The 72089-nt window shown below is 33.2% G+C and overlaps 2 protein-coding genes and 1 pseudogene across 2 annotated transcripts; all 3 read left to right on the top strand.

Moving 5' to 3' along the window:
* The first annotated feature begins 34441 nt into the window (after positions 1-34441).
* On the top strand, positions 34442-36303 carry LOC107950445 (linamarin synthase 2). The gene is made up of 2 exons (XM_041089654.1): positions 34442-35121; positions 35257-36303. Exons 1-2 carry the CDS (start codon positions 34623-34625, stop codon positions 36183-36185), a joined length of 1428 nt encoding a protein of 475 aa, XP_040945588.1. The 5' UTR covers positions 34442-34622; the 3' UTR covers positions 36186-36303.
* Positions 36304-39191: 2888 nt separating this feature from the next.
* On the top strand, positions 39192-41013 carry LOC121215314 (linamarin synthase 2-like). The gene is made up of 2 exons (XM_041089653.1): positions 39192-39484; positions 39636-41013. The coding sequence occupies exons 1-2, from the start codon at positions 39310-39312 to the stop codon at positions 40487-40489; spliced, it is 1029 nt and encodes a 342-aa protein (XP_040945587.1). The 5' UTR covers positions 39192-39309; the 3' UTR covers positions 40490-41013.
* A 23462-nt stretch (positions 41014-64475) lies between these two features.
* Positions 64476-65071, top strand: LOC107950007 (linamarin synthase 2-like; annotated as a pseudogene).
* Positions 65072-72089: the final 7018 nt, after the last annotated feature.

Genomic DNA, 72089 nt, shown 5'->3' with positions numbered 1-72089 from the left:
TTTTTAATAAATTTTACCTTATATAGGCTTCCAAAACGATGTTGTTTTGAGTTTGACCTGACGATCCGACCCGACCCCTCCCAGGATTCGCGTGTTTTTGAAGGGAGGGACTATTTGCTATTTTGGCCCTTCTGCTTTTTAGTATGTTTTTAAATTAGTCCTGCATATTTTTTTATTTTATTTCATTTTTACCCCGTTATTTTTATTTCCCAGCGATTCAGTCCTTTGACCCACTGTCAAACTTAAGGGAATGACACGGATGGAAAAATAACCTTATGAGTCCCTGCCTATTTCTACATTGTTTCAATTTGATCCTTTATTTTTTTATTATTTTTTTACGATTTATGCCTTAAATTTTTTTATATATTCAATCCAGTCCTTATACTACCGACCCTTTGGGAGTGACATGTGCTATGTCTGGGATTATTTGCCTTTTGAGTCCTTATATTTTTTGTTTTATTTTACTTTAATCTTTATTTTTGATTTTTTTCATAATTCATCCTTTAAATTTTACCACAGACTTGATTGGGCCCCTATTTTAATTTAAAGCATTTATTTTTATTGTATTCTTGTATTTTTAATTTAATTTAATTTTTTTGTATTAATTTTTGCTACTTGCATTTTTACCCTCTAAATTAAATAATTTTTTCTTTATCCTTAATTTATTATTACTATCATTTTGTTATTATTATTATTAAACATGACATTAATTACATCATTATTATTATTATCATCATCAATTTATTATTAAAGCTGCTTCATCACCATTTGATAATGGTATCTACCATTATTTTGTTCTTATATTATTATTTTACGATAGTCATTTTAAATTTTATCTATGTTTTATTTATTTTTTATGTAGTTATTTTATTTTATTATTGTTATTACCATGTTAACCATTATGCTTAGATATATTTATTCATTCTCGCATTATGTTCAATCGCATATCAGATCAAGTGATGCATTCGTTTTTACATAACTCATGAGAAAAAATTAAAACCAAGGCGATATTCTTTATTTTGGGGATTCGATAAATTGTGCCCCTACCTTACGGGGTACGATTTTTTCTTGAACTAAAATAATTGAATATACCTTCCTTTTAAAAAAATAATAAAAAAGATTGTAAGATTTGAGCTATAATTAAACGGAGAGTGACCTTATTTTCGAGAATTCGAGATTTTGTGCCCAACTTATGGGACATGATTTTTCGTCTTGATCGACCCAAAATGAGAATGCATCCTCATTAAAAATTCAATTTAGATCGGATTTCTTTCAGTACCATCAAATAATATGATGCAAAGAGGGATCGTATTTTAAATTCCCTTCGAATTTTCAATTTTCGACATCAAAACATCAAGTAATTAACTAGGTATCAATTTTGAACGTTATGAGGGTGCTAATCTTTCCTCACTTGTAATCGACTCCCGAACCTATTTACTTAGATTTTGCAGGCCAAAAATCATTGTTTTGGTAAACCTAACCTTTTATAATTAAATTTTGAGGTGATCCAATCACACCTAAATAAAAAAGATTGGTGGTGATTCTATTTTCGTTTTTTTAATAAAAAGTCGACTTCCAAAAGGTTTCGACAATATTTACTTCTTGGAATTTAGTAAGGTGGAATGAAAAATTAGAAAGATGGAAAATTAAAAGGGCAAAAATAGAAAGATGGACAATATAAATTTTCTTTCCATATGTATACTTGGTAGAAAAGATAGAAAAATTGCAAAAATCTATCCATGGCTTGGTAGAGTTGAAAAATGAAAGGAAAAAAAAATAACCTTTGAAAGATGTATAATTTTTGACAAACATATACCCTTATACTTTTTTCTCCTCTTATCTTTTAGATTTGGAATAATTGATTTTTATTCATTAGGGCAAAAATAATTATTTTTTCTATTTTCTTTCCACTCACTTTTCTTCATTATCAAGCAACTCATCAAGCACATCCTTAGTCCCTCTACTTTTTAGATTTTAAAATTCAAGTTCAATCGTTAACATTATTAAATTTTTGAAAAAAAAATCAGTAACAATGTAACTAAAAAATAACGTTATAATGAACTTAAATTTTAAAAGAATAATTTTAATAGTGTTAATCATTGGACCTGAAGTTTAAAATATAAAAAATAGAGAGATTAAATTACTAGATATAATTGGAAGAATGAATATGTGGAAAGAATAAATACGTTTAAGTGAAAAACAACATGATGTTTAGATGCCCATTGAATTTTGGACGCATGGAATGAAGGGTCAAATACAAGAAAGAGTAAAAAAAACGAACCTACACCAATCACACTAGTCATAGGATTCTCGGCTCAACCATCGATAAAACCTACAGGATTCATGGCAAAAAGAGCCTCTACATGCTAATGTTTGTGTAAATAATAGAATACGAAAGCAACAGCTTCCCTCTCTTTACCCAAAATAAGCTTCACTAAATAGTACTTACCGCCATGAGGCCACATCGAATGTGACATCGGAAGAACAACCTCACCAAACATATTAATAATGTACGACATTTCATTTGGCGTCACTCCATTTAGATTACTTTTTTTAAGCAAAACCTTCAAAAATTTATGGTCCAAATTTCAGAAAATGTAGCCTCACGGCTCTCTAGATTAGCAGTGTTTAAACTTCAGTTAAAATTAAATTAATTAATTGAATTAATCTAATTTGGTTATTAACCGATTTAGTTTAATCGAAAGTCGCTTAAAAGTTTTTTAGAATTTTGGTTAACAATTAATTCGGTTCAAAATCGGATAATTAACCGAGTTAATCAAACTTAATAAATAATATTATATATTATATGTATTAGACTATTACTAATTTGGTTAATTCAGTCAAATGAACATTATCAATTTTTTATATGTTTTATACTTATTTTAACAAAAAAAACATATAAATTTCGGTTAATTCGGTTAACCGACTGAATTAAGTAAAATATTTCTATTTGGTTAATTTTTTTGAAAAAAATTTGGTTCAGTTAACATTTAAAGGATTCAAAAGTTTGATTAATTTGATTACTATTAATTTTGTTTGGTTAACCGTTTGAACACCCCTACCTTAAATGACGATACTATCTCTCGATAGAAGACCCAGCCAAAGAGGGAGTAATAAGTCAAGTGGGTGCAAGTGTCACGGGGTTAGAACTTTAGTCTCGCGTTTCGTGCGACCTTAGGCGATCCTTTATGTCGAAACCATTTTTTTGTAAAAGGGGGTCAGCTTTAATTTTGAAAACGAAAACGAACATGGGAGTCGCCACCGATCATATTTATGAGGTGTGATCGGGTCACCTCGTAACAGTTATTTTTGAATAAACGACTTGATTTATTAAAACAACGAATTTGGTCCACGAAATTCAAAAAGATGGGTTCGGGAGTCGGTTACGTATGAGGAAGGATTAGCACCCTTGTAACGCCCAAAAATTGGTACCTAGTTGATTAATTAATATCTTAGTGTCGAAAATTAAAAACTTTAAAGAGATTTAAAATACAATCCTTTGTTAAAATATTAAAAAATTTCAAGAAAGGAGCATATTTCACGTTAATCGAGAAAGAGAATTACGTCCCGTAAGTTAGGACACAATGTCTTAAACCCCGATACGAGAATAAATGCAGAAAAATTTACTTATTTGGAAAATATTCGATTATCTCGGTTTTAGAAAAGGAATCATATCCCGTAAGTTAGAATACGATCTTTTATTAATTCCTGAGATTGTTAAAAAACTTATGTTTAAAAAGGATTCATATATTTGGATTTATCGAGAAAATCAAAAATCCGTAAGTTAGGGAACGACTTTTCGAATCTCAAAATACGACATATCGTTTATTTAAAAAATTTATGTATTGAGTAATGATTAATGTAACACGAATTGGTAGAAATAAAGTATGGTGTTAATATGCATAACAGAATAATAAATACGATAATGTAAATAAAAATAATACGAGCAAAAACAAAAATAATATAAAAAATAATAAAAAAGACAAACCAATTAAATATATATAATAATAAGTAAATAAACAAATAACAATTAAAACATTTTAAAAAATAATAATGGACACATAAATGAATAAATAAAGAATCATTAAGTAAAACAGTTTAATAATGATAATAATAAAAAATAAATAAAAATATAGAAATGAAATGAAAATAAAAAAATATAAAAAAATACGATAAAAAAATGAAACAATTTTAAATACTAAAGCACCAAGAAATAATAACTATGTATTTAAAAGGATAAATAAAAATAGTAAAAATATAAAAATATAAAAAAATATATAAGGAAAATAATAATATTACCTTAATTAATTTAATAATAAAATAGCAAAAATAACAAAAAAGGATTAAATTGAACTTTAAAATAGAAATTTGGGGCAAATCAGAAACAAATAAAAAGGTAAATGACCAAGTTGAACGCGCGAATAACAAGGAGGGACCAAATGGGAAATAATCCCCACCCTTCAAAACACACAGCTTCAAGGTGGACCGAATTGAGAGCCGAAATAAATTATAGGGCAAAATTAAAAAATAAAAGAAATTTAATTGTAAACAAATAAAAAAGCGGAAGAGCCAAAAGCGCAAATAACCCATCAAGCAAAAATATGCGAATCCTCCTAGGCGGGTCGGGTCAACGAGCTGATCAGAGGCCAAACGACGCCATTTTTGGCATTTAAGGCCAGCCTCAAAACGACGTCATTTTGAGGGCCCATATTAGTATTTTTTTGAAACAAAAAATCATTCATCCCTTGTTCTAAAAAAAACTTAAAACTCTCTCTTAACTCTCTCAGCTCTCACTTTCCGGCTTAGCTCCGATCGTTGGTCCGGCTAGTCGCCGTCGCGCTGGCCACCGATCACCAGCGACGGCGTCGCCATCTGCGGTGGCCGAAAAACATAAAAACCCCTTTTTTGCTCTTTTTTCGAGTAGAACCCCAATTTGGGGTTGAAATGCCCTAAAAAACCCCTAAAATTCCCCTAAAATTCCAAAAAAAAACAAAGAGAACCTTTCGATTCTGTCTTCTCCGATAGCAAGAAAGATAAAAACTTTTTTTATGTTTTTGAATATATATATGTATGCTATATTCAAAATAAACATGCGAAAAAAATGGACATATACCTCTGTAAAAAAAGAAGACTAGTTTTCAATATTTCTTTCACTTTTTTTGCTTAAATTTTGTTTTTGTATTAAAAAAAACCGAGAGCTACAATATTTTTCATGGCTTATATAGCCCATTTACAACTTGTTTTTTTAATCTATTTGTCACTTCTGTTGCAGGCAAGTGGCTGTGGCGACAGAGTTGGTGCAGCACTGACGGAGGTGGTAGAGTTGGTGGTGACAGGCTAGGGTGCGGTGCGGCTAGGGTTAGGGTTTCTGTTTAGGTTTTAGGTTTTGTAATTGAATTGGGTTTGTTTTGGGTTTATTTGAATTGTGTTTGTTTTGGGTTTGGTTTGTAAAAAACTAGACTGTTTTATTGGGCTTGTATTTTGGACTCCTTTTTTATTTGTCTTGGGCCCGGGCAAATTGGGCCTACTACACTTTCGATGCAAACACTCCCAAGTTAGCCTAACCACTAAACAATTAGGGATTCACAAAAAAAATCCTCCAATGCACTAATTTATATAGCGGAAACAACACAAATCAAAAGAAGCACAAAAGAATAGAAAGCCACAAAAAACAATGCACGAGAGGTGTTTGAGTAAATGCTCTCAAAGAATTATATTACTCTTAAGAATTTAAGATATAATGGATGATTTACAAGTGAGGGGAGGCTCTCTATTTATAGTTGAGCTCCTTCAAAACCAACGGTCTAAATTAAGTTACATCGACGAACGAGATTAGTCTATCCCTTAAATCTAGGGATTTACAAGATTACATAATCAAATCAAATCTAATCTTACAAGATGTGATTCCCCTTAATTTTTAAGATTAGTTCCCATATTTACCAAGGTAGCCTATCTTTCCAAATCTGTATTATTGGGCCACCCAGACTTCAATCTGACAGGATTCTCCAATAACAATTTGAATCGGGCCAATTCTTGTGGGCTAAACAATCCCTATTGTCAATGATAGACCTCCATGAGATGCATTGTGTACGATGATCACGGGCTTTGAACTACGACCCGTGACACAATGATGGTCCATGATAAGAGAATGAAATCATTCCTTATCAAAATATATTTACGAGGATAGAAGACGATGTCCCCAGGAAATTGATATACAATGAACATTTTGTAATTTTAGGGTTGGAACTCCCCAATGCTAAAAGAACCACTAAAAAAGAGTAAACATAATCCGAAAGCTAGTTGTGGAAGGGTTTTTTTCCTATGTTTTGTATAATAAAAAAAATATGCCAGCAACCACCAATATGCCGCTGACAATTGCCTAGGAGTGACATGATAAGCTTATAAGACCCTCACAAACCATTAGTTCAGAGGCAGATGAAAACAATCCTAACATAGATGCAGGGGAGAATGAAGCCTTGTCCATGGGTCGTCACTTTGTTGATTTGTTGAACACTTGACGGCATTGAAAACTTATATCTATAGTGCACACATTGCAGACATTGTAAATGTAGCTTAGTCATCATCTCTTTCATTATCATGGTACATAAAAACTTTTTACCTTCCACTAAGATGTTTGTCGAAACCATTTTTTTGAAAATAAAAAAAATTTTAGGTTGTCTACTTTTTTTAAAATATTAAAATTGGGAGTCGTCACCAATCTTTATTAGGGTGTGATTGGATCACCTAAAAAACGGCTTTGGTCTACGAGTTTTAGAAAAACAGATCCGGGAGTCAGTTACGTATGAGGAAGGATTAGCACCCTCGTAACGCACAAAATTGGTACCTAGTTAATTAATTAGTGTCTTAAGGTCGAGAATTTGGAAAAAACGTAATCCTTAGCAAAACTTAAAAGGCTACGTATTAAGACCCTTATTATTTCAGAGAAAGAAGATACCACACCAATGCGTTAGGGCACAGCATTCTAATTTTCCCCAAAATGAATTGGGACAAAATACTTGCACAATAAAATTTTAAAAGAACATCCACTTATCCAAGATTTAAGAAATCACACCCAATACGTCAGGGCACGATTCCTCTAGAATCCCAAACTCGGAATATTTCCTTTACTTTAAAAGAACATCCACTTATCCAAGATTTAAGAAATCACACCCAATACGTTAGGGCACAATTCCTTTAAAATCCCAAACTCGGAATATTTCCTTTATTGTTTTTAGAAAAAAAATTCATTTTGAGAAATCAATGCGTCACATCCAATACGTTAGGACACAACGTGTTGAATTCCCAATAATGAATTCTTATTTTTTGATTAAAGAGAAATGCTCGATTGTTAGACTTAACGAAGAAAATCGGAACCCAATACGTTAGGGCTCAATTTCCTTGAAAATCCTAAATTCAAGCATTCTTTCAATTTTGAAAAGTTTGAAATCGAGTAAAGAATGATGTAATGCTATATTAAATATACAATGCAATAATAAATATAACAAAGGCCTAGAAATAATATAAATAAATGAATAAATAAAATCAATATACATAATAAAAATAATCACATACAAAATATCAAATAAATCATAAAAAACAATTCTTTTTAACATATAAACGAAAACATGAATTAATAATCGAATGAAGAAAATAAACAAAATATAACGAATAAAAGGCACATAATATATACATTGAAATTAAAAGCCATACACATAATTTACATATGTAACTTTGGATTAAGATTTATAAAAGCAGAATATATAATGCATTTGTGAAAATAAAATATAAATTATAAAGTAAGTGTTAAAAAATACATATATTTGAGCATTTAAAAAATAAATATATTCATATATATATACAAGTATATAAAAAACTGGCTAAAATATTAATATGTATACATACATATATATACAAAGATAAATATAACATATATAGATTATAAAAAAATAATTATATATAAATAAAATAAAATAAAAATAATTACCTCATATTAAAAAATAAATATGCGAAAAATATTAGTTTTTAAAAAAAAAAATACGCACATAGAAACAAGTATACATATATATATAGCTAAAATAATAATAATTACATATGAAAATAATAATAATAATTACATTAACAAAATTAACTAATTTTAAGAAAATATAAAAAGGATTAAATTGAACTGCAAGTAAATAAATTTGGGGTCAATCTGCAAATAAATAAAATTTGGAGGACTAAATTGAACGAGCGAATTACATAGAGGGGCTGGAAGGGAAATTTTCCCTTCTCCTCTAAAACGGTGTCGTTCAAAAGGATTAAATTGGAATTTAAAATAAATAAAAGGGTAAATTAAAAAAATAAAGCAAACTTAATTACAAAAACATTAAAAGGCGGAGGGACTAAATAAAAAAATCGCACTGGTATCACTTTTCCCTTTTTTTAAAATCGTGAATAAGTAAAAAAATAATCGAAAGAAAAAAAATAGTAAGCCACCTTTAAAAAACTGCCAATCGTTCTTTTTTATTCCTCCTCCTCTTTTCTCCTCTTTTTTTTTTCAATGAAGGGAGAGGCCTCTATTTATAGTTGAGCCTCCCCAAATCCAACAGTACAGATCAATTACATCAACGGCTGAGATTAAAGGGTATCTACAAATTAAATATCTAAGATTACAAAATCATATATTCTAAGATTGCATATCATATCTAAGATTATACATCATATCTAAGATTGCATATCATATCTAAGATTGCATATATCATATCTAAGATTGCATATCCTCAAAAATTATGTTTCCATATGTGAGCCCGGGCTAAAATTGGGTATTACAGCTGCCCCTCTTTACTCGTTGTCGTGTAACAGGAACGGAGCAAAGACTTTAAAAATGCCCAATTTTGCTCGGTCTTGCTGGAACATGAAACATCTTCAGAAGTATAGGAATTAGTGCCATCTTCAGTCTGCCTCACTACAACTTCAGGAGGATAAGACTTGCTTATTTAGTCTGCTTCACTGCAACTTCAGTGAGATAAGACTAGATGCGATCTGCTCTTTGCAACTTCAGAGAGATAAGATCTAAGGTTTTAATCCGCTCCACTGCAACTTTAGGGAGATAGGATTATCGGTTTTAATCTGCTCCACTGCAACTTCAGGGAGATAAGACTTGCCATCTTCAGTCTGCCCCACTGCAACTTCAGGAGGATAAGACTTGCTTACTTAGTCTGCTCCACTGCAACTTTAGAGAGATAAGATTTGATGCGATCTGCTCTCTGTAACTTCAGAGAGATAAGATCTAAGGTTTTAATCCGCTCCACTGCAACTTCAGGGAGATAGGATTATCGGCTTTAATCTGCTCCACTGCAACTTCAGGGAGATAAGACTTGCCATCTTCAGTCTGCCCCACTGCAACTTTAGGAGGATAAGACTTGCTTACTTAGTCTGCTCCACTGCAACTTCAGGGAGATAAGACTAGATGCGATCTGCTCTCTACAACTTCAGAGAGATAAGATCTAAGGTTTTAATCCACTCCACTGCAACTTCAGGGAGATAGGATCTACAATCTTCAACCTTCTCTGCTGCTGTTGAGGGAGACAAGGCTTAGTGGCTTAAATCTGCTTCCCACTATCTTAGAAAGATAAGATCCGCCGTCTTCGATCTGCTCCACTACTGCTTAGGGAGATAAGATCTACAATCTTCAACCTTCTCCGCTGCTGCTGAGTGAGACAAGGCTTGGTGGCTTAAATCTGCTTCCCACTATCTTGGAAAGATAAGATCTGTCATCTTCGATCTGCTCCACTACTGCTTAGGGAGACAAGATCTACAATCTTCAACCTTCTCCGCTGCTGCTCAGGGAGACAAGGCTTGGTGGCTTAAATCTGCTTCCCACTATCTTGGAAAGATAAGATTCGCCGTCTTCGATCTGCTCCACTGTCAATACAGGAAGGCAAGATCTGCTCTTTCACTGATCTGTTCTCTGTGGAACATGACCTGTATAATGAACCTAACTATGCCTAATGATTAGGATGGCATGATCAAAATGCATCAAATGCTCCTAACTAGACATGTGTGAATTTTGCATGAATGTAATATTTATTTTTCCGAGAATGATCCCTCTTAGGTTGTCATTACTCGAAGTTTATTAAGGCTTTGTGACTGACGTGCTACAACACCTTCTTGCTTCACTGGCTTTTCTGAAGAAACATTTAGCTAGGCTGTCCCCCACTGTGAACCTCCAAGTTTAATCCATTGGGATGCAAAATTTATACCCTCTTTCTTCTACAGTGACCCAAGGGTAAAAATATCTGGCCTTTTCTCAATCCTCTGCTATCACAATTCGAAGATACAGAATGCGAAACTCTTTGGTTTCCTACACCATTCCTAGGGTGTCATATCAAATGATCACGCACAAATGAAGGATTCTCTTCTCCAAGGAAACCCCTTCTTATTGTTTGGTGATTTAAACTTTGTCACCCATCTGAAATCCTGTCATTTTGTTTGATCAATGTTTTTGACAACAAAATCCAAAGAGATAGTCTTCATTTAGACTCTTCCTTTTCAGATTTCCAACCTTTAAACTTGGTGCGTTCTAAACAATAGTCCTGTTTCAGGCTCTTGTATTATTTAGAAACTTCTAGAGTAATATGCAAAACTTCCTTTGTGAAAGTTTTATTAGTCCATTAATCATTATTCTAATGCAACATGCTTGCAAAAAGGGTATAACAATGGATGAGAATACAATTGGTTCTGAGCATAGTTCGAAAGGAATAGATTATCAAAAATAGTAAACAAGGATAACAAAGAAATTGATTGGGAATGTGTATCTTGGAAAAGAATGAAGTATTCCAAGAATAAAAAATTCAGTATGAATATTGGGTGCCCCAGATATCGCAGCTTGAACTTCTCTGTACAAACTTTTTAAAGATCCTTCTGAGTTTGACATGTGTTTAGGAGATCCACAGTACTCTGCCAATGCCCCAAGATGTTGCCTACCTTTTCCTGATAATTCAGGTATAACAAGATCACCACATGCCCCAATCTGGTTAAACTTTGAGTTGCTCTAATCACCTCGTGCCCCATTCTGATCAATATTTAAGCTGCCTTTTTCGGGTTTTCAACTCAAATCCCCTTTGGTCTCAAAGTGCCCTTTGCGGGTTTTCACTTTGGCCTCTCCATTTTCTTTTCTTTTTTCTTTCACTTTTATTTTTTATTTTTTTGTTTTTGTTTTTGTTTTTTTGTTTTTTTTAAATCTGAACTCATAGGATTAGACGAGTCCTCGTTATTCCTTTCGATCAGAACCAATGTAAGATCTTCTTTGTGATCAGATTTCTTTCATAGAGCCTTTTGGGGCAAAATTTAACTATGACGAAAACTTTGGATTTTCCTCTTCAATTAGGATGAAATCCAACAACGGAGAAATGGCAACTTGACTTCGACAGGCTAAACCATGATGAGCCAAAGGAGAAGGCATTGCCCCGACAAAGAATTCTAAATGCATCGTTCATGATGTTAATCTTGAACATACTGTAAATTCTTGATATCGTATTGTTGTTGCGATTACAATGTCAGTGCTTACTCAAGCATATCCTGATATGACCATATGAAGACATCTTTGAACTCTTTGAAGTAACTCAACAAGGTCATGCTTCATTTCTTCAGTTATGCACGCTATCTTAAAGTCACAATCTCTATTGTCCCCTCATGAAGTAAGATTTCATTCCTGTTCTACCATCCTCAGCAAGTCGGAAAATAGGCTACAATCTGTGTCATCTTTAAAGTCATGAGATCCCTCTAAACACAAATCCCACTCAAAAGGCAACAAGTGTGTTTTGAACATTACTCAAAAGGAAACAAGTGTGTTTTGAACATCTTTAAAGTAAGATTGCCTCTAGGCTGAAGGCAACAAGTGTGTTTTGAACATTACTCTGAGTAATCTCTAAATACTACAGGGGTTTCTTCTGCAGTCTAATTATTTAAAACACTCCCAAGTCTATAAGGGCGAAAATCTTACAAGGTCTTTTCTTCAGTTGTTTCATCGTGAACGCTTCTCGACACCCCTTCATATACTACATTCAATCATGACTGGGTACTAGATGAGCCATCTATTTTGACAATACCCATGTTGATGAATTTTTCAACTAGTTTTTTGAAGGTAATGCAATTTTCTATAGAATGCCCCGTAATTCCTGCATGATAATCACATGTGCACTTGCATCATACCATTTGGGATACGGGGGCTGTGGAGGCTTCACATGTAAAGGAGAAACAACATGTGCATCGAATAAGCTTTGATACAACTCATTGTATGACATTGGAATTTGCGTGAAGTGGAGTTTTTCAGTACATGGTTTCACACCTAATTCTTGTCTTGATGAACCCTGTTGATTAGCAATCGATTTGCCGTACGTATTCACGTTCACCTCATTTTCCTTTTCTTTTGAGGCTTGCCTTCTGTTATTTCCTCCAGCATCAATCTTTCCGCTCCTTACGGCGCTTTCAATCATTTCACCATTCATAACTATGTCAGAAAAGCTTTTAGTAGCATTTCCTAACATATGTGTAATAAATGGTGCCTTCAATGTGTTGACAAAAAGCATCGTCATCTCTCTTTCTAGAAGAGACGGCTGAACTTGTACGGCAATCTCCCTCCATCTCTGCGCGTATTGCCTAAAGCTTTCACCTGGTTTCTTTTCCATATTCTGCAGAGTGATCCGATCAGGTACCATGTCAGTCACATGGCTGTACTACCTTATAAATGCCTGTGCCATATCTATCCATGAATTAATCTGGGTACGGCTCAATCGATTGTACCACTTGGATGCTACCCCTACGAGGCTATCCTGGAAGTAATAAATCAAGAGTTGGTCATTATTGACATAACCGGTCATTCGTCTGCAGAACATGGTAATATGAGCTTCGGGGCTACTGGTTCCATTATATTTCTCAAACTTTGGTATTTTGAATTTGTAAGGAAGCACTAAATCCGGAACCATACTCAAGTCTTTAGCGTCCATCCCATAATAGCCTTCTGCACATTCCATCGCTCGAAGTTTCTCTTCCAGCCATTTGTACTTTTTCTCTAGCTATTTTGGTAATTCACCATTCATTTTCTCTTTTCTAGCCGTCTCATCGAAATCAGGGATAGCAGGATTAACAAAGTTGGCTCCGGGGTTAGAGCCTGATCCTGCCTGGAGATTCATTAGCGTCGCAACGTCACCCGGAGGATTAATGGTAACAGAGGACCTACGCGGGTATATCTCAACTTGTTGGGGGGTAAAATCCAGAGGATAAATAGGTCTCTCATTGTCTCCTTCTTCAATATTGAGCACGGAGCCTTTTCCTTTACCAGCTCTTTTGTTGAACCATTGAGTTAACTGAGCCATCATACTCCCCTGAGATTCCATCATTTTGTCTATCATTTTTTGTTGTTCATTCATTTGCTTTTGAAGCTGCTCCTGCATTTCTTTTTGGGATTGTTCTAGTCTTTCCATCCTTTGATCCATATCCTTAGTTTTCGATCGAGTATCGTAGCGGTGTTTAGTAGGTTGGTTGGTTTCCAGATTAACTGAGGAATGATGTAAATTAATTAGAATCTTTTAATGTTTTTAAATGCATATGAAGTAATGCAATGCATGAATGCAAAAAGACGTCAATTTTGATTCAATTCCATATAAGAAAACCTTACTAGAAAGCAAATTTCTTTACATAAAGCGAATTACAAATAAGACTTTGCCCTAGTACCCAGAACTTTGATCTTCCTAAGTAACAAAACTAATTCTGGCCCCCGATCCGATTCTAATTCATACTTTATACTCAGCATGTCAGCTTGTACTGCTAAAATCTGTACGTAATCAGCTACTTCTCGAATCTAGACCACAGCTTCCTTCATAAGATGATCTCTGCTCCTAACTTGACTCTGAAAGTGGTGGAGCTGTTCATTATTACTACTTTCATTTGCTTTCAAGTGCTTGATCTGGATCTCACAATTTTGCAGCACCGTTTCTAGCTCTTCCAAGGAATGCACTTGCTATCCCCCTTTTGCTTAACTCGTGCAGTGACCCACTGCTCACTCATCCCTGTTATACTATCAGCTTCTTTGAAAAGGTTGGCACATTTACCGCTCTCGAGTAAACTCTATCCACTTGAAACTTTGAATATCGGAGTAAAGCCACATATTTTTCTATCGTAGGTACCAAATCGACATTCCCAAACGTGAAGCAACTGTAAGCAGGATTCCAAAACTAGACGAGGGCTCGAAACAAATGTTTGTCTACCTTCACATCAAGCAAATAAGGCAAGTCCCCATAATTGTCGTAAAATAACTACCTAGCCTCATTATTCCATTGATTCCAAATTTCTTTCAACTCTTGCAAATTGTTTTGAGTTACACTGATGCGAGTAAAATCCCATAATTCCGATACATACCCATCGGCCAGGCTATCACCCTTTTCTTGCTGCGTTGTTTCAGACCAAGTTCGGACAGCCGCATTGTCCTCCACTTTATCAAGAAACCATTTTTCCATGTCAAGCTTTCTATCTAGCAACCGATTCTGAACTGACGCCTTTTATGATGAAATGAAATGCCATGTCATGTCATGCAAACAAAATAAAACACAAAAGGTTAGTGTCATATAATAATATAAAATATAATCAAGAAACAGTAAAACACCTATTCCGATGTCTACTAGGGTTCAGTATTGTTCTACCTAGGGTGGATTCTTAAGGTTCATTATATGAAGTTTGGCTTCTAGGGTAAAGGTACCCGAACCAGCAGATTCCTCCATCCTCACCCATTATAGGCTCATATGGATCGAGTTCGGTTCAGGGGAATACATTTCCCTATGGCTGCACGGAGATGAAAATCTCACGAAGACATAGGTACGAATGTATCCCGGAAGCAATCCACTACCCTACACGGAGGTGAAAACCTTACGAAGGCATAGCTTCTCACTCCCACTTAAAAGGGTAAAAATGTTCAACTCATGAAATGCATAATGCAAACAATATTTAAGGAATAAGATAATGAATGCGAAAGGATGTTATGATTTTTTTTAAAAAAATATTTTTCTCGACCGTAAGACAAAAATTAATCAACTTTGTGGCTCGACTCTCTTCTTTTTTTAAAAAAATTTCCCCAGAGGAGTCGTCAAGCTGTCGAAACCAATTTTTTGAAAACAAAAAAAAATTTAGGTTGTCTACTTTTTTTAAAAAATTAAAATTGGGAGTCGCCACCAATCTTTATTAGGGTGTGATGGGATCACCTAAAAAATGGCTTTGGTCTACGAGTTTTAGAAAAACGGATCCAGGAGTCAGTTACGTATGAGGAAGGATTAGCACCCTCATAACGCTCAAAATTGGTACCTAGTTAATTAATTAGTGTCTTAAGGTCGAGAATTTGGGAAAAACGTAATCCTTAGCAAAACTTAAAAGGCTACGTATTAAGACCCTTATTATTTCAGAGAAAGAAGATACCACACCAATGCGTTAGGGCACAGCATTCTAATTTTCCCCAAAATGAATTGGGCCAAAATACTTGCACAATAAAATTTTAAAAGAACATCCACTTATCCAAGATTTAAGAAATCACACCCAATACGTTAGGGCACGATTCCTCTAGAATCCCAAACTCGGAATATTTCCTTTACTTTAAAAGAACATCCACTTATCCAAGATTTAAGAAATCACACCCAATACGTTAGGGCACAATTCCTTTAAAATCCCAAACTTGGAATATTTCCTTTATTGTTTTTAGAAAAAAAATTCATTTCGAGATATCAATGCGTCACATCCAATACGTTAGGACACAACGTGTTGAATTCCAAATAATGAATTCTTATTTTTTGATTAAAGAGAAATGCTCGATTGTTAGACTTAACGAAGAAAATCGGAACCCAATACGTTAGGGCTCAATTTCCTTGAAAATCCTAAATTCAAGCATTCTCTCAATTTTGAAAAGTTTGAAATCGAGTAAAGAATGATGTAATGCTATATTAAATATACAATGCAATAATAAATATAACAAAAGCCTAGAAATAATATAAATAAATGAATAAATAAAATCAATATACATAATAAAAATAATCACATACAAAATATCAAATAAATCATAAAAAACAATTCTTTTTAACATATAAACGAAAACATGAATTAATAATCGAATGAAGAAAATAAACAAAATATAACGAATAAAAGGCACATAATATATACATTGAAATTAAAAGCCATACACATAATTTACATATGTAACTTTGGATTAAGATTTATAAAAGCAGAATATATAATGCATTTGTGAAAATAAAATATAAATTATAAAGTAAGTGTTAAAAAATACATATATTTGAGCATTTAAAAAAAATAAATATATTCATATATATATACAAGTATATAAAAAACTGGCTAAAAATATTAATATGTATACATACATATATATACAAAGATAAATATAACATATATAGATTATAAAAAAATAATTATATATAAATAAAATAAAATAAAAATAATTACCTCATATTAAAAAAATAAATATGCGAAAAATATTAGTTTTTTAAAAAAAAATACGCACATAGAAACAAGTATACATATATATATAGCTAAAATAATAATAATTACATATGAAAATAATAATAATAATTACATTAACAAAATTAACTAATTTTAAGAAAAATATAAAAAGGATTAAATTGAACTGCAAGTAAATAAATTTGGGGTCAATCTGCAAATAAATAAAATTTGGAGGACTAAATTGAACGAGCGAATTACATAGAGGGGCTGGAAGGGAAATTTTCCCTTCTCCTCTAAAACGGTGTCGTTCAAAAGGATTAAATTGGAATTTAAAATAAATAAAAGGGTAAATTAAAAAAATAAAGAAAACTTAATTACAAAAATATTAAAAGGCGGAGGGGCTAAATAAAAAAATAAATAAAATTCGTAGTGGTATCACCTTCTCCCTTTTTTTAAAATCGTGAATAAGTAAAAAAAATAATCGAAAGAAAAAAAATAGTAAGCCACCTTTAAAAAACTGCCAATCGTTCTTTTTTATTCCTCCTTCTCTTTTCTCATTTTTTTTTCAATGAAGGGAGAGGCCTCTATTTATAGTTGAGCCTCCCCAAATCCAACGGTACAGATCAATTACATCAACGGCTGAGATTAAAGGGTATCTACAAATTAAATCTCTAAGATTACAAAATCATATATTCTAAGATTGCATATCATATCTAAGATTATATATCATATCTAAGATTGCATATATCATATCTAAGATTGCATATCCTCAAAAATTATATTTCCATATGTGAGCCCGGGCTAAAATTGGGTATTACAATGTTATCTATTAGAGAATTGTTAGTAATTTTTGTGGTTATTTTACCAGCTTAAAACCATTAAATATTTATAAGAATAACTCGGGTTCAAAAATATTTATGAGAATGATCGGAAAGGAACAATATCTTGGAGTTATAGTACTCTTATGATCGGCAGTCATATCCCCAATCCCCAAATAACAACCCGATGATAGAAATTGTGATTAAAATAATATTTTTTGGGTGTAGGTAGTGCAATAGTTGACATCCATGTTTTTTTAACCCGTATTTTAAAACATATGAAGCTATCCTTCTCGATGATGCAGCAAAGCAAGACGCTCATCGCTGTGACAAAGTACTGCAGGCTGCTTGGACAAGAAAGAAAAGGCAGCAAATTGGAAAGAGTAATATTGAAAAGAAAGCATGCAAATGCAAAAGAGTAATATATAGATGTTAAAGTGTAATAAACGACAATAGTAGACAATATTAGAGTAAAATTCTTTTTTACTTTGGGGTGCCGGCACCAGAAATAAAAAAAAAATATATTTTTATTGTAAAAGGGTTGTCGACTACTTATTAAAAAAATTTTAAAACCTAATTTTTTTAAAATCTAGTATTACACATATTGTATAAAATACGGATGAAACAAATACTTGTGAGTGTCGACCATTGAACTGTCGACACCCAAAAAATATTTTTTTAATCACAGTTCCAATCATCATATTGTTATTTGGGGATTGGGGTCATGGGTGTCGACCATGAGGGTGCTATAACCCTAGGACATTGTTTCTTTCAAGTTATTCCCGTAAATATTTTTGAACTTAAGTCATTTTTATTAATGTTTAATTATTTTGGGATAATTTGGTAAAATAACCCATTTTTGTGGAAGTGTGTAAGAAACATAGAAGGCAAAAAAGGAACAACAAAATCCCACCACAAAGAATATATTACCAAACTAACCCAAAACAATTAAATATTTATAGAAATAACTCAAAGTTCAAAAATATTTACAAGACTGACTTGAAAGTAACAATGTCCGGGGGTTATGGCACCCTCATGGCCGACACCAATGTCATCAATCCTTAAAAAATTTTTTTAAGGTGCCGGCCGGCACCTATATGTATTTTTTCACTCGTATTTTGTACAATACATATAATATCCCCATTTTTAATTTTTTTTTGGTGCTGGCACTATGGTGGCCACTACCCGTTTTCAGTAGAAAAACTGTGATAAGCTTGCAACAAAGATTTCATTAGATAAAGCAAAGATTGATCGAATGAAAAGGACTAAAATACCAAAAGATGCAATTTTTAGAAAAAAAAAGTTACAGAAATAGGCCAAAATTTTGAAAATTTACAGGAATAGGCTGATTTTGGTAAAACGCTTGTGTTTTTAGGGAAAACCCAGAAAAACGCTTCCAAAAGCGTCTTCAGCATATTGACAAAAAAACGGTTCCAGTTGAAAACAGTTTTGCCACATCAGCACTAAAAGTGGTAGCACCAAATTTTTTATTTATTTTGGTGTCACCTATTAATGTGAAAATAAAACTTACAAAACATGCCTTTATATAGACCCAAAGTCTCATTTCCCTTGTTTGTTTAAGCAATGTAAGATATGAGACATGTGTATATATAGACTCATGAATAAATTTGTAACTTTTTCCTAAATTGTGATATATATAGATAATGTGTATATATAGAATCATGAATAGGGGTCTTCCACCACTTTGCCTAAATAATTATTTTATTTAGATAAAAACTCAAATTATTTAATTTAAATCTTTTTTTCACCAATTTTTGAGTATCACAGTTCCAAATTACCTAAAATAATAATATGTATGGATAAAAACAAAGATAGTAGGAGGGCCATACTCTTCCAAATTAATTCTTTAGGATTTGGAGCAGCATGACCCTCCTACCATCTTTTGTTTTCATCCATACATATTATTATTATTTGTTAAAATAGATTGAAGTCCCTGTATTCTTGATAAGTTTAAAATTTAGGCCTTTTATTTTTATTCAAATAATTTAGTTTCTCTATTTTTTTTAATTTAAAAATACAAGTCTAATTGTTAACATTGTTAAAATCATTTTGTTAAAGTTATTGGTGTGACTATGTGACACATTATACCCAACCTAGTTGTTGGATCTGAATATAAAATGTCACATTTCGTTGTTGAAACAACTTACTTTTCTATTTTACTCTTTTTTTTAAAAAAAAGGAAACATAGTGGTAAAATTATTTTACAAAAATTTCGGTAACATTTCTACCTATTTTACATAAAACCCATTGCAAAATTTAGATTTCACAAAATATCCATATTCAAATAATCTCCCAAATCAATTCACAATACTTCGATTTCTCAAAACATATCCATAAACTAGATTTCTACGCTTTATTGTTTCATCAAAACATTAGTTATAAAGTACTAGCAAAGAAAATATAATAAAAATATTTAAATTCAGTTTACGACATAATATTATATATATATGTGCAAGCCTAGATACATGCCATTTACATCAATTATAAAGTAAACTTTTCACCAACATTATTTGAGCTAAACTTCGATTCTTCGGATGTTGCTGGAACGACCTAATGAATCTAACTACCTGTGCACGAAAAAATAGACAAACTGTACGCTGAGCAATTTTTATGCTCAATGATGCTAATATCATATAAATTATTACATAAGTATTGGACATAAATTAATTGATAGAAATAAATTAAAACATAATTATAAATATCATTAATAACATCATAATAAAAGAAAATTCTAATATTAATAAACTTTAATATTATGATATTGACAAATCGAATAAAGAAAATAAGTTTTTTTAATCTAATTCAAAATCGTGTAATTAATTTAATTCGCACAATATGGAAATTCAAATAAATTCAACTTTTGTTTTTACTTTTCTTTCAAATTAGACCCTGTACTAAAGTTTAGTGACAAGTGATAATAGTAACATGTTTTAATCCCGTTCTTAATGCATTTTTGGATGATTATTCTGTGTAAACTTCTTCTGTGCGATTGGAATGGGTCAGAAGATTTCTTGCTGACCATTAAAAATCATGGTTGTGTTGATGATATTTTGATAACTTTTTGTGTTTGTAATATTTGTATGGTATAATAACATGATAGAATGTCATTACAATGTTGTAACTTTTTAATATTGTAAAATTTTATAACATATGGATTATGACATATAAACTAATGAAATTATGTAACTTTTTGTTAATATATGAATATTATGTTTGGATGTGAAATATGATTCTCAAGTTATTTATTACTTCTAATATTTTGTTTTTTATTGTAGAATAATTAAATTATTTGTTTCACTAATGATATTTTAGCACATTAAATATGTATTGTAGTTTAAAAATAATAAAGTAGATTATATATTATTTTTATTGTATTATATATTATGATTTTTTAATTCATATAATAATTATATTAAGAATTTTATTAAATTATATATTATTTTATTAAATTATATTTAATAATAATTATGTTAAAATATGGTTAAATTATTTATTATTTTTATTAAATTATTTTTAATAATAATCTTATTAAAATTTAATACCAATAACAATAATCATCTACCTAACAAAAATTCTGCTAAGAGTATTCTAGTCATTTTAGTTTTTTTTCTTATGCTATTAGAACATCATTCCATTCAACCAAATACAAGAATACTATTACAGTTCTATTCCATTTCATTTAACCAAATAATTAAATTACTGATTACAGCTTTATTCCATTACAATTCTATTCAATTACAGTTCTATTCCATTACAGTGAACCAAACGTACCCTAAATGAGCATTGTCGGCTGATAAAGAAGATAAACCACCACCAGCATTCACAACCAATCTTTCTTGGAAATTTTCGAGGTTATCTTTCAGCAAAAAAGCATCATCAACCTGTAATGATTCATCCATGGCAATTCAACGAAAAGCACCCACAGAAACAGAGAATCCTCACATAAAACGAGAGATCAAAGGGTTCGTTGAATTTCCACGAGCAGTTCGGACGGTTGGATCAAAAAGTAGACATTGGGGTTCAAAGCTTGAATGTCAAAAGGCTCAGCTAAGGGTTCTACTTAAACAGAAGAGTCCCATTCGATCAAATAATCTTATCATGAGTTTAAGATATATTATGAGTTTTCTGCAAGTAATTTCACTTCTGGGTTTTTCTTTTTTCGATTAAATTTGGTTAGTTTCTTGTTTTCTTTCTTTCAAAACAGGGTCACATAGTACCCATTACCCTCAAAGCTCTTGGTCTTGTAAGATTATAAAAATGGGGGTAAATTAAATATATGATTTGGCTTTTGTAATTTACTGTAATGGTGTCAGAATGTATATGAAATTTTTGTGTTTTTAATATTATAGGATTTGAAATTGGAAACCGGAAAATTTGCCGGTTGGAACAGATTTGAGTAAAGAAAATGTTGGAAAAACTACACAAAATTCATTGTAAAAAAGTAAACGGGTGCCGGCCTAAAAATTTGAAAATGGGTGCCGGTCATCTCTTACACGCCATCCCAAAAAGATAAATACTTTTATATTCATATTATATATATTAGGGCAAATTACATATAAAAGTCATTTTGTTTAAAATTTATCGAAATAGGCCCGGTAAATAATTATTTACCGGAATGGCCCAATTCCCCAAAAGCGCATCCACATCAGCGCGATGTTAGGGGACGTGGCAGGAAAACGCGTCATTGAAGAAGTGTTTTGCCTACGTGGACAAAAAGAGTGCCTCAAGGACGCGTTTTCTTGCCACGTAAGCGCTCCCTTGGGGACGTGTTTTGCCCGCTCGTGAACAGTAGCAACGGCTACTTTTTTTACTATTGGTGACCCCCCAACGGTAAAAAAAAACTATAAAACCCCCCTTTCATTTTTTTTCACAACTAAATCCTTTCTCTCAATTTCTCTCTAATATTCTCTCAAATTCCTCTCAAATTTCTATTTAAAAGAGCTTTAATTTTTTAATTATTTTTAAAAAAGTTTTAAATTTTATTTTTTTGAAATTTTTTTAAATCGTACAAATTTGTACCAATTTAGCAATGGCCGGAGAATTGATTCGTCTTGATGAGAAGCACATATCCGTCGAACAAATGAAAATGGTAAGTGTTAAATTTAATTTTTAAATATTATTTAAGATTTTTTTATTTATGCAATTTTAAATAATTATTATTTTATTATTTGTTTTAAAAGTCTGTAGATCGGATATTGCAATGCTATATCCGTAATATGCATGGTCCTCTATCACCGTTGGTAAAGAATTACCTGCGGGAGGCGGGTTTTTGGCACGTGGCGACGGTAAGCCGGGGATGCAAGTTGGACCCGAAACTTATCAGTGCGTTGATTGAGAGGTGGAGACCCGAGACTCACACATTCCATCTTTCATGTGGAGAGTGCACTATCACTTTGGAAGATGTCAATTTACAATTGGGATTGCCGGTGGACGGGTACGCAATCACCGGGTCTGTTCAATCTGGTGATTGGGGAGTGGTATACTACGAGCTTTTGGGCGCTATTCCGAAGAATATTAATGGAGGTCGGATCGAGATGGGCTGGTTACGAGACACATTCTCGAATCCGGATGATGATTCAACCGAACTAGAAAGAATCCAATATGCTCGGGCATATATTCTTTAGATAATTGGAGGTTATCTGACGCCGGACTTGTCACGGAATCTCATACATCTAAGATGGCTGCTGAAACTCGTTGATTTTTGAGCAACTGGTGAATTTAGTTGGGGGTCTGCCGTGTTGGCAACATTGTACCGGGAGATGTGCGGGGCGGCGCTACCGAATAAAGCGAAAACCGAAGGTTGCCTGTCACTACTGCAGTCATGGGCACGATTTCACTTTCCATTTTTACGTCCTCAAGTGGACCACCCATATACATTCCCACTCATAATGAGGTAAATTTTATATTAGATTTTACAATTATTACGTAGATTTAAAATATAATCGAATGCTAAAAATTTATTTAATTAGGTAGAACCATCCGACATGTTATGCTCGATTACCTACCTCTCTTGAAGATATACGACTTCTATTAGACCAATGGTCGGAAGCACAAGTAAGTATTAAATAAAATAGATATTTCCATCATGAGATAGTCGATTGGTATTTAGTATTTAGTATATAACTAATATTTCCATCATGGTCATATAGTTTCAATGGACACCATACGAGGATTTGGCAATTCGGGCAGTAATTCCCAATGACTACTTCCAAAATCCAAACGCTTGGCATGTGAAAGTCCCATTGGTCAACTTTGCGACTGTGGAGATGCACCAGTCGGACAGAGTATTACGACAATTTAGATTCCGACAACCGATTCCCGTGGCACCTGAGGTGTTGGATGATCATCACAAAATTGACCTACGATAATTGCATACGGATTGGCCGAGATTCTGGTCATACTACATCCAAATGTGGGAAGACCGGTATGATTATATACCAACTCGAGAACCAATCATCGTTCCAGAGTTAGTGTGCGTACCGGAATACATGCCATGGTTTAGGATCCATGGCAAGCCGTATTTACTGTCGGTAGAGGAGAGGCAGCGGTAATTGAGTGTCCAAAGGGAACAACATGGCCCTTTAAATCCAAGAAGAATAGACGACAATGCAAGCCCATCAACGAGGCCCAGACAATTACACGACCCATCATCATCGCCCATACAATCACCAGGCCCAGCAACAGCACCGACACAGTCACCCGACCCAGCAGTTCAACTGACGATACCCACGACACAACCTTTTCAGATAATGCCAGGTGCGTATCCCAGCTCTTTTATGTATCATAACCCTTATATGTTTCCTTTTTCTAGTGCTATGGCAGGTTAGAGTCAATGGCCCCGTTCATCTCTATTTTCGATTACACCGAGTGGACTGCCGATGTATATACCAACGTCGCACGAGAGATTGCAAGAGGGGCCGTCGGGGAGCTATTCTTTTTACCAAACCCCATCACCGTATGGGTTTCAAACAGCTTCGCCGTTGGTGATGCAAATACTTCCACAGTCACTATTCTATCAAGGTGGCTCATCGTCCCAACACCGACAACCAGATCCCCAACCGGAAGAACCAAAACCCCCGCCGGAGCAACCACAACCCCCGCTGGAAGTTGGACAAAAAAAGAATCCAGTGCGTAACCGTCGACAACCACGATGTGGCACTGAATCCGGCGGTCACAGAGATTGATTTTTATTTGTACAAACATTTTAAATATTTTGATATTATTTGATGTAATAAAATAGAAATTTTTCTATATTATTTCATGTGCTAAAATAAAAATTTACTTTTACATTTTTAATATAATAGAAATTCTTTTAAATAACGCAATATGTTGAATATTTCTATATTATTTCATTTAATAAAATAAAACGTCATTTTGAATAAAGTAATTGTAATTTACTTTAATATTTTTAATAAAATAGATTTTCTTTTAAATGAGTCAATATTCTGAATATCTGTACCAATTTTTGATTTTAAAAAATATAAATAATACAAATTTTGTATGGCCTGGGTATTATCAAGCTAGTTAACATAGCTGAATCCATCTTGGGATGATCTTGTCAAATACCTATAAACGGAGTACATTAAATAATGCAACATTACATAATAACAGTATTATTCAGAAACCCTAAATACTGTACCTGTAGCACATGTATGTAGATTTTCCATGAACATGTACTGTCTTGCACTGCACATTTTACCTTAAACTTATCAGCTTTGGACTTAACGACATGGTATTTAATGCCGTTATTGATGCTATGTTATTTCAAAGCACCAATAAAACTATCCTTGTTGGAAAACTGATTGCCAACTTCAAATTCACCCAAATCCAGTACCGAACCTGTACGATCATGCAACTAGTATGGTAAATCTGGAAACTCCAACGCATCATCTGCAGACAGATCGACATTATGCTTGTGGGCTGGAGGTGAGTATGCCCTGAATCGTAGATCTTCTTCTTCATCTGAACCCCCTTCAACATCTTCAGGTTCGGTTGGAATAGGCTCTGGTTCAGAAAATAATGCAACTTCTGCACCATCGGGCCCGGGATCTCAAGGTGGATCCACATCGGAGTCATATTCTAACCCACCATCATTTGCAACGTATGAGGTCCCCTCACTGGTAGACGTCGTAGGGAGTACATCATCCCTTTTTCTGGGCTTTTCATAATGTCCCTAATTGGATATAGATTGCCAACTAGTAGAAGTTGATGCCGTTCCCCAGTACATATTTCCAGCATCAAACATCGACCCACCGAGGTGCATGTCCCATCCACTGACAGAGTGTCGTGCAGGGGTTGTGTATTCCACGTAAGAGCTTCTTTCAGTACTTCTGCTGACAAAGCATCCTGCTTAAAGTGTTTTTGACACTATTTGCTCAGAAACGTCTACTTAAAATTATTTTTTCAGGAGCTACTGTAGGAAAAGTGCATCCACGTGAGAGCTTCTTTAAATTAACAAATAATTTAATTAAGTAACCCTAAACCCCAAACCCTAATTTATTTGAGTTTTTACTTAAAAACCTTAAACACTAAACCCTAATCTAATTTTATAAAAATTTATAATTAATTTACTCAAGTAATCCTGAACCCTAATTTAATTGATTTTTCCTTAAAAACTCTTAACTCTAAACCTTAATCTAATTTTTTAAAAAATTTTAATTAAATTACTCAAGTAACCCTAAACCCTAATTTAATTAATTTTTTCTTAAAAAACAATAAACACGAAACCTAATCCAATTTTGAAAAATTTATAATTAATTTAATTGACAAACCCTAAACCCTTATTTATTTAATTTTTCTCTAAAACCCTAAACTTAAAAACACCAAAACCCTAACCCTAAACCAATAACCCAAAATCCTAACCGCAGAAGACACGGGCAAAACGCGTCCTTGAGGAAGCGTTTTGCCTACATGGACATAAAGGACGCCCTTAAGGGAGCGATTTCTGTCCACGTAGGCAAAACACTTCCTCAGGGACGCGATTTCCTGCCACGTCCCCTGACATCGCGCTGACGTGGACGCGCTTTCGGGGAAATAGGGTCATTCCGATAAATAATTATTTACCGGGCCCATTTCGGTAATTTTTTTAAAAAAAAGGCTTTTATATGTAATTTACCCTATATATTATACAAAATACGCGTGAAAAAAAATATGGATATCAGTAGTGCACTGTCGACATAAACTGTGCCTTTCAAGTTATTCTCATAAATATTTAATTGTTTTAGATTATTTTGATAAAATAGCCCATCACAAAAGATATGGACAAGCAAAAAGGAGGGTTTTTTTATGAAAATAATCCAAAAAAATAAAAAATTATAAAATAGTATAAATTTTTTTATTTACTAAAATGGTATAAAAAAATAAAAGTTAAAAAAAAAGTTGGGGATGAAGTGACAGGACCCTGGTAGAGGGCCTGCCACAGGCGGCACCAGAGGTGCCAGTGGCAAAGGCGGCACCAAAGGTGCCACTGCCACAGGCGGCACTAGCCCTTATATTGGGGGGACCATTCGGCTGGAGGAGAAGAAAGAAGGAGAAGAAAGAAAAAGAAAGAAAAGGAAAGGAGAAGAAAGGAAAGGAAAGGAGAAGAAGAAGAGGGAGGGAAGGAAAAAGAAAGAAAAAAATAAGTAAAGGTAATTTTTTTGTATTATTTTAAATTTTTTTTGTAATATTTGTGTAAAAAATCTATGTTATGTACATTGTATGTGTTTTATTATTTTATTTAGCATATATATTTTATGAAATTTATTTAGCATGAAAAAACCCATGTTATGTACATTCTATGTTGATTAGATATATTTTTTATGAAATTTATTTAGCATGTTGTAATGAGTTTTTTTACAAAAATAGTATTAAAAATAAGATAATAAAAAATATGTTTAAGAAAAAATAAAATACGAAAAGAAATAAAAAACAGAAATAGTATATTCACCGAAAGTAATAAAATCCGAAAATAAGAAAAATACGAACAAATGGCCAAAATAAAGGTTTTTTACTAAATTTATATAAAAAAACACTAAATTAATACATTTCAAACACAATGTACTAAAAGAATGTAAAATAATAAAATACGAAAATAAAATATTTTTTGAAAGTAATAAAATCTGGAAAAAAAATACGAACAAAGGGCCGAAATAAGAGTTTTTTACTAAATTAATGCATTTCAAACATAATGTACTAAAATAACGTAAAATAATAAACTACGAAAATAATATGTTTTTGAAACAATGAGGCTTCGGTAAAAAATCCGAGCAAAGGGCCGAAAGAAGAGTTTTTTACTAAATTTATTTAAAAAACACACTAAATTAATACGTTTCAAACATAATGTACTAAAATAATGTAAAATAATAAAATATGAAAATAATATATTTTTATTGAAAGTAATAAAATTCGGGAAAAAAATACGAACAAAAGGCCGAAATAAGGGTTATTTTTTGAAATTTATTTAAAAAACACACTAAATTAATACATTTCAAACATAATGTACTAAAATAATGTAAAATAATAAAATTAGAAAATAGTGTATATTTTTTTAAAGTAATAAAATTCAGGAAAAAAATACGAACAAAGGGCCAAAATAAGGGTTTTTTTACTAAATTAAAAAAAACAATAAATTAATACATTTCAAACATAATGTACTAAAATAATGTAAAATAATAAAATACGAAAATAATATATTTTTATTGAAAGTAATAAAATCGGGAAAAATATGAATAAAGGGCCGAAATAAGGCTTTTTAAATTTAAAAAAAAACACAATTAATTAATATATTTCAAACATAACGTACTAAAATAATGTAAAATAGTAAAATTAGAAAATAATATATTTTTATTGAAAGTAATAAAATCCGGAAAAAAAATACGAACAAAGGGCCGAAATAAGGGTTTTTTTTAAAAATTTATTTAAAACACACACTAAATTAATACATTTCAAAAATAATGTACTAAAATAATGTAAAATAATAAAATTAGAAAATAAAATATTTTTATTGAAAGTAATAAAATCCGGGAAAATAATACGAACAAAGGGCCGAAATAAGGGTTTTTTAAAAATATTTTTTAAATACACTAAATTAATACATTTCAAACATAATGTACTAAAATAATGTAAAGTAATAAAATTAGAAAATAATATATTTTTATTGAAAGTAAGAAAATCCGAGAAAAAATACGAACAAAGGGCCGAAATAAGGATTTTTTAATAAATTTGTTTTGAAGTTGCAGACATCGCAATGACTCGATTGATTAATGACGATCCTCACATATTTGATGCGGCTAATAATATGGTAATATATTGTTATTTGTTAATCATGGATTCTATTAAAAAAGATATACGTAATATATAGAAATAAATCATGTTATCCTAATATTTATTTTTCGTAATTTAACACTATTAGGGCTCGTACAACGTATTAAGGGGCCGGGTGAATGGTATAGGATATCCCCCGGATTCACGATTAATGCCCTACTTGGAGCAAGCTGGATTCGGGTCAGCAGCATTGATCCGGATGTTCAACTTGCGGTATGATTTAATATCTACACTAGTGGAGCGGTGGCGCCCGGAGATCCACACATTTCATTTTTCGTGTGGGGAGTGCACAGTGACCTTAGAGGATGTTACACTGCAGCTTGGGCTCCCAATAATCGTGAGTCCCGTAATGGGAGTAACTGCATTTACTGAGCTGGCTGCACTATGTTATCAGCTACTAGGAGACTCGCCAAACGATGATGAGTCAAATTTTATGGGCTTGAAATTTACATGGCTGAAAGCCAAATTTGGACAGTTATTAGCTAATGCCACTGAATGAGAGTTGATGCGCGCTGCTCGAGCGTACATCATGCATATTATACGGGGAGTACTAATGCCCGATTCAAACAACAACGAGGTTCATATCATGTACTTACCCCTATTAGCTGATTTGACCAATGTTCGCTCGTATAGCTGGGGCTCCGCCGTTCTAGTAGTGTTGTATCGGGAGCTTTGTCGGACGACAAAACCTTCTATTGTAGACATGGGCGGATGCCTTATATTGTTGCAGTCTTGGGCACTTTATTAGATGCCATTTTTGGCATCGGTTACTCACCAACCATATGTTTATCCACTAGTTAACGGTGATAAAATATAACTTGTCATTAATTGTAGTCATACTATATTGACTGATGTTACCAACCATACTATATTTGTTTTTGTAGGTGGAGTATTTATCCAGGTATCGGGAGGTCGTACACTATCCCGATATACCGACTGATGATCGAACAACATGTCGGGAAAGGGGTAAGCTATTCTAATATTCGTGACATCTTACTTTCTATATCTTACTCACACCGTGTTAAATTATAACTATGTTATTAATCATGCAGTTTATATAGATGCCATATCGTAGACCGGAAATTGCAGCTATGATACCCTCGTCTGCTTACGTTCATTCTCAAATGCGGTGTACTAACACACCAATTATAAATTTCAATGTAGTCGAGTGGTACCATGGGGATTAAGTGCTACGACAGTTTGGTTGCGTCCAATATACCCCGAATCTGCCATGCGAAGTGGAGGTGGTTCACGGCATCAACAAGAGAAGAAAACCGCAGTTGGATTGGGGGGTTAAGCACCAAAAATTTGTTGTGCTGTGGAACGATCGGATGGGTCGAATACCTCAGATGGTTATGGCTTCTGATTTGCAGTCATCATTAGAGTACATACAATGGTACTCTAGTTGTGGAAAGCCATATCTACTTGGAGGGCAGTCGACTGTAGTCCCCCCGCACATGTAGCAACCTGGGGAATCGTACCCAGCGGCCCTCATGGAGGCAGAGCCTGCGGTAGATCATGATCCCGAACTAGAGCCCGAGCTAGAGCCCGAGCCAGATCCCGAGCAATTACATTCACATGGGGATTCAGATTGCTATAATCCAGATTTGGCGGGCAATGACTATTTTTTGAGCTCGTCAGAAGGTGAATACGCATACGAGTTTGATATCTTTGGATCGCACTCGCCGTAGTACAGCACTCTCAGCCCGTATCCACAGAATCATGAGACTCCTTCTGATTCAAGTTCGTCAATACCGATCAAGCCACATGATTTTTCCTCTATGTTTAGCACACCCCCACCTGCGCCTAATGAGGATGTTGGTCATTGCGAAAACCCACAACGTGACCGTTGATCTCCGCATAGGTATACCCCTAGGACCACACCATCGAACCATCAATTTTAGGGGTTTATTGCATTTTGTTGTACATTACAAAGTTTGTACTTTTTGTATAAATTTAAATTTTCTAATTTTAGGTATGCTTACTACGAAACTTTTCTTCCCTTTTTGCATTATATTAAAGCTGAATTTAAGGTTAAATGGCTCCATTTTGGATATAATTTTAATTATTCCAAATGAATTATACTTTTTATAACTTAATATAGATACAATTTAAGCATATGCATAAGCATAAGCTGAATTTAAGTTAATGGATGTTGCAACAACATTGCAACATTACAACATTACACATAACAATTTTACAGCATAAGCTTAATTCCGACCTGATCCTGACGACTGTCCAACATGATAGTTTCGCTGAGGGTATTTATTCCGATTATGACCATTTAACCTGCATAATCCACAATGCTTACCGTCAGATTTCTCCCTAATGTCCATTTCATTATGGATTCAGGATGATTGTAGATGACCTCTTGGATTCCTACGTAGCCCTCTGTCTGGGACAAGCTCGAAAGTCGTCGGAGGCACCTCCCACGTAGACAGGTCAGGCAGGGCAGGGAACTCATTTTCCCAGACACGTAATGTTCGCTTGAGTGTGTACACATCATCGACAAATTGTCCAACATTAAGGTTCACTTTAGCACACGCTGCTACGACATGCACATATGGATAATGAAGTGTTTTGAACCTACTACAGTCGCACCGTCTATTCCGGAGATCAACTCCATAGGACCTAGGTGGTATACCGGGTCGACGACCGATGGTCTCAGTAACTCAAAACGTTTCTAGATGTTGTGAATATATTTCTACATTCATCGACCTCGCCATTCGACGGTTTGCAACCATTGCATCCCTGACATCTTAGACAAACATGTGTCCATCCTCCATCTGGTCGACTTGTTGTTGACCCATTCTTGGCATCAAGGTAGCCAACCTGTAGAATGTAGCTGAGAAGACAGATGCAATCGAAAGATTTCGTATTTTCAACAACACAGCGTTGACTCCCGCCACTAAGTTTGTGGTCATTTGACTATAACGAAAGCCTCCATCAAAACTTTGAGACCATTGCCACGACTCCATTGTACCCAACCATTGTCGAAAAGATGTGTTTGTTTGACCCTCCATGTCACTCTCAAGTCGAATCATTCTTTGGCGGAAAATATGTGGCTCTAACTCGTACGCTGTATAGGTATTAAGAAAAGATAAGTTCCAGTAACTCGATAACATAAAATATTACAACTTATATTGAAAAGATAAGGTTATCATTTGCCCATTGCCATTACTTGTCTCTTCCAGTCTGCATTCTTATAATCTTTATAGAAGTTAGTCGCAATGTGACAGATGCAGTAAACGGATCTCCATGGCACACCGGAACGCCTAATTGCTGCAATTAAACCTTTCCCTCTATCGAAGATGATGCAAATATTATCGTTGCTAATAACATACCTCCGCAGGTTGGTAAGGGAGAATTCCCAAGATTCCAAATTCTCCTTATCTATGATGGCAAATGCTATCGGGAGCACGTTTCTATTACCGTCTTAAGCAACCGTAATAAGTAGGATCTGTGTATATTTTACATATAGCCAGGTCCCATCCACCTGCACAAATGGCTTGCAGTAAAGAAATGCTCGCACACATAGATAAAACGTCCAGAACATCCGATGGAAAATTCTTCTTCCCGACTGTAATTGGTCGTCTGGGCCGTAATAAGGTTTTGTCTGTAACTCAATCACAATCCCTGGTACGTACTCTCGCATAGTAGCTATCCATTCTTGTAGCTCGTTATACGATGAATCATAATCCCCATACAATTGCTCAATTTCCATCTGTTTAGCTATCCACGCCTTTCGATATGATACTCGATACTGGAATCGTGATTGCTTTTTGGTAATCAGTACCGAAACTTTAATGGTCGGCATGTCCTTCACCATTGGCATTATACACGTACAGATAGTTTTCAAATCAAGTTTTCGATGATCTTCTGTCATACGTGTTGATGTGCATGTATGAGGCCTAACAAATTTTCGTATCTCCCACATCTGCGAACCTTGAATGAATGCAGCTCGTACCCGCCAAATTGCAGCCTTCTGCTGCCTTCTAACACTCCCTAATATATATTTTCGGTTTAGACACTGCGACTTTATAATCCACTGATATGTTCATGCTATACCGTTTAATAGCAAGTACGCACTCTTCTTTACTTTCGAATCTCTGGCCTAAGAATAACTCCTCATGATCAGAATTTACGGCCAGCCGGTGAGCAGGAACTATTTCAGGGTACTCTGAAAACTCAGCTATATGCGCTGCATCGGGGCCTATGAGCGACATGTGTGGCCCAGGATTATTGTGTATCAAAATACCTCGCATCTGGTTCCCGACCGAAGAAGTGTTAATGTTTTCATCGTTATTCACATCTTCATCGTTAATATCATCAGGTACATCGTCCACATCGGGATCACTGTCACTATCGATCTCTTTATCACAATGATCGCTACCATCGTATCCATCATCACCAACCACATCAATATCGGGTGTAATATTCAGATCGATACCGATCCCACCTATAGTCGATTCACTATCAACGTACGATATTGGAGCCACCATGCACGATTCTTGAGCTCTATGTTCTTCACCATATGCATTGACATCTTCATTTTGCTCCATACCGGCTAACTCAGCAAATAAGTGAATCGGTGCATTTTTGTCACTCTCATTCCCACAGTAAAGAGCGACCATTGTCTCCACGTCTTCGTCATCTACAAGTTTCATTTCGGTGAATTTGATCTGATTTGTCAAAACTGAAAACTTGTAGAAAATTTTTGATATCCTTCTCCCATAACGTCTAACAATTTTTGCATTAATCATTCCCTTCATATCATCCAACGAGACATTTCTATTAAATCTCATTGCTATTTGTTGTCGACATTCAAATATACATCCAACAGTTGTTGTCAAGATGATTCCATCGAAATAAACGCATACAAAAAACTTATCATCCATCTTCAATATTCAATCTGTCAAAAAATAAACAAAATTTCAAAAAACAATCTCGAACAGTAAATAAATTACTTAAATAAAAAATTAGTGTTTCAATATGATATTTTTTCATTCTTAAGCTCATAGTACTATTTCAGTTATCATTTTGTACATGAACAACGTTTAACCACTAATCCTAATAACTAACACAATAATAATAGTTTTTTACTCAAAATAATACTAACTAACAATAATAATTAGGGTTTTACTAAAAATAATAACTAACAATAATATAATGTAAAAACTAACAATCATACTAACTAAAATAATAATTAGGGTTTTTACTAATCCAAATAACTAACCATAATAATAATATTAGTTTTTTACTAACAATAATACTAAGTAACAATAATTATTAATAACTAAACCCTAAAAACTAACAATAATAATACTAACTAAAACCATCAATTTGGGTTTTTATTAATCTTAATAACTAACAATAATAACTAAACTAACAACAAAAAACAATAAAAATTATACAAAAAAACATAATAACAAGATAATCCATTATTTTTTAAAAAAAATACCTTATTTTTTCAATTTTTTTCTTCTCTTTCTCTCTTTTTCCGGCACCACATTCTTCTTCTTCTCCTTCAGCTGGATTGAATCAGACCTTATAACTGAAGTGGTGCCGCTTGTGGCAGTGGCACCTTTGGTGCCGCCTCTGCCATAGGCACCTTTGGTGCCGTCTGTGGCAGGCCCATCATCCAGATTTCTGCTTTTTTTTAACTGTTTTTTTGATACCATTTTAGTAAATAAATAAAAAGGTATACTATTTTGATATATATATTTTTTATTTTTTTAGATTATTTTAGTAAAAAACCCCAAAAAAGGATAATAAAAGGGATACCAATCTACAAATACGGCACGCACCCTATGTATTGTCAGTCAATAATAGACAAACACACAAGTAGAAACGACACCTGCCTCCTTACCATCAATCAAGAAAAGTCGCACGTTCAAAAATCCCCTCACTTTCTGTATTCACAAGTTAGGAAGGAATAATCATACATGGTATCTTCAATTTTCACTAGCTACTTGATTTCTTTGCTTAATTATTATTTGCAGAAAGATGGGTTCAATTAAATCGCATGCAGTATGTCTTCCATTCCCAGCACAAGGTCATATTAACCCCATGATGCAACTGGCCAAGCTCTTGCACTCTAGAGGCTTCTATATAACCTTTGTCAACTCCGAGTTCAATCATAGACGGTTGATACGGTCTAGAGGGGAAGAAGCTGTTAAGGGTCTGCCTGATTTCCGGTTCGAAGCCATACCCGATGGGCTGCCACCTTCCGATTCCGATGCGACTCAGTGCGCTCCAGCAATATGCGATTCCACACGAAAAAATTGTTTGGCTCCATTCTTGGAGCTACTATCTAAGCTTAATTCCTCACCCCAACTGACCCCTGTTACTTGCATAGTTTGTGATGGAATCATGAACTGTGGTACCAAGGCAGCTCAACTCATTGGGGTGCCTTATGTTCAACTCTGGACTTCTTCAACCGTTAGCTTTCTGGGATTTCTGCACTACAAAGAACTAGCTCAAAGAGGCATTGTTCCATTCAAAGGTTACAAATTTTATGTTTTCTTTGTGCTTTATGTTCATTCATAATAATCTCTTTGAGGTTCTATATGTTACACGCACGTCCATGCATATTCTTTTGCATATTGAAACAAAAATATGCGTTTTATTTTCCTTGTAGATGAAGGCTTTGTTAGCGATGGGACACTTGAGATGGCCATTGATTGGATCCCTGGTATGCCTAACATGCGCCTCAAGGACCTTCCAAGCTTCATAAGAACCACCGACCCCGAAGACACCATGTTTAATTACCTCATGGAAGTATCACAAGAATGCTTAGAATCTTCTTCAATAATCTTTAACACATTCGATGAGTTCGAGAAAGAAGTGCTACAAGTAATTGCTTCCAAATCCCCTAATATTTATGCAATTGGTCCACTCACCTCCCTAAGTAGGAACCTACTTGAAATCCAACATAACTCACTAAATTCAAGCCTGTGGAAGGAGGATACAAGTTGCATCGAATGGCTTAACACAATGAAACCCAAGTCGGTGGTGTATGTGAATTATGGGAGTGTAACAGTGATGTCTAACCATCATTTGGAAGAATTTGCTTGGGGACTTGCAAATAGTAAATACCCGTTTTTATGGGTAATTAGGCCTGGTGTTGTGATGGGCGAATCGGCTATTTTGCCAAGAGAATTCATGGAGGCAATAAAAGGAAGGGGCTTCATAACAAGCTGGTGTCCCCAACAGCAAGTGTTGTCCCACCCAGCAATTGGCGTTTTCTTGACACATTGTGGATGGAATTCTCTGTTGGAAGCTGTGTCCGAAGGAGTGCCTTTAATATGTTGGCCTTTCTTTGGTGATCAACAAACGAATTGTCGATATTCGTGCACCACATGGGGCAATGGAATGGAAATCAACCCTGACGTAAAGCGTAAGGATGTGGAGGCTCTTATTAAAGAGATAATGGAAGGAGATAATGGGCCAAGGATAAGACAAAAGGCATTGGAATGGAAGAAAAAAGCTAAATCTGCCATTAGTGTTGGAGGATCTTCTATTACCAACTTTGATAGAATGATCAAGGAGGCCCTACGTCAAGGTTGAACATTAAAATCAGAATACTGTTGTGTTGTATGTTTTGTGTATGTTTTTCTTAATTTTATATTATACTATTAAATAAATGAGTTAGCATTTGATAAATCAATATTATACTTTTTTTTAATTCCACAAGTAAATTTAAAAAAAATTGTTATGTATTTAATTTATTTTATAAATTTATTTTTTAATATTTTACTATAGGTTATAGGATCCTTATCATTACTCTAAACCTACTTCTAAAGTCCAACAACCCAATTAACCCTGTACAAAATATCTCCTTAAATATAAATACAAAATAAATTATCAAATGTCAAGATGAATCCAGAAAATTTAAATTTCTTAAAGTCTCATGCCCAAAATCTCATTACCAAATATCATAATTTAAGTACAAGACATTTCACCTTCTCTAACTATTGTTAGGAAAATCAAGGAAATATCTCGTCAGGTTCTAACAGTCAAGTTCCAATTCGTGAATAGGGAACGGAATAAGGTTGCTAATTGACTAGTCAAATAATGTCTTCCTAATATGTTAATTTATTTATGTTGATGTTCTTACACCTTATGTGAGGAGACTCTTTTTAGAAGACATATTAGTTGATTCTCATGTATAAATAATTTGATTTAAAACCGTGTATTGCTTTCTCTTATCTATAAAAAGAATATAAGACATTTAATAAATATATCATTCTATATTAAGCATATTATAATGTTTATTGAAAAGTATTATTTTTTAATATAATGTGCCAAATTGTAGAACATAATGTGATTTTCTTTGTCGTTTCACCTGTTACTTTTATTGCCTCACTTTTATTTTTTATTTGTCTTCTCTTTCTTTGTTTTTCTTTTGGGTCAAAGAAAAAACCAATCATCATAAAGTTCTCTCCGTAGAGAGCAAAACACATACTATATATATATATAATAAATCTATTGTATTATATTAAATGTATTGAATTTGCTGGGAAGGCGATCTTATCCCTTGGAGAGAGGTTTTAAAGTGTTATTTATCAGATAATTAATTAAAATTTTAGCAATAGTAAATATTATTTTTGTGTAGTAGTTTTGTTTTTTTTCTCCGCGGAAACTCTTGAAAAGTACAAGAGTGGACACCTCAATTGGTAGAGATACAATTTGCTAGTAGTTTGAGGCCTTTAGCTCTCAAGTGTATCTTATAATTAATATTACACACTGATAATTATCCCGTGAGCATTGCAAGTTGTATTTCCACTAAATGAGATGTTCCCCTTTCATGAACTCTTTAGGATCCTTGATAGAGGCGAAAAACAAAACCCTACTGAGAATATTACTAACCGTTATTGAAAATTTAACCATATATGCTTAACAAGTGATACTTGGAATACTTTTTTCGAAAAAGTTAAAAGGTTGTTCAACAATATTGAATTTAAAGATACTCTATAATAGGATGAAAAAGAATATTTATAATGTTTTTATCTATATTGTTTTTATCCCTCAACAAATTATATGTATTTCACCACGTAGGGAGGTTTGATAATGGGTAGCTCATGAACTTGCAAGGGTTGGAATGGATGGAAGGGCCTCTCTGTTGAGCTCCATTATGCTTTTGTTAACAGCAACACATTGTTTGATTTAACGTTTTACCAGTATTAATGAATTTATTTCTTTTAATAGTAATAAGGGTAAATTAGTAATCACTTAAGTAATAGTATTTTTTTTGTCGTTCAACTATGAAAAATTATAAAATTGACATAATAACAACTTTAATCCTCAACATTTATAAATTATGTCCATTTAGTCTTTATTCTAAAAAAAAATTAACCCTAAACAACACATTGTATAATTTGGTCTCTTTTTAAAATTTTTTTTTTGTAGTTTCGTGACATTGAGGTTTAATTTTAAAATAATATGAAAATTATTATCTTAAATTTTTGAGTGTTTTCATCTTGTTTTTATTATATATTTTTAATTAAATTTAATTGATACATTTGGTTTTTTTAGCTTTTTAGGTGAAAAGGGAAAAAAGTAAAGTAAAATTGTAAAAATGATCAAATTACACAATGTGTAAAAGTTGAGGTTAATTTTTTTAAAATCAAGACTAAATTGACATAATTTATAAATGTTGAGTTATAAACCACAACCACAACCCCAGCATACAAAGATTGTTGTAACAAGTATTACACACACATACATATATTTCCATTGAGGTTATAACTTTTTAATGAGTTTCTTATTTGCTCGTTTATGAATTTATGAACCTTTATGTATTAGCATAAGTAAAGAAGTTGTATTTTATATTCATTTCTTTATAATAATGCCAAATGTTATTTGAGAAATAATAACATCATACTAGGAGGATATTATTTTAACTTTGAAAGTGTTTGTGTATAAAATTCTATTTATAATAAATAAAAATGATAATATTGTTCCAAATAATATTTTTATTTTTAGTTAATTTATATGAATTATATAATAAATATTTTTATTAGTTTATCGGATAAAAATAAATACATAGATTTATTTTTAAGAATTTATGTATTACATAATTATATATTTATTTTTAAAACAATTATATATATTTAAAACAAATTTTAAGACAAAAAAGAAAAAGGTAAAAAGACCGCTCCAGTCCTTCTCAATTTCAATATTGAACAAATTGGTCTCTCTAAAAAAATTAAAGCAATTTAATTATTGTGAATTTCAAAAGTAAACTACTAAGGACAATTTAAAATTTTTTATTACCAATACGAGAAGGGATTGTATGAACTGTGATTTCCTTATATTTTTCTAATTGGAGAATGATAAATCAGAATTTTTTCTCTTGATTTTTAATTTTTTTTCCTAACAAAAATCAAATCTAACTAAAATTGCTAAAAATCAAGAAAAAATCTAATTTATAATTCTCCTATTGGAAAGAGATAAAGATGACGTCATACTATCATTTCTCTTGCGAATGCAGTAACCTATCAAAATTCTTAAGAAGCAGCTGATATTTTCTCAACCTCGTCCAATGACAATTATTTTACACCATAATTACCAACAGCGTTATCCTGTTTTTCTTTATCCCCGCCACTAGTTAGGAAGGAATACTCATGTATAGTATCTTCAATTTTCACCAGCTACTTGATTTCATTGCTTAGTTATTATTTGCAGAAAGATGGGTTTAATTAAATCGCATGCAGTATGTCTTCCATTCCCAGCACAAGGTCATGTTAACCCCATGATGCAACTGGCCAAGCTCTTGCACTCTAGAGGCTTCCATATAACCTTTGTCAACACCGAGTTCAATCATAGACGATTGATACGGTCTAGAGGGGAAGAAGCTGTTAAGGGTCTGCCTGATTTCCGGTTACAAATTTTATGTTTTCTTTGTGCTTTATGTTCATTCATAATAATCTCTTTGAGGTTCTATATGTTACACGCACGTCCATGCATATTCTTTTGCATATTGAAACAAAAATATGCATTTTATTTTCCTTGTAGATGAAGGCTTTGTTAGCGATGGGACACTTGAGATGGCCATTGATTGGATCCCTGGTATGCCTAACATGCGCCTCAAGGACCTTCCAAGCTTCATAAGAACCACCGACCCCGAAGACACCATGTTTAATTACCTCATGGAAGTATCACAAGAATGCTTAGAATCTTCTTCAATAATCTTTAACACATTCGATGAGTTCGAGAAAGAAGTGCTACAAGTAATTGCTTCCAAGTCCCCTAATATTTATGCAATTGGTCCACTCACCTCCCTAAGTAGGAACCTACTTGAAATCCAACATAACTCACTAAATTCAAGCCTATGGAAGGAGGATACAAGTTGCATCGAATGGCTTAACACAATGAAACCCAAGTCGGTGGTGTATGTGAATTACGGGAGTGTAACAGTGATGTCTAACCATCATTTGGAAGAATTTGCTTGGGGACTTGCAAATAGTAAATACCCGTTTTTATGGGTAATTAGGCCTGGTGTTGTGATGGGCGAATCGGCTATTTTGCCAAGAGAATTCATGGAGGCAATAAAAGGAAGGGGCTTCATTACAAGCTGGTGTCCCCAACAGCAAGTGTTGTCCCACCCAGCAATTGGCGTTTTCTTGACACATTGTGGATGGAATTCTCTGTTGGAAGTTGTGTCCGAAGGAGTGCCTTTAATATGTTGGCCTTTCTTTGGTGATCAACAAACGAATTGTCGATATTCGTGCACCACATGGGGCAATGGAATGGAAATCAACCCTGACGTAAAGCGTAAGGATGTGGAGGCTCTTGTTAAAGAGATAATGGAAGGAGATAATGGACAAAGGATAAGGCAAAAGGCATTGGAATGGAAGAAAAAAAGCTAAATCTGCCATTAGCGTTGGAGGATCTTCTATTACCAACTTTGATAGAATGATCAAGGAGGCCCTACGTCAGGGTTGAACATTAAAATCAGAAAAATTGTTGTGTTGAATATTGTGTGTGTACTTTTTTTTTTATAATACACTTTTAAATGTTGTGTTAATTAGACATTCCTGTTATCCAATCTAATTCAAGACTCCTCTAGTAGCCACTCCATTAGTAACGGGGGCTCCCATATCAAGATTTATTGATTCCCTTCCACTACTTTAGTTTTTCCTTGAATCCTAGACGTTAGGAGACGTTAAGATTTCGAGTTTTTTGTTGATCAGGCGACACCCGGATTTGAACTGGGGAATAAGGGATTTGTAGTCCCCTGCCTTACCGCTCGGGCATGTCGCCAGAAGGCTACAAACAAAAAAAAGGAGAGTATCTCCCTTTTCTTTTTCATTTTTAGATCGGATCCATACCTTCAATTGGTTATAGTATCTCAAGACACACAATATCTAAAAACTTTCCCTTTCTTTTCTATTGAAAATGTGGATTCTCAGTTACAAAAGTCAAAATTTAAGACAAATAAATTGGAACCATTAACTATTGACCGCAAATTTATGGACAATTCTTCTTCACTTGTCTTTTTCTAATGGTATAAGAAAATAAATTGGTTATAGTTGTAACACCCCTTACCCGTAGTCAACACCGAAATAGGGTACGAGGCATTACCAGAACCCATACGAATGTAAACGTATTTAACTGAGTTATAAATTTCATCTAAATTAAATTTTTCAAAATTATTAACATGCTTTTATAATTTTTCATAATATATCCTCAAAATATTATGATCATAATAATTAGGGCCTACGAAACCCGATACATACTCATGCAATTTAATGCTTCATTTCCATTTCATTATTTCGATAATTCAGGTACCATCATTTTCATGAATTTTGTACATACCAGTAATAGTTCATTTCAAATTCATGTTATCTCACTTCAAAACTTTACCCGTTATATCATTTAAATATCAATGGTTACATTTATTTCAGATCAATACCAATAATAATTCAATTCCATATTTTCTAATACCCTTATTATTTTCCATATTTATCCCGTTGAATTTCTCAGAAATTCGATGGATTTTTAGAGGTACACTTTTAGTGTACAATTCCGGGTCCGTCAATTCATATTCATGTGCGCACATTTCCATTTCAGAGGGCACTCCTGTGAACCTCATCCTTACAGCGGGATTACCAGTCCAGGCTAAATCCCCTGCAAGATAGCACACTCCCGCGAACCTCATCCTTACAGCGGGATTACCAGTCCAGGCTAAATCCCCTGTAATATAAATTCATAGAGTATTGTCGGGATTACCAGTCCAGGCTAAATCCCCTGCAACGACAATTACTCTAATGAGCTTGGATCTGACTTACCAGTCCAGGCTAAATTCAGACCCTAATTTGGATTACCCGTCCGGGCTAAATCCATTTCCACATATTCTTCAGGAGGGCTATATCAAGATCACCGGTCCGGGCTAGATCTTTTTCACACATATTCTTCGGGAGGGCTATATCAGGATAGGATCACCCGTCCGGGCTAGATCCTTTCTACCGTCAATTCCTTTTCAGAGATCCATCGAATTTTCCTTTCATTCAACCGGGATTTATTTTCTCTTTTCATCAAGAATATCAATACTTCATCAATTATCATACAATAAACATCCAAATCATATTCACATCAATAAAAATACATTTCAAGCATTTAAACATATAATTCAAGATACACGAACTTACCGGGCTAAATTGTAAAAATACTAAAATACAAGAGCATTTTGGTAATTTTCCATTTTCTCGATTTTCTACCCGATCTTGATCTAAATTAATTTTTCATTTTAATAAAACAACTCATTTCATGCAAATTGGTCATTTTTGACATTTTTTCAAAATTACCCCTAAAGTTTTACTTTTATTCAATTTAGTCCTCGAACCCAAATCATGCAAATTAACCATTTGTAATGCAAATCCATGATAGCATAATATTCATACATTTATTTTCCTCCTCCTCCTCTTCCATTCCACATCCTTAATTTATATAACATGCTTATAAGTAATATTGTCTATAATTTTCACTATTTTCTTGAAAATTTATTCAAAGCTGTCCATTTGAGTCATAGTCACTAAATTATTTGTATCTTGAGCTACAGAAATCCAAATTAAGATCCGTTAATTTTACCTGAAACTGGACTCACATATATTCTTGCCATAAAATTTTCAGAATTTTTGGTTCAGCCAAATGGTACAGTTTATTCTTTAAAGTTCCCCTGTTTCACTGTCTGATAGTTCCGACCACTCTTCACTAAAAATGAATTATCTAATTGTACAGAATTCGGATGATGTTTCTATTTGTTTTATTTGAAAATATACTCATCAAGGATTCTAATAATATAAAGTTTATCCCATAATTATTTTTTTAAAATTTTTAATGATTTTCCAAAGTCAGAACAGGGGAACTCAAAATCATTCTGACTGTATCTCACATAACCTATTATATCTCATAATTCATAATTTCATTGCTTACACTGTTTCTTCTATGTGAAACTAGACTCAATATGCTTTAATTTCATATTTTATTCATCCTATAATTCGATTTCCACAATTTATGGTGATTTTTCAAAGTTAACCTACTGCTACTGTCCAAAACTGCTTTAGTGGAGAATATTGATTACTAAGTCTATAACACTCTTATTTTCTTTTTTTTTTACACTATTTCTCAACACTTTTTCTTATTTTCTCTTCACTAACATATCAAGAACATATAAATTTATATAATAAAACCCTACATTAACATCAATCTCACACTTTTTCGATAATATCAAACTCAAAAATATATTGAAATCATGATGTTCTTACCTTGCTCAATTGACTTCAATCTTTAACTTGATTTTCTCTCTCCTCCAGCCTCTATTTCTTGAATCTAACTTGATATTCTAGCTCCCATAGTCTCTTTGTCAATTTTCTCTCTTGGTGGCAATGGAAATTTCTTTGATTTCTAAGTAAAAATGGTGGATTTTTGGTGAAAGGACCAAATTGTAAAGAAAGCAAAGCTTTCTTTCTTCCCCTCTTCTTCTCACGTTAATGCATGCAAAAAAGGTGGGGATGGCTACTTTTCATCCTTCTTTCCACATATATATACTAAATAAATTAATAATAAAATAATATCATTTTAAAAAAATCAAATTAAAATATTAATAAACTAATATTTATTTATTTATTTATTAATCTATAATATCTCCAACATCATCATTATCTTCTAGATTTCTCTCTCTTCTAATTGACCATTTTGCCCTTTATGATCTTTTAAAATTTCATCCTTGAGTCATCACTTAATTTGGTAAAATTGTGATTTAGTCCCTCAAACTTCTTCACCTTTTTCAATTTGCTCCTAATCCATCCATTTTTCTTAGTTTCTAGATTATTCCACCCTTAAAATATTAACACCATTGGTCCTTCAACTTTTTCATATTTACACTTTAACCCCTCAACTTTTAAGTATTTACTCTTGGGTAACAAAACTTTTCTCAGTTTTGCGATTTAATCCTTTCTTGAATTAATATGTTATAATTTACTTCCCAATATTGCCATAACTCAAAATTATCCCTTTTTAGCACTTTATTTCCTTATTTTACTATATCAGAGATATTATCTTACTTTCCTTACTGTAGAAATTTTCGGGGTATTACAATAGTATCTCAAGACACACAATATCTAAAAACTTTCCCTTTCTTTTCTATTGAAAAAGAAAATGTGGATTCTCAGTTACAAAAGTCAAAATTCAGGACAAATAAATTGGAACCATTAACTATTGACTGCAAATTTATGGACGATTCTTCTTCACTTGTCTTTTTCTAATGGTATAAGAAAATAAAACTGGATACATAACTAATTAGTATTGATTTTTTTTTCAATAAAAAAATCTTTTTGAATTTCAAGTATATTATAATAATATAACAGCAATTATGAGTATTGTGTAAATTGGTAATATACTTTTTTCAATTCCACAAGTAAACTTGAAAAATTGTTCTGTATCTAATTTAATTTATAAATTTATATTTAATATTTTATTATATTTTATAGGACACTTATAATCACTCTAACCCTACTTTGTAAATTGTAGATCATATAATCAGATTTGCCTTATTGTCTCACCTGTAACTTTTATTGCCTCACCTTTATCTTTAATTTTTCTCTTTTTCTTAGCTTTTCTTTTGGTTCAAAGAAGAAACCAAACATCATAAAGTTCCCCATGTAGAGAGGGAAACAAATACAATATAAATTAACACATATGAACTTACTTAAATATGATTCTAAAATTAATCTATAATTTTTTTCTGCTTTTATATTTCGATTGATTTAATTCTTGATCTATATAATAATTCTAATTTAATTTATCAATTCCAAAAATTTAATATCATAATATGATATGCATGGATCTATTTTCTTTATTTTTTTTTAAATTTTAAAGTTTCACATTTTATTCAATTTAGTTCTTAAAACTGAAACAATCATATCATTCACATTTAAGCTCTGTTTTTAACTCCGTTTTTAATTTATTCATTTTATAACTCACTAAAAGCCATAAGTATAGAAATTCCATGATAGTTTTGAAATAATTGCATTTTAGTTCCTAGAGTCAAAATTAACCAATTTTTCTTTACAAACTAGTCCCCATTTCATTTCCAAGCTTAACATTCATCTATTGAACATCAAAAGCTTCAAAGAACAACAATGGTAACTTTTTAAAACTTTAATAGTTTTACAATTTAATACCCGAGTTATCTAAATCAAAATAAAACGATCTCAAAAACATAAAAATTACAAGAAAAGAATTAAATTTTCGTACCATGCACAAGGCCAAAATTTCGACTTTAAGATCCCTAATTCTTTCTTCTTGTTTCGTGAAGAAGATGAATGAAAAAAGGAAAAAAATGAAATAGCCCTTCCCTCTTTCGTTCCACTACAATATGTTCTATTATTATCTCATTTCATTTTTTTTATTAATTATAAAATTTGCATGATTTAGTAAACAAAGCTTACCAAACCGTACACTATCTATTAAAAAGAGTAATTTGCCATTTCAACACTTGGCTTAATACTTTTCAAGCCTTTAAACCAATAAAATTAATAACAATTAACTCTTTAAGGTTTTTATGGTTTAGTCCTTATACTTTAATTACTAATCGTTTCACTAAAATTTCAGGACAAAAAATCATATGACACTAAGATAAACTCGTAAATATTAAAAAATAATATTCACAAACTCAATCATCAAAAAATAAGATTCTGAAACCGTCGTTTTCAGTACCACTAAAAATGGATTCTTACATGAGCAATGCATGTTGTATTTCTACCAAATGAGATGTTCCCCTTTCATGAACCCTTTAGGACCTTTGGCAAATACAAAAGACAAAACCTTACCGGGAACATTACTAACCATTGTTGAGAATTTGACTAGATGCCCAACAAACGACACTTCAAATATTTTTTTCCAAAAGTTAAAAGTTGTTCAACAATATTTAATTTAAAAATACTCTATAATAAGATGAAAAATATTATTTATATTGTTTTTATCCCTCAACAAATTATGTCTATTTCACCACGCAAGAAGGTTTGATAATGGGTAGCACATGAACTAGCAATATTAATGAATTTATTTCTTTTAATAATAATAAGGGTAATTTACACTAGTAATCACGTAAGTAATAGTATCTTTTTTGGTCATTCAACTATGAAAAGTTACAAAATAATCTCATAACTATTCAATTTTATCTTTTTGGGCCACCAGTTGGCTAAAGGTGGATACTTTTAAAATTGACATGATAACGACTTTAACCCTCAACATTTATAAATTATATCCATTTAGTCTTTATTATAAAAAAATTAACCTAAACAACACATTGTGTAATTTAGTCTTTTATAGCCGGATCAAGACTGTTTGTTTCTAATCTTTGTCTGTTTGCTATTTACTGCTATTGTTGCTCGCATACTTCTCTGTTGTTGCATTCAAAATTTTTTTGGAAGTGTTAGACGAGCATGGTGATGGCGTGCAGCGGTGGTAGTGCGCGTGAAGAGGCTGGTGTGCATGCAACGGTGGCTAGGGGTGTACCTAGGTGCGGCGCACCTAGGGTTGGGGGAGTTAGGGTTTTTGCTGAAATGTTTAAGTTGTGGGACAATCGGGCCTTTAGGTTTTTTTATTATTATTGGGCATTTGGGCTTGTAATTTTTTTGACTATGGACTGTTTATTTTTTATTTTGGGTTTTATTTATTTAGTTTTGGGTCCGGGCAAAAATGGATCATTACAGCTGCCCCTCTTTGCTCGTCGTTGTGTAACGAGAATGGAGTAAAGACTTTTAAGAGTGACCAATTTTGCCCGGTCTCGCCAAATCTCAACTTCTTTGGTGTTCCTCTTCTTCAAGTAGCCTTGTTCTAACCCACTGCAACTTTAGGGGTATAAGAATTGTAGCCTAAATCTACTCTGCTACAACTTCAGGGAGATAAGATTTGTTGTCTTCAACTTGCTCCACTACAACTTCAGGGAGATAAGATTCACTATCTTTAGTTTGCTCCACTGCAACTTCAGGGAGATAAGACTTGTCATTTGTAGCTTTTAATCTGTTCCACTGCAACTTCAGGGAAATAAGATTTGCTACCCTTAGTTTGCTCCACTGCAACTTCAGGGAGATAAGACCTATAACTTCAACTTGCTCTATTACAACTTCAGGGAGATAAGGTTAGCTATGATCTACTCTACTGCAACTTCAGAGAGATAAGATCTGCAATTTAGCTTCAATCTATTCCACTGCAACTTTAGGGAAATAAGATTCGCTATCTTTAGTCTGCTCTGCTGCAACTTCAGGGAGATAAGGCTGGTGGCTTCAATCTATTCCACTGCAATTTCAGGAAGATAAGATTCGCCATAATGACTTCAATCTATCCCACTGTAACTTCAGGGGTATGGGATTTGTAACTCCATTGATCTATTTCACTATTCTCTGGATAACATGACCTGTAAAATTCATTTCATGGGCCTATGTTTGTGCCAAATGATTAGGATGTCATGATCAGAATGAATCAAATGCTCCTAATTGGATGTATATGAATGATATTTGCATGAATGCAGAATGTCATGAGAATGATCCTTTTTTAATGTCTGGGTTATTATTGCTCGTTGTTTATCAAGATTCTATCATTGACGCAATATCTTGTCTTCTTCTTCAGCTGATATCTTTGACAGAAAATCCAAAGAAATAGTCACAATTTAGAATCTTCTTTCTCAATATTTCCAACCCTTAGGTTTGGTGAGTTCTAAATAATAGTCATGTTTCAGGTTCTCGTACTATTTAGAAGCTTTCAGAGTAATATGCAGATCTCTTTCTGCTTGAATATTATTAGTCCATTAATCGTTATTTCAATGAAAAATGCTTGAACAAGATTAGTACAATGGACAAGATGAAATTTTATTGAGAGCAAAGTTTGAAATGAATGAATTAATCAAGATAGCAAATTTTGCTAAGATACGAAATGAATAAGATGAAAATAGGTGCCTCAGATATCGTAGCATGAGCTTTTCTACACAAAACTTCTCGAGGGCCCTTTAAACTTGATACGTGTTTAGAAGATCCAGAGTATTTTGTTGATGTCCCAAGATGTAGCATCCATCCTTCCTGCTAATTCAGGCATAGTAAGACTACCGTATGCCCCACCTTTGATCAAAATTTGAATTGCCCTTTTCTTGGGTTTTCAATTCAAAACCCCTTTGGTCTCAAGGCGCCCTTTGCGGGTTTTTGCCTTGGCCTCTCCCTTTTTTTTAGGTGAAGTACTTCTTGACTGAATCCGAATTCACAGGATTAGGCAGGTTCTTGCCATCCATCTTGGTTAATATCAACGCTCCTTTAGAAAAGGCATTCTTTACCACGTAAGGTCCTTCCCAATTTGGCATCCTTTTTCCTCTAAAGTCCTTTTGTAATAGGTAAGTCAATTAAGCCCTTTTCTTTCAATTTTGATGTTTTAGAAGCTTTAGAATAGAGTTTTGTTGAAATCAAGTTGAGGTTTTGGAAGTTTTCTTTAGGTTTTTGAACATGATATATGTTAAACAAATTGTTGAATTAGAGGTTTAATTGAATGAATTTTTAGTTAGAATTGATTGAAGGATTAAATTGTAAAAGAAGCTAATAGTTCTACATAGTGGAGACTAAATTGCAAGAATTTTGAAATTAGGGTTTTATGATAAAAATTTAGATAGTTATGTCTAAGTTTGGTTGAAATTTGAATTGAAATAAAGTATGAATTGAGATAGAAAAATAAGTGAATTTAGTTAAGACTAAATTGAAATTAAAGTAGAAAATTGAATAGAAATTCAATTAATTAGATATAAATTAATAGTGTATTGTTGATTGCGAAATTATCTTAATTTTTCGTAGCTAGTAAAGAACTCGAGCCATCGGCATAGAAAGGAAAAAAGAAAATCATCCAGGAGTAATCGCGGATTTCGGGTTTGTATTAATATAATTCAAATAACTTACTATTAAATGCTATATTTAAATTTATATTTATGGTAAGTGAAATATAAGGTAAGTATTATTATTAAGTTAAAGAAATTCAATCGAATGATGAATATATATGTGGAATTGAATTGAATATTGATTTGAAAAAAAAATAGAAAAGTGAATTTTGAATTGAATTGTGATTGAAAGTGAAAAAGTGGAATTGAATTGAAATGTGAATTTGGAGACCCTATTAACTAGTCGAGCTGAGTCGGATATAGTTGGCATGTCATAGGATTGGAAGAGTTCCGGGATACTTTGACCACGAGTCGATAAGACACTGGGTGTCACTATATTTCTTTGGATAGATTTGAAGAGGTACTGGGTACTAACTTTTTTCAGCTTTGCCGATGAGACACTGGGTGTCAACTATTGCTTCGAACTATCTGATGAGGCACTGGGTGCCATACTGGAGTGTTTGGTTGGATCCGTGTATCCTCCAAAGTCTGAATTTTGTTAATAAGGTAAATAATGAAATGATAAACCGAATGAGTTGATCAATCGAGCTACTGAAATGAGATGAAAAAGTTAAATTGTGAATTGAAATGTGATATGAAATTGAGGAATGAACCTAAGGTTCATGATGTGTCCAAGTTTAAAATTGTGGATATATGATATTAATTGATGAATTGTTATTGTTGAAATATGAAATTTGAATTTAAATTTGTATGTATGATTTATGCATTACATGTTTATTATTGTTATAATTTGAATTATTGTAATACCACTGAGTATGAAATACTCAGTGTACGGTTGTTTCTGTGTGCATGTCGATAGAAGTCAAAGGTCCCGGTTTAGCATCCAAATCAATCTCGACTTCAACATAACTTTGGTGATGTATTTTTCCTTTGGTAAATATGGCATGTACTTCAGTCTTATTAAAGAGTCTTGTAAGTTTTGGTTGTAAAGAATTGGTCTATAATGTTTGAATGATAAATGAAACGTTAAGTTATATAATGGTATGTTTGGTGCTAAAACTAAAATTGAATGAATGAAGTTTATTTATTTAAACAATATATGTGAATATTTATTTAGTAAATTACTAAGTTAATGTTTAAGATATGTTTACGTTATTTGAACATGAAATTGTATGAATTGTGAAATGGTTGCGGTTTGAAATTGCAGGGAAGGTTAACTATTTATAAAGGGGTTATATTGACTTTTTTTTAATCACATAAAATAAAATAATAAAAAAATGAACTCAATTAGTAAAATAAATATTTATATAAATTTACGATTATATTATAATATGTTTGTTATTTATTTAAGAAATTATTTATAGATTGTCTGATATGTCCGGTATGTCTCGTAACCCTGATCTGGCGACGAATTAGGGTTAAGGGGTGTTACAAAAATATGACAATTATTATCTTGAAATTTTGAGTGTTTTCATTATATATTTTTAATCAAATTTAGTTGATAAATTTGGTTTTTTAGCTTTTTAGGCAGGGACAAAGCTAAGAAAAAAATTGTAGGGGGAAAAATTAAATTGTCTATATCTTTATATTTTTCAAAGGATTAAATAAAAATTTTATCATTTTTAGGGGGCCAAAGTGTAATTTTACCTTTAGCAATTTAAAATTTTAAAAAATTTAAAGGGCCAAAATGGCAGATATTCTATTTTTGGGGGTTTAGAGCCCCTGCCAACCCCCCTAAATCCGTCTCTGTTTTTAGGTGAAAAGGGCAAAAAGAAAAGCAAAATTAAAAAAAAGACCAAATTACACAATGTGAAAAGTTGAGGTTAGAATTTTTAGAATCAAGACTAAATTGATAATGTATAAATGTTGAGTGTTAAAATTTCCGTTATGTCAATTTTAAAAGCTGTCACCTTTAGCCCGTTGGTGAAAAAAATAAAATTAAATAGTTACGTAGTCATCTTATAATTTTTCATAGTTCGATGATCAAAAACGAAATTTGGTATTAGTTGAAAGACTATTTTGTAACTTTTTATAGTTGACCGACAAAAAACAAACAAACTAATAGCTAGGTGACCACAAGTATAATTTACCCATAAAAACTAGAAACATAATATCCCTAATAAAGCTATACTTCAATCTAGAATCATACAAACTTCAAAACTAAAATAAAAAAAAAGTATTGGCAATCATCCATATTATGGAAAGTCAAAGATATAGGTATCAAATATTGAAAAGTCAAAGAAATGGGTATCGAAATATTGGCATAAGAAATCTGAGATATTTGCAATATTTGGTCCCTAATTGTATAGTGACTTTGCAAGTTGATCCCTGAACCTCAACTATAAATAGGCTTAACCATCTCTCATTCATAGTATTCTATATTTTCCATTCTCTACTTAAGGCATTGTTCTCTCTCTCTCTTTGTAAATTTTCACTTGTATTTTGGAGTGAAATATATTTGGTAGTGCCCGAGGACATAGACAAAATTTTAGTGCCTGAAGACGTAGGCAAAATTTGCTGAACCTCGTTAAAATTCTTGTGTTCTTTATGGTATTATTCTGCAAACTTTGTGAGTGTGATTGTAGTGATTTATTGTGCTATTAAATTATGATTGAGAGATATTATGGCTAGGAAAGGCCTGGTACTTAAGCAATCATTATGATCCACCTCTCTTTCCTGAGAATTGAACTTAGTGTGAATTTTTAGTACAATAATTTTACTCTTTTACATGCTTCCGCACAACAATTAGTATCAAAGCTAGATTTGTACTTGGGGAATACGATCGTTCACGGCACTGTTCACGTACAATAGTTGGGATTGAGGAGAAAAATGGAAAAGACATCGTCATCAACAAAGACTACTGTGACCAATGCAAAATTTGAAGTAGAGAAATTTGATGGTACCAATAATTTTAGTATGTGGCAATGTGAGATCCTGGATGTCTTATGTCAGCAAGAGCTGGGTATAACCCTTAAAGAAAAACCTGACAAGATGGATGACAAGGAGTGGAGCAAGATCAATAGACAAGCATGTGGAATAATCCGCCTATGTTTGGCCAAAGAGCAGAAGTACTCTGTCATGAGGGAGACATCAGTGAAAAAGTTGTGGGATACACTGGAAGAAAAGTTTCTAACAAAAAGTCTCGAAAATAGGCTTTATATGAAAAAGAAACTTTATTGATTCACGTATACACCCGGTATGTTGATGAATAACCATGTGAACTTATTCAATAAAATTTTACCAGACTTGCTAAATTTGGATGAGAAATTTGAAGATAAAGACAATGCATTATTGTTGTCGAATTCTCTTCCTGATGAATATGATCATCTTACCACCACATTGCTTCATGGGAAGGATACAATCACGTTTGATGCAGTCTGTAGTGCGTTGTATAGATCTGAGACTCGAAAGAAAGATAAAAGATATCACAGAGATACAACTGCAGAAGTCTTAACAGTAAGAGGTCGTTCGCACAGCAACAAATCTGGTAGAAGGAGTAAGTCCAAAGGGAGACCTGCCAAAGATGAATGTGCCTTTTGTCATGAGAAAGGGCATTGGAAAGAAATTGTCCTAAGTTACAAAAGGGCAAGGCTATTTCTGATGCATGTGTAGCAAAGCATGATGATGAGTCAGACTTTAGCTTGGTTAGCATGGCAATGGCATTTCATACAGATGAGTGAATTTTGGATTCGGGATGTACTTATCATATGTGTCATAATAAGGACTGGTTTTCTAGTATTAAAGAACTAGAAGGTGGAGTTATTTTTATGGGCAATGACAGCACTTATAAGACAATGGGAGTAGGTACAATCCATTTGAAGAATCACGACGGCTCAATTCAAGTCTTGACAGATGTTCGCTACATACCTAGCTTGAAGAAAAATCTCATCTTATTAGGGGTCCTAGAATCTAAAGGGCTCACAATCACTTTGAGAGATGGATTACTAAAAGTAGTAGCTGGGGTATTGACGGTGATGAAAGGCACAAGAAGGAATAACATGTACTATTTAAATGGAAGTACAATTATTGGATCAATATCAACAACTTCTGCAAAAGATGCAGATTCAGAGGCAACCAGGTTATGGCATATATGATTGGGACATGCTGGTGAAAAAGCTTTGCAGAGTTTAGCGAAGCAAGGCTTGTTGAAAGGTGCAAATTCTTGCAAATTGGAATTCTGTGAACATTGTATTCTAGGCACGCAGACGAGGATAAATTTTGGTTCAGTAATTCACAATACAAAAAGAATTCTAGACTACGTTCACAGTGATGTGTGGGGACCTACTAAAGTGGCTTCTTTGGGAGGTATGCACTATTTTGTTACTTTTGTTGATGATTATTCAAGAAAAGTATGGGTGTATCTTATGAAAAGAAAAAAATGAAATTTTGGATGCATTTTTGAAATGGAAGCAGTTGGTGGAGACCGAGACTGGTCGAAAGATCAAACGACTTCGATCAGACAATGGTACTGAGTACAAGAATGATCCATTTCTACAAGTATGTCAAGATGAGGGCATTGTGCGACACTTCACTTTTTGGGATACACCACAACAGAATGGGGTGGCAGAACGTATGAATCAGACTCAACTGGAGAAAGTTCGATGTATGTTGTCCAATGCTGGATTGGACAAAGAATTTTGGGCTGAGGCAGTTACATATGGGTGTCATCTAATTAATCGGTTGCCATCAGCTGCAACAAATAGAAAAACTCCTATGGAGAGGTGGACTGGTAAACCTACTACTAATTATGATTCTTTTCATGTTTTTGGTTCTACTGCATATTATCATGTAAAAGAATCTAAGTTAGATCCAAGAGCAAAGAAAGCATTATTCGTGGGTATAACTGGTGGAGTAAAAGAATACCGTCTCTGGTATCCTGATACAAGGAAGATTGTTTTCAGTAGAGATATGACTTTTGATGAATCAACCATGATGAAGAATAATGATTCACAAAAGGATGACAAAATTAGTAGTGCTTTGTAGCAGGTGGAGCTAGAAAATGTTAATGATGATCCAGCTAATATTGAAGGAACAAATGATGTAGAAGTTTCGACCCAAGAACTTCTACAACAACAAGATTCAACTGCATATAGGAGGGCAAGAAGAGAGATTCGTATGCCTGCTCGCTTTGATGGTATGCTGGCCTATGCACTTCTAATTGCAGATGACATGTTCCTTCTACTTACAAAGAAGCAAGAAGTAACCCTGATGGTGTAAAATGGAAGCAAGCTATGAATGAAGAAATGCAGTCTCTTCATAAAAATAGGATTTGGGAGTTGGTGACACTACCCAAAGGAAAGAAGGCAATTGGATGCAATTAGGTAAATGCAAAGAAAGAAGAATTTCCTGGTAAAAATGAAGTTCGATACAAGGCTAGATTGGTAGCAAAAGGTTGCACTCAGAAAGAAGGAATAGACTACAATGAAATGTTTTCTTTAATTGTGAAGCATTCGTCTATTCGGATTTTGCTAGCCTTATTTGTGCAATATGATCTTGAACTAGTTCAGCTTGATGTGAAGACCACATTTTTACACGCTGATTTAGAAGATGATATCTATATGACTCAGCCAAATGGATTCAAGGTTGCTAATAAAGAAAATTGGGTTTGCAAACTAACAAAGTCGTTTTATGGATTGAAACAATCTCCGAGGCAGTGGTACAAGCGATTTGATCAGTTCATGAAAGGGCAAAGGTACAAAAGAAGTAAATTTGATCATTGCATGTATTTTTAGAAGCTACAAGAAGGAATTTTCATATACTTGCTCTTATATGTTGATGATATGTTGATAACATCTAAGAGTAAAGTTGAAATTGAGAGATTGAAGACTGAACACAACCTTGAGTTTGAGATAAAAGATCTAGGTGAAGCTAAGAAGATTCTTGGCATGGAAATATGTAGAGATAGAGCTCATGGCAGAGTTAGCTTGTCTCAGAAGCAATATTTGAAGAAGGTACTACAGAAGTTTGGCATGAACGAGCAGACAAAAGCTATAAGTACCCCGTTGGCTTGTCATTTCAAGCTTTTTGTACAACTATCTCCTTCGACGAATACAGAACAAGAATACATGTTACAAGTTCCGTATTCTAATGTAGTAGGTAGCTTGATGTATGCAACGGTGTGTACAAGACCCGACATTTCACAGGTAGTTAGTATAGTGAGCAGGTATATGTATAATCCTAGAAAAGGACATTGGCAAGTTGTGAAATGGATTCTACGGTATATTCAAAAGACCATGAATATTGGATTACTGTTCAAGCAGGATACTACACTTGGTAAAGGTGATATTGGGTACGTTGATTCTGATTATGCCAGTGATTTGGACAAACGAGGATCAACCACCGGTTATGTGTTTACACTTGTTGGAGGACGAATAAGTTGGAAGTCTATACTGCAGTCTACAGTTGCGTTGTCAACCACAGAAGCCGAATACATGGCTGTAACAGAGGCTGTAAATAAAGCTACTTGGTTACAAGGTATGGTTAAAACCTTAGGATTGGTTCAAGAGCATATTAACGTGTATTGTGATAGTCAAAGTGCTATTCATTTAGCAAAGAATCAAGTCTATCATGCACGTACAAAGCATATCGACATACGTTTCCATTTTGTGTGGGAAATTATTGATGAGGGGAAAATTAGAAGATTAAGACTGCAGATAATCCCGCAAATATGATGACCAAGGTGGTAACAACAATCAAGTTTGAACATTGTTTGAACTTGATCAATATTCTGCAAGTTTAACAGTCTAAGAAGGCACTATCAAGTGTTGTTGACAAAGGCAGAGAGAATTGTGTAAAGATAAGATTATTCGAATCAAACCTTCAAGGTGGAGATTATTGACAATCATCCATATTATGGAAAGTCAAAGATATGGGTGTCAAATATTGGAAAGTCAAAGATATGGGTTTCGAAATATTGACATAAGAAATCTGAGATATTTGCAATATTTGGTCCCTAATTGTATAGTGCCTTTGCAAGTTGATCCCTGAACCTCAACTATAAATAGGCCTAACCATCTTTCATTTATAGTATCCTATATTTGTCATTCCCTACTTAAGGCATTGTTCTCTATCTCTTTGTAAATTTTCACTTGTATTTTGGAGTGAAATATATTTGATAGTGCCCGAGGACGTAGGCAAAATTTACTGAACCTCGTTAAAATCCTTGTGTTCTTTATGGTATTATTCTGCATATTTTGTGAGTTTTATTGTAGTGATTTATTGTGATATTAAATTACGATTGGGGGATATTATGGCTAGGAAAGACCTGGTACTTAAGCGATCCTTATGATCCACCTCTCTTTCCTGGAAATTGAACTTAGTGTGATTTTTTAGTACAATAATTTTACTCTTTTACACGCTTCCGTACAACAAAAAGACCAGAACAGAGCAACAAAATAAAAAAAAAGTCGAAACACAAACAGAACCCATAAGAAACACACTACAAGGCACATCTAATATGCGTCTCGCCTGAAGCAGTCCATTGGAGACCAGAACAATAAAGCAAAAAATAAATGTCCACCAACCCAAAAACAACTCAAATTTTAATACCCTATCGTTTATTAGCCAAGGCAGCATCCATACAAATAACTTCCCTTGACACATTTGAGTGATATTGTTAAGCATACGAGATTCCACAAACACATTTGAGATTCTACTATGAGGGATCCATTCTGTTTGCACAAAAACATCTAGAGCAATTCAAATTGCATACACTTTTGAAGTTACGATATCAACACCATTGAGTAAAACATGTCGGTACAATTGCCTTGCCATTACGAGTAGCCACTCCATCCTGCAATCCCTAGTCAACCCATAGTCGAGCCGACTACATCATCTAGCAAGCAACTTAGACAACAACATTATGAATTAAATCAATTACAACATCCTCACAACCAATCCACATTTTTTTGTCACATGTCACGTTGTGTTGCGACACGTGATTACTTTAATTGAAAAAAAGTAGGGTAATTAACTTTAACGATCAATAGTTAAAGGGCCCTTTTGATACATTTTATATTTATTTATGATTTTATAAAATTTTACGATATTTATATTTTTTAAAATTTTTAATAAATTTTAAATATATTTTTTAAAATTTAATAATTTTTATAACTTTTGTTGATTTATTTTTTTATAATTTTTTGTCACGTGTCACGCCGTAGTTGTGACACGTGGTGGATTTAACTGGAAAAGTTTAAAGACAACTTTAACAGTCAATTGTTAAAATAAACGGCCAAAAGGTCTTTTTGATATATTTTGGTAATTTAAATACCCAATTAAGTGTAAAAAAAACTTAATTACTTTTTCTAAAAAAAATTTAAGAGTTTCTTCACCCTTAAACCTTAATAATAAATAATAAGAATAGCTACATTCCCTAAAAAATTGCTACCTAATTAATTTAATTGGTCATAAAGTATTTGAATGTAATTGAAACCAACTTATTATAATTTTTTTATATTAAATGATGATATTTATTCTAATGTTTATTAAAATTTAGATAGATGTTTATGTAAAATAATTATATCTTCAATATAAAATCTAGATGATTGAAATTTTTTATTTATTAATTAAGAATTTTAATTAAATTTTTAATCAGTAAATTTATCTTTTTACTATATGCAAATTTATGATTTAGTTGCTACATTTTTATTTGATATAATTTGTGTTTGATATATATTATATTCGGTCATATTATAATTATAATTATGATCCTTTTATTATATATGTTTAAATTTGAGATTTAATTACTGTAATTTTTTTATTTAGTAAAATTTGAATTATTTATTATTATAAAAACATTAGTTCATTCAAATAATTATTTTAATTTTTTTTCAATCAAAAACAAATTTATTCATTAAGGAAAAAGGTGGAAAACAAGAAACAGGGGAAAGACAATGCCTTAATTTATTCAAACTAGGTTCTTATTTGGTTGTCCCACATTTTTAAAAGCATTGTTTCTTGTTTTGAGCAGTCAATTTCGAAAAACAAAAAGGAGGCATTGTCAATAGATTAACATATCAAAATTCTTGAATGTATTTTCGTTGCATCTCTCACCAATCGTTATCAAGCATGTTTAAATTCATTCCTTACCGAATTATAACACATTATTTACTAAGCACAAGTAACTTTCACTTTTGAATATTGTTACTTTTATGGGTTTGAATGAACGGTGTTTTTACTTACGGTTAGTGTAAAAAATTCTGTGGCGGTGAGTTTAGATACTGTAGCGATACTGTAACGTGAAATAAAAAGTAAACTAAACTCACCGCACCACACCCAATCACCCATCCAAACTCACGTGGCTTAGAATTATTAAGCACTACTGAGAAGCAGTTGATATTTTCTCACCCTCATCCAATGGCAATTATTTTACACCATAATTAAATGGAGCCATAATTTTCGCCTCCTTTATCCTGTTTATCTCTATCCCCTCACTTTCTGCATATAATGTCACAAGTTAGTAATAGTATCTTCAATTTTCACTACCTACTTGACTTCTTTGCTTAATTATTATTTGCAGAAAGATGCGTTCAATTAAATCGCATGCAGTATGTCTCCCATTCCCAGCACAAGGTCATATTAACCCCATGATGCAACTGGCCAAGCTCTTGCACTCTAGAGGCTTCTATATAACCTTTGTCAACTCCGAGTTCAATCATAGACAATTGATACGGTCTAGAGGAGAAGAAGCTATTAAGTGTTGGTGTTGAGAACAAAGAAACAAACAAGTTTGCAGAAACTTGAACAGTAAGGCTCGAGGCTTGCCTAAGAAACAATCAAACTTAAGACAAAATAAAAGAATGAAAAGCAAAGTAAATTTGGAGAGTATATGGAAGAAAACTTTCTGAATTCATTCAAATTGAACAATGGCACAATGCCAATACATAAACCAAGCATTAAGCTTGTCCAAAAATAGTAAGCAGTCACCTAAACACTACCTACCACCACTAATACATTGAAACTTGAAAAACAAAACTTGTAAGCATGGTCAAAGCTGAGTTTACAGCTCATACACAATCTAATTACATCAATCACAAGCCTAACTTAGTTCAAATTGAACTAAAGTACATTACATTAACTTAGGATTACAAAATGAACAAAAATTGGAACAGTTGAGCTTATTCCAGCAGCTCCTGCATGGCTAGGTCTTCATGGCCTACTTGCTATTTGGTTTATTGTCGCATGTTGGTCAACATTCAACTCTCCTCCTTGGTTAGCATGTTGCAAACTCCTAATTTCTCCCTTAAGTGCTAGAACCTTGTTGTACTAAGGGCCTTGGTCAAAATGTCAGCAAGTTGATCCTCTGAATTGCAATGAATCAGTTTCACCTCTTGTGCCTACTCTATTTCTTGAACAACATGAAGTTTAATGTTGAAATGCTTTGTTCTTCCATAGAACACTGGATTCTTTTCAATTGAAACAGCAGATAGATTGCCACAAAAGATCTTTGTTGCTTCCCTTTGATCTAAATTCAAATCAACCATAATTTTCCTTAGCCAAATGGCTTGGTTGACAGCACTTGCTACTGCAACATATTCTACTTCAGCAGTAGATTGAGCCACCAATGTTTGCTTCTTCGAGCTCCAACAGAACATGGCTGAACTGAGATTGAAGGCATACCCTGAAGTGCTTTTCATGTCATCAATCGAACCAGGCCAGTCACTGTCAGTGTATTCAACTAACTTGAAGCTTTCAGCTTTGCTATACATCAAGCCATAGCTCAACGTACCTTTGACATATCTGAGTACTCTTTTTGCAGCTTGAAAATACTTTTCGTTGCCGCAATGCAAGAACCTTGAGAGCAAACTTACTGTGAACATAATATCAGGCCTAGTGGCTGTTAAGTACAACAAGCAACCAACCAAGCTCATATAGGTTGTTTCACAAACCTTCACAAACTCACTATTGCTCGATAGCTTTTCTCCAATAGCAATAGGAGTCTTTGTTGCTTTGTTGTTTCCCATTGAGAACTTGGTCAGAATTTTTGAAGCAAAGGTTTTCTGACTTACGAAAATCCCATTGTGCATCTGTGTCACTTCCATGCCTAGAAAATAGGTCATCTTTCCTAGATCAGACATCTCAAACACTTGTTACATTTTGGTTTTGAAATCAATCAGCATTGTTTGATCTCCTCCTGTCACTAGCAGGTCATCAACATACAGAGATACTACGAGCTGAGTTTGTGCACCTTCCTTCTTGACATATAAAGTTGGCTCACTCTTGCTTCTTTCAAATCCCAAACTGATCAGATAGCTATCAATACTGCTATACCAGTCCATTGGAGCCAGTTTTAAGCCAAACAAGGCTTTCTTCAGTTTGTAGACCATGTGTTCTTTGCCAACCACTTCAAAACCCTATGGTTGTTCAACATAGATTTCTTCCTCAAGAAATCCATTTAGGAAGGCTAATTTCACATTGAGATGATGGATTTTCCATTCCATTTGTGCTACTAAGGCAATCAGCAGCCTAATGGTGTCGAGTCTGGCCACTGGTGCAAAGGTTTCCAGGTAGTCCAGACCATACTTCTGGCTAAATCCCTTAACAACCAGCCTTGCTTTTAACTTATTCAAGCTCCCATCAGCATTGTGCTTGGCTCGATAAACCCATTTCACTCCAATGATCTTCCTTTTTGTTAGTCTTTCAACTAATTCCCAAGTCTGATTCTTCTCAATCATGCTGATTTCATCAGCCATTGCTTACTTCCACCCTTGCTGAGCTTCAGCCTCTTCAAAGCAGCTTCGCTCTACTATGGCTACTTGAGCCCTTTCATAGATTGTAGCCAAAGGTCTAGTGCCCCTGACTGGTTCATCATCAATGTCCATTTCAGGACCATTTTGATCTGAATCAATTTGATTTGTTACAAGATCTTCAGAAACTGCTTGTGGCTCATTCTTTTCCCAATTCCAGCGTGACTTCTCATCAAACACTACATCCCTACTTACTAACACTTTGCTTGTTGAAGGGTCCAAGATCCTATAGCCCTTTTTGACTAAGCTATACCCCACCAGTATACCAGGTTCAGCTTTTCTACTTAATTTGTCTCTCTTTAATATTGGTACATGAGCATAGCATATGCTACCAAAGACCCTTAGTTGAGCCAGTGAAGGTTTGCACCTGAACCAGGCTTCGAATGGAGTCTTATGAGCTAGGGCCTTGGTGAGAAGTCTATTCTGAATGTACACAGCAGTATTGACTGCCTCTGCCCATATGGTTTTGGACAGATTCTTCTGAAACAGTAGGCACTTGGCCATATCCATCAAACTCCTGTTTTTCCTCTCACTTACACCATTTTGTTGAGTGTAGGTGTTGGTGAGCTGGTGTTTGATGCCTGCCTCATCACAAAAGGCTTGGAACTGAGCTGAGGTGTACTCAGTCCCATTGTCAGACCTTATGGTCTTAAGTTTGCAGCCTATTTCAGTTTCAGCAGCAATCTTGAACTTTGTAAACACTGAACCTACTTCTGATTTCTGTTTTAAAAAATAAATCCAACAAAACCTTAAGAAATCATCAATAAACAGGATGAAGTACCTGCTTCCATTCAATGACTCAGTCTTCATAGGACCACACACATCAGTGTACACTAGCTGCAACCTTTCAAAGGCTCACCAGGCTTGATTTGAGGGAAATGGGAGTCTAGGTTGCTTCCCTAGCTTACATACCTCATAAACCTCCTACTTTTTAACTGAACCAATGAAATTTTCAGCAAATCATCTCTGCATTACTGGTCCATTGATCTGTAGTTGGCATGACTAAGTCTTTGATGCCAAAGCTTAGATTCATCTGTTGTAGCTGTATAGGTGGTGTCTAAGTCCTCTGTCCAATCAAGTACAAAGCTCTTATCAGCCATAGTGACTGCCATGAATTTGGATCCACTTGGATCAATGATTTGGTACTCCTTGCCTTTGAACACTACAGAATACCCTTTCTCTAGCAATTGAGCTATGCTGAGCAGGTTTCTGTCAATCTCAGGCACCAATAGCACATTCGAGATGACCTTGGCAACTGTGGGAGTGCATATCAACACATCACCTTTACCTTCTACTTTTATAAAGTGACCATTACCAATCTTAACTTTGGTTCTGCAGCTTCTGTCCAAGGACTTGAAGATGGCAACATCTGGTGTCATGTGGTTGGTGTATCCACTTTCTAGGAGCTAGCCATTTGAAAGCCTCTCCTGAGCAGCTCAGCATGACACAGTAAAAACTTACTCTTCAAGATCACTGTCTTCCTTGGCTACTCGAGCCTCAGCCTTGATTGTTGGGGTTGGTTCTACCTTGGTTTGCCCTTGTTTTTGCACAACCTTTTAACATGCCCTTTCTTCTTGCAATGTTGACACAATGTATCTAGTCTAAACCAATATTTTTCTTCTGGATTACCAAACCTTTTACAATGCCTACAGGTTTGGTCCCCTTTTCTTGCAGCATCAAACTTTGGCTTGTCTTTCCAGGCCTTCTTGCCTTTGTAGGCAGTATCGGTCTTTGCCTGAAAGGCACATTCTTAGTGCTCCTCCAGTCTGCTGGCTCTTTTCTACTCTTACGCATAGAGAGCATTGATCAACTCTGTGAAGGAGATGCTGGACAGGTCCCTTGAGTCTTCGAGAGATGAGATTTTTGCCTCATAACCTTCTCCACTATCATTGCTTCAGTAAACTGCTCACCAAAGAGCCTTATGCTGTTTACCATAGCCATAATCCTGTCTGAGTACTGTTTGATAGTTTCTTCTTCTTTCATCTTCAAATTCTCAAAGTCCCTTCTCAAGTTTAACAACTATTGCTGCCTTGTCCTCTCTGTCCCTTGAAACTCCTCTTTTAATTTGTCCCAGGCCTGCTTTGGTGTTTCACAGGCCATGATCCTTGTAAAGATCACATCTGAAACCGAGTTCTGGATGCAAGACATTACTTTGCGCCTCTTGGTCCTTTCATCAGCATGCTGCCTGATTTGAGCCATTGTTGGATTGGCTCTAAGTAGCTCTTGTTCAACATCTGAGTTGACCACCTCCTACAGATCAAATTCCTGCAGGTAGGTCTTCATTTTAACCACCCATATGTGATAGCTCTCTTCATTGTAGACTGGTGGTGCAGCTGGTGCGAAGCTTGATGAGGCCATCATTTTGTATAATAGGTCCCTTAAGATTAAAGCTCTAGATATCAATTGTTGGTGTTGAGAACAAAGAAACAAACAAGTTTGCAGAAACTTGAACAGCAAGGCTCGAGGCTTGCCTAAGAAATAATCAAGCTTAAGACAAAATAAAATAAGGAAAAGTAAAGAAAATTTGGAGAGTGTATGGAAGAAAACTTTCTGAATTCATTCAAATTGAATAATGGCACAATGCTAATACATAAACCAAGCATTAAGCTTGTCAAAAAATAGTAAGCAGTCACCTAAACACTACCTACCACCACTAATACATTGAAACTTGAAAAACAAAACTTGTAAGAATGGTTAAAGCTGAGTTTACAGTTCATACACAATCTAATTACATCAATCACAAGCCTAACTTAGTTCAAATTGAACTAAAGTACATTACATTAACTTAAGATTACAAAATGAACAAAAATTGGAACAGTTGAGCTTCTTCCAGCAGCTCCTGTATGGCTAGGTCTTCATGGCCTGCTTGTTGTTTGGTTCATTGTTGCCTACTGACCAACATTCAGCATTAAGGGTCTGCCTGATTTCCAGTTTGCAGCAATACCCGATGGGCTGCCACCTTTCGATTCTAATGCGACTTAGTCTGTTCCGGAAATATTCATTGCCACACGAAATAATTGTTTGGCTCTATTCTTGGAGCTACTATCTAAGCTTAACTCCTCACCCCAACTACAACCTACTACTTGTATAGTTTGTGATGGAATCATGAACTGTGGTACCAAGGCAGCTCAACTCATTGGGGTGCCTAATGTTCAACTCTGGACTTCTTCAACCGTTAGCTTTCTGTGATTTCTGCACTACAAAGAACTAGCTCAAAGAGGCATTGTTCCATTCAAAGGTTACAAAGTTTATGTTTTCTTTGTGCTTTGTAACTTAATTTTGGGATATCTTATATTCATTGATAATAATCTCTTTGAAGTTCTATGCGTTACACGCAACATACTCCATGCTTATTTTTTTGCATATTGAAACAAAAACATGCATTTTGTTTTCGTTGTAGATGAACGCTTTGCTAACGATGGGACACTTGAGATGCGCATTGATTGGATCTCTGGTATGCCTAACATGCGTCTCAAGGACGTACCAAGCTTAATAAGAACCACTGACCCTGATGACTTCATGTTTAATTACATCATGGACGTATCACAAGAATGCTTAAATTCATCTTCAATAATCTTCAACAGTTCGATGACTTGGATAAAGAAGTGCTACAAGTTCTTGCATCCAAGTCCCCTAATATTTATGCAATTGGTCCACTCACCTCCCTAAGTAGGAACCTACTTGAAATCCAACATAACTCACTAAATTCAAGCCTATGAAAGGAGAATACAAGTTGCATCGAATGGCTTAACACAATGAAACCCAAGTCGGTGGTGTATGTGAACTATGGGAGTGTAACAGTGATGTCGAACCATAATTTGAAAGAATTTGCTTGGAGACTTGCAAATAGTAAATACCCATTTTTATGGGTAGTTAGGCCTGACATTGTGATGGGAGAATCGGTTGTTTTTCCGAGAGAATTCATGGAGGCAATAAAAGAAAGGGGCTTTATAACAAGCTGGTGTCTCCAACAACAAGTGTTGTCCCACCTAGCGGTTGGCATTTTCTTAACACACTGCAGATGGAATTCTCTGTTGGAAGTTGTATCCGAAGGTGCGCCTTTAATTTGTTGGCCTTTCTTTGGTGATCAACAAACAAATTGTCGATATTCGTGCACCACATGGGGCAATAGAATGGAAATCAACCCTGATGTAAAGTGTAAGGATGTGGAGGCTCTTGTTAAAGAGATAATAGAAGGAGATAATGGGCAAAGGATAAGGTAAAAGACATTGGAATGGAAGAAAAAAGCTAAATCTGCCATTAGCGTTGGAGGATCTTCTGTTACCAACTTTGATAGAATTATCAATGAGGCCCTATGTCAAGGTTGAACGTTAAAATCAGAAAAATTGTTGTGTTGAATGTTGTGTATGTACTTTTTCCATAATATGATATACATGGATCTATTTTCTTTATTTTTTAAAAATTTTAAAGTTTCACATTTTATTCAATTGAGTCCTAAAATTTGAAAACAATCATATCTTTCACATTTAAGCTCTGTTTTTCACTCCATTTTTAATTTCTTCCTTTTATAACTCAATAAAAGCCAAAAGTATAGAAATTCCATGACAGTTTTGAAATAATTGCATTTTAGTTCCTAGAGTCAAAATTAACCAAGTTTTCTTTACAAACTAGTCCCTATTTCATTTCCAAGCTTAACATTCATCTATTGAACATCAAAAGCTTCAAAGAACAACAATGGTAACTTTTTAAAACTTTAATAGTTTTACGATTTAATACCCGAGTTAGCTAAATCAAAATAAAACGATCTCAAAAACATAAAAATTACAAGAAAAGAATGAAATTTTTGTACCATGCACAAGGCCAAAAGTTCGACGTTAAGAGCCCTAATTCTTTCTTCTTATTTCGTGAAGAAGATGGATGAAAAAAGAAAAAAAATGGAATAGCCCTTCCCTCTTTCCTTCCACTACAATATGTTCTATGATTATCTCATTTCATTTCATTTTATTAATTATAAAATTTGCATGATTTAGTGAACAAAGCTTACCAAACCGTACACTATCTATTAAAAAGAGTAATTTGCCATTTCAACACTTGGCTTAATACTTTTCAAGCCTTTAAACCAATAAAATTAATAACAATTAACTCTTTAAGGTTTTTATGGTTTAGTCCTTATACTTTAATTATTAACCGTTTCATTGAAATTTCAAGACAAAAAATCAATATGACACTAAGATAAACTCGTAAATATTAAAAAATAATATTCACAAACTCAATCATCAAAAAATGAGATTCTGAAACCACCGTTTCCTGTACCACTAAAAATGGATTGTTACATGAGCAATGCAGGTTGTATTTCTACCAAATGAGATGTTCCCCTTTCATGAACCCTTTAGGACCTTTGGCAAATACGAAAGACAAAACCTTACAGGGAACATTACTAACCATTGTTGAGAATTTGACTAGATGCCCAACGAACGACACTTCAAATATTTTTCTCCAAAAGTTAAAAGTTGTTCAACAATATTCAATTTTAAAATACTCTATAATAAGATGAAAAATATTATTTATATTGTTTTTATCCCTCAACAAATTATGTCTATTTCACCACGCTGGGAGGTTTGATAATGGGTAGCTCATGAACTAGCGATATTAATGAATTTATTTCTTTTAATAATAATAAGGGTAATTTACACTAGTAATCACTTAAGTAATAGTAAATTTTTTTTTGGTCATTCAACTATGAAAAGTTACAAAATAATCGCATAAATATTCAATTTTGTCTTTTTGGGCCACTAGTTGGCTAAAGGTGGATACTTTTAAAATTCACATGATAACGACTTTAACCCTCAACATTTATAAATTATATCCATTTAGTTTTTATTCTAAAAAAAATTAACCTAAACAACACTTTGTGTAATTTGGTCTAATTTTTTTATTTTTTATAGTTTCGTGACATTGAGGGTTAATTTGAAAATAATAAGAAAATTGTAACCCAAAATTCACAGACATCAGAAAAGTGTAGTAGCGGACCTTCGTCTTAGAAAATTGAACCAATAGATAATTATTAGGAATATTTATGAGTCTAGCAGTGTGTTTAATTAGATTTTAATTAAGTTAATTTAGTTTAATTAAGAGAAAATAAGAAAAAGGACTAAAGTGAATAAAGGGTAAAAGTCTAATTATAAATCAAAATAAAATAAAGAGGGCTAAATAGGCAATTGTGCCCATTTTAATAGGTGAGGCGGTATATGTATTACTATTATTATTACTATTATTATTAATAAATTAAAATAAAGACAAATGTATGATGATAAAATTGTACATGTGTAATATATGTATTTGTACACTTGTAATATAATTGTATATTTTCTTGAATTGTAAGTAAAAGATATTTTATATATTAAATTATTATATTGGTAACAAAAATTATTATATTGTAAGTAAATCAATTGAACTGTAACAAATGTATGGTAACAAAAATATACATGTGTAAAAAAATCATATTGGTACAATTGTAATTTAAATACATAATTTACTTGTAATTTAAGTATAAAGATATTTTATAATTATTAATTATTAATTAAATCAAATATAATATAAAGTAAATAAGATAAAAGAAAGGAAACAAATAAAGAAAGAAGAAACAGAATAGCGATTTCAAAATAGAGCAGGGAAAGGAGAAAAAGAAAAATAAAAGGAAAAACTAGGGTTTTAAGGTTTGAAGCTTTAACGGGTAAGTCAATTAAGCCATTTTCTTTTAATTTTGATGTTTTAGAAGCTTTAGAATAGAGTTTTGTTGAAATTAAGTTGAGGTTTTAGAAGTTTTTTTTAGGTTTTTGAACATGATATATGTTGAACAAATTGTTGAATTAGAGGTTTAATTGAATGAATTTTTAGTTAGAATTGATTGAAGGATTAAATTGTAAAAGAAGCTATTAGTTCTACATAGTAGAGACTAAATTGCAAGAATTTCAAAATTAGGGTTTTATGATAAAATTTAGATAGTTATGTCTAAGTTTGGTTGAAATTTGAATTGAAATAAAGTATGAATTGAGATAGAAAAAAAAGTGAATTTAGTTAAGACTAAATTCAAATTAAAGTAGAAATTTGAATAGAAATTCAATTAATTAGATATAAATTAATAGTCTATTATTGATTATGAAATTATCTTCATTTTTCGAAGCTAATAAAGAACCCGAGACATCGGCACAGAAAGGAAAAGAGAAGATCATCGAGGAGTAATCGCGGATTTCGGGTTTGTATTACTATAATTCAAATAACTTATTATTAAATGCTATATTTAAATTTATATGTATGGTAAGTGAAATATAAGGTAAGTATTATTATTAAGTTAAAGAAATTCAATCGAATGATGAATATATGTGTGGATTGAGTTGAATATTGATTTGAAAGAAAAAATGGAAAAGTGACTTTTGAATTGAATTGTGATTGAAAGTGAAAAAGTGGATTGAATTGAAATGTGAATTTGGAGAACCTATTAAATAGTGGGCTGAGTCGAATATAGTTGGCATGCCATAGGATTAGAAGAGTTCAGGGATGCTTCGACCTCGAGTCGATGAGACACTGGGTGTCACTATATTTCTTCGGATAGATTCTGTAACACTCTTAACCCGTATACATCGATAAATTAGGGTTACAAATCGTTACAAGATAAAACGCAACTTAACACAGACATTCAGTAGAATTCAAGAATTTTACATTTATGTTAAATTAGTAAAATATGAAGTAAGTATAATTATAAATTTTTACTTTAACCTTTTATAACAAAACATAACATTTCAGTTCAGTTAAACCGTAAGAAAAATAAGCTAGTTTCATATGGCTATTAATTATATATATACAGTACATTAAAGTACGACTCCCAAAATATTTTTTTTAGCCTATACATGCCATAAGTTAAAATTTAAACGTTTTAATACTGAGATAATAGATAGAGTGATGATCTTCGTTAACGATCCCCGAGTTTGCAGCTTGGTTTTTATCTATAAAACAAAAGGACAAAAACAATCAAAGTAAGCCTTTATAGCTTACTAAGTTTATAGCATATTAAAAATACATATAAACGAACATATGTATAAACATTATATGCTTATAATCAAGTTACAAACATAATCATTAATTGCATATACTAATTTCTAACATACTTATCATTTGCATTTCGTCGAATGCATATCTATGATCTTACAAATACATATGTCAAAAGCTTATATTTTTATTTATCAACTACATGAACCAAATGCACATTTATACTTCTAACCCACATGTGCCGAATGCATACATGTATATTCAACAATTTTCATAACAACCAGTATATGTGTCTATTCACTAAACACATAGATCAAAACATTTATATGCTCATCAAATACATATAAATAAATGTTCATGTACTTATCCATTATATATAACCCAAAATCATTTATATATTTATATATATCAAATGCATATAATCACTTAATTTAACATATTCACCAGCACTTAGCCTGCTAGGCTTATAGCCTGATTCAGATCACCGGCACTTAGCCTGCTAGGTTTATAACCTGATTCAGATCACCGGCACTTAGCCTGCTAGACTTAAAGACCGAATCATTTCACCGGCCTTAAGCCTGCTAGACATAAAGTCTGAAATAATTCACCGGCATTAAGCCTGCTAGGCATCGAGCCTGAATACCACGGATATGAAATTGGTCTTTCACAAAATTCTTTATAAGAAAATCTAGATATTCTTTATATCTCATATAAATCTTTTCAATAATCGTATCTCAGCAAAAATCGAATTATATTCCAATCTTCGTAGCAAACATACATTCGAATAACATATCTATAGTTCATATCATTAAATTCAGCTCATAGAACTCAATACATGCATTCGGTTATTATATATATATATTTTTATACTATAAGCTTCAAATTATCGAACTCAAATCATACATTGGCTAACATACATATAATTCATATGATTAATTTCAACCAATCGAATTCAATACATACATTCGGCTAACATATATCCAATTCATTAAATTTCATTCAACTTACAAAACTCAGCATATATATATTCGGCTAAATATATATAGAATTTATGCAATTTATTTTATCTTATAAACTCAAATATACATTGACTAACACATATATATACAATTCATACATTTTAATAAAATTCAAAACATATATATACATTCGGCTAACATATATGTAATTTATTAAATTTCATTCAACTTACAAAACCCAGCATATATATATTCGGCTAGATATATATAGAATTTCTGTAATTTATTTTAACTTATAAAACTCAAATATACATTGACTAACACACATATATATACAATTCATACATTTTATTTTTAACTTATAAAATTCAAAACATATATATACATTCAGCTAACACTTTTATACAATTCATACCATTATATTTTTGCTAATAGAACATATATATACTAATGTAATGATGTTTATTTGCTATTAGACTTACCTCGGATATCAGCGGACAAGATCGACTATTCAATTACTTTCGTTTTCCCCCGATCCAAATTCGTTTTCTTCGTTTCTTGATCTAAACATAATCAAATTTAACCTTTTTATTCATCAAAAAATTCAATTTAGTCCAAAAATATATGAATGGGCAAATTACGATTTTACCCCTAACATTTTACACTTTTTGCAATTTAATCCTTTTTGCACAAAACACAAAATACACAAAATTTGCCCACACTAAGCTAGGGCCAACTATTCCTTTTCTTCATACAAGTCCACACATTTCATTTATTTCACATTTTAATCCCTCAAGAATTCATTTTCACAATTTAGCTCTAATTTCTCAAATTCACTAAAAATTCAAAGACAAAATATGTTAATCTATCACATTTCTTTCATTTTTCATCATCAACTATCACAATGTTCAAGCATTCATCAATAGCACATTTCAAAATCATCAACAATTCACAAAATTAAGACATGGGTTGTGAAGTATTCAAAGCAACGATCTCAAAAACATAAAAATTATCAAAAACTGAACTAAATCCATACCTTAATCCAAACTTGAAAGTGCCGAACCCTTAACAAGGTAAATGACTTTCTTTTCTTCTCACATTCGGCCAAAAAGATGAATAACATGCATGGCTTTTATTTTATGAATATTAACATATTTAACTAATTTACAAAACTAACCTTAATGATTTTACTTTAATAATTAACTAACCATGTCCATAAAAATCCACTCAAAATTTCAATGGTATAATATCAACATAAGGACCCCACATTATAAAAGTCATGGCAATATAGTACTTTAACAAATTGCTAGCCACTTTTGCATTTTACGCGATTAAGTCCTTTTATAAAATCGAGCACACAAACGATAAAATTTTCACACGAAATTTTCACACAAATAAATTCACACATAATAAACACATAAAATAATATTAAAATATTTTTTAGACTCGAATTTGTGGTCCCGAAACCACTGTTCTGATTAGGGTCAAAATCGGGTTGTTACAACTCTCCCCCCTTAAGGATTTTCATCCCTGAAAATCTTACCGGTGAATAGGTTTGGATAACGCTCTTTCATTGTATCTTCTGACTCCAAAGTTGCTTCTTCAACTCCGTGTTTATACCACAATACTTTGACTAACAGAATTTTCTTATTTCGTAACTCTTTAACTTCACGAGCCAAAATGTAAATCGGTTCTTCTTCATATGACAAATCAGATCTAATCTCAATCTCTGACGGACTAATCACATGCGTAGGATCGGATCGGTATCTACGAAGCATCGAAACGTGAAATACATTGTGAATCTTTTCTAGCTCAGGTGGTAACATCAATCTATAAGCAATCGGTTCAACATGCTCTTTAATCTCATACGGTCCAATGAATCTCGGACTCAATTTGCCTTTACGACCGAAACTGAGTATTTTCTTCCACGGTGAGACTTTTAAAACACTTTGTCCCCGATCTGAAATTCTATATCCTTTCTTTCCAAATCCGCATAAGATTTCTGACGATCCGATGCTGATTTCAGACTATCCCGAATCACTTTCACTTTCTGTCCAGTCTCTTTAATCAAATCCACCCCGTGTATCTTATTTTTACTGAGCTCGGTCCAATACAATGGTGTATGACATTTACGACCGTACAAAGCCTCGTAAGCTGCCATTTTGATACTAGATTGAAAGCTATTGTTATAAGCAAATTCAATCAAAGGTAAGTATCGTTCCCATGTACTTTCAAACTCGAGAATGCAACATCTCAACATATCCTCAAGTATCTGAATGATTCGTTCGGATTGACCATCGATTTGCGGATGAAAAGTTGTGCTGAAATGTAGTTTCGTACCTAAAGCATCTTGTAGTTTCTTCCAAAATCGTGATGTGAA

This window comes from Gossypium hirsutum, chromosome D03 (assembly GCF_007990345.1).
Source record: "Gossypium hirsutum isolate 1008001.06 chromosome D03, Gossypium_hirsutum_v2.1, whole genome shotgun sequence".
NCBI classification, from domain to species: Eukaryota; Viridiplantae; Streptophyta; class Magnoliopsida; order Malvales; family Malvaceae; genus Gossypium; species Gossypium hirsutum.
The sequence above is the reverse complement of the archived record's forward strand: the minus strand, read 5'-3'. Positions and strand labels throughout refer to the sequence as shown.

Excerpts from the sequence above, each read along its gene's own strand:
- LOC121215314 (XM_041089653.1), top strand. The coding sequence starts at position 39,310 with ATGGGTTTAATTAAATCGCATGCAGTATGTCTTCCATTCCCAGCACAA. Across the intron at positions 39,485-39,635 it reads AGGGGAAGAAGCTGTTAAGG|ATGAAGGCTTTGTTAGCGAT; the intron begins GTCTGCCTGATT and ends TTTTCCTTGTAG.
- LOC107950445 (XM_041089654.1), top strand. The coding sequence starts at position 34,623 with ATGGGTTCAATTAAATCGCATGCAGTATGTCTTCCATTCCCAGCACAA. Across the intron at positions 35,122-35,256 it reads AGGCATTGTTCCATTCAAAG|ATGAAGGCTTTGTTAGCGAT; the intron begins GTTACAAATTTT and ends TTTTCCTTGTAG.